The sequence below is a fragment of the Brachyhypopomus gauderio genome, chromosome 3, assembly GCF_052324685.1.
Source record: "Brachyhypopomus gauderio isolate BG-103 chromosome 3, BGAUD_0.2, whole genome shotgun sequence".
NCBI lineage: Eukaryota > Metazoa > Chordata > Actinopteri > Gymnotiformes > Hypopomidae > Brachyhypopomus > Brachyhypopomus gauderio.
In genome coordinates this window covers 5433337-5505186 of record NC_135213.1, presented here as the reverse complement: position 1 = coordinate 5505186, position 71850 = coordinate 5433337, and the positions used below count along the sequence as shown (strand labels likewise).

General features: G+C 39.5%; 4 protein-coding genes and 1 pseudogene across 13 annotated transcripts; 3 read left to right on the top strand and 2 right to left on the bottom strand.

The window, feature by feature from the left end:
- Positions 1–917: 917 nt before the first annotated feature.
- Positions 918–3915, top strand: LOC143510079 (uncharacterized). 3 transcript variants are annotated; one of them, XM_076999089.1, is made up of 6 exons: positions 924–1444; positions 1714–1847; positions 2485–2632; positions 2729–2977; positions 3207–3329; positions 3622–3915. In XM_076999089.1, exons 1-5 carry the CDS (start codon positions 1014–1016, stop codon positions 3223–3225), a joined length of 981 nt encoding a protein of 326 aa, XP_076855204.1. In that variant the 5' UTR covers positions 924–1013; the 3' UTR covers positions 3226–3329; positions 3622–3915. The 3 variants fall into 3 exon arrangements, 2 of the variants coding, with proteins under 2 accessions (XP_076855204.1, XP_076855203.1); XM_076999088.1 differs by having other exon boundaries at positions 3552–3915; XR_013129880.1 differs by lacking the exons at positions 3207–3329; positions 3622–3915 and adding an exon at positions 3059–3181 and having other exon boundaries at positions 918–1444; positions 1714–2632.
- A 690-nt stretch (positions 3916–4605) lies between these two features.
- Positions 4606–19187, bottom strand: LOC143510082 (uncharacterized). Of its 7 annotated transcripts, none has more exons than XM_076999092.1 (14): positions 13284–18071; positions 12651–12819; positions 11537–12568; positions 9555–9766; positions 9089–9327; positions 8839–8939; positions 8560–8738; positions 8257–8446; positions 8066–8152; positions 7720–7973; positions 6754–6879; positions 6467–6526; positions 6237–6348; positions 4606–6070 (listed from the first exon to the last, which is right to left on the bottom strand). In XM_076999092.1, exons 10-14 carry the CDS (start codon positions 7867–7869, stop codon positions 5853–5855), a joined length of 666 nt encoding a protein of 221 aa, XP_076855207.1. In that variant the 5' UTR covers positions 7870–7973; positions 8066–8152; positions 8257–8446; positions 8560–8738; positions 8839–8939; positions 9089–9327; positions 9555–9766; positions 11537–12568; positions 12651–12819; positions 13284–18071; the 3' UTR covers positions 4606–5852. The 7 variants fall into 7 exon arrangements, 3 of the variants coding, with proteins under 3 accessions (XP_076855207.1, XP_076855209.1, XP_076855210.1); XM_076999094.1 differs by having other exon boundaries at positions 7720–7881; XM_076999095.1 differs by lacking the exon at positions 6467–6526.
- Positions 19188–27346: 8159 nt separating this feature from the next.
- Positions 27347–32092, top strand: LOC143510083 (uncharacterized). Its single transcript, XM_076999096.1, has 4 exons — positions 27347–27509; positions 27586–27747; positions 27826–27915; positions 31693–32092. The coding sequence occupies exons 1-4, from the start codon at positions 27351–27353 to the stop codon at positions 31936–31938; spliced, it is 657 nt and encodes a 218-aa protein (XP_076855211.1). The 5' UTR covers positions 27347–27350; the 3' UTR covers positions 31939–32092.
- Positions 32093–41163: 9071 nt separating this feature from the next.
- Positions 41164–70853, bottom strand: LOC143510071 (uncharacterized; annotated as a pseudogene). Its single transcript, XR_013129878.1, has 3 exons — positions 70623–70853; positions 45316–45379; positions 41164–44079 (listed from the first exon to the last, which is right to left on the bottom strand). The product of XR_013129878.1 is annotated as an uncharacterized LOC143510071 (transcript).
- Positions 59816–61877, top strand: LOC143509604 (uncharacterized). Its single transcript, XM_076998460.1, has 4 exons — positions 59816–60878; positions 60960–61048; positions 61217–61283; positions 61536–61877. Exons 1-4 carry the CDS (start codon positions 60783–60785, stop codon positions 61875–61877), a joined length of 594 nt encoding a protein of 197 aa, XP_076854575.1. The 5' UTR covers positions 59816–60782.
- Positions 70854–71850: the final 997 nt, after the last annotated feature.

The window sequence follows — 71850 nt, the reverse complement described above, 5'->3', positions numbered from 1 at the left end:
CTGTGCCATACACCCATGAGGCCTCGTCTGCCCATCACTACTCACGACTAGAACATTCAACTTACAGCTTACTACTGACAACGTACAATAACCCACAACACTAAAGACCAAACACAGGACTTAAATACACCAACTAAACAAGGGACACAACAAGACACACCTGAAAGCAATAATGAGGGGCAGAGAACAAGGAAGGTGTGTGAAAACGGAGACAACTAGGAATTTCAAAATAAAAGACACTCAAACTGACTGAAGTGCCCTTTAGGAAGGCACCTAACCCCAAATGCTCCCGGGGTGCCAAGTTAGGGCTGCCCACCGCTCTAGGCACGTGTGTACCACAACCCCCTAGTGATCACTAGTGTATGTGTGTTCTCACTGCACAGATGGGTAAATACGGAGGATAAATATCGATTGGGGTGAAAATCACAATTAACAAATATGGCACATTTACCTTCCCACACTGTAAAAAATGATTTAAGCAATAAGTTTTTTAATTTACTTTGACTTGCTGAGTCAAGTTTTGTAGTTTCAACTAAATTTTATAAAGTTAAGCCTTTCAACTTATGTTTTTACATTAGCTAAATTAAAGGAAAATTCTCAAGGAGTCAAATACACTTAACATTCTGAGTTATATGTATTTCTGCCTGTATATATGTAAGTCAGACTTGTGTATAGCTGTATTATATGGAGGGTTATTTGTGACAATATTATATAAATAAATGAACAAAGAAATAATTGTTTAAAACGTTAAATAAATATTTAAAATGAGATTTAATTAATTAAATTATTAATTAAATTATTTAAATATGGAAAGGAAGCATAAATAATTTTATGTAATTAAATTCATCGTTAGTTGATTGTGATATTTGTATTTCATTAATTGTTTAACTTAAATAATTTAATTAATTATTTCATTATTTATTTCATTATTTCAAGCGCGTCGTCGAACCATGAAATAATTAAATCTGTCAACATCAGCCATCAAACTCAGTGGGCGGGCCTAACTCCGATCGATGCAGGTTGATTGCTCTGGCCTGTGTGAGTGTTTTCTCAGCATGGTGGCTCTCGACATGGATCTGCAGGACATTTCTCAGGAGTTCGTTAGAACTATCTTACAGCTAGCGGAGGAAATTGAATCAGGGGCTGCAGCCCCAGACTCTGTCACTGATCAAATACACGACTTTATAGAAGTGTTAGGGCTGCTTTCTGCTCTCTCTCACCAAAATATAGACTACAGGGTAACTGCAAACTTTGAAGAAGTGCTCCAGCGCTTCTCCATCCAACCACAGCAAACTACAGCAGGCCCAGGTCGCCCAGCCTTTCACATCCCCAGCGGAATGCTGGAGCACCATGTTCTCTGTGGAGTAACAGCTCCTGAAATCGCAGATATGTATGGAGTGTCTGAGAGGACCATCAGGAGACACATGGAACAGAACGGAATACGGTGGGTAACCAATCATTTGTTCCATATAAATTTCCCTAATGTAGCATCATCTAGTTCAGGTATCACCAAATGGCGGACCGCGGTCCGGATCCGGACCCGAACGCCGTCCTGTCCGGACCCAATCACATTCCTGATTAACTGGATACGGACCCAAATGCCAAAAAAATTTTAACGGGAGACTATATTTTAAACCGGAGAATTTATTTTCAGACGAGTGTTACGTTCACCACCCATTTGAGTGTTACGTTCGCCGCTTTTGTTTGCTGCAGAAAGACAGACCTCTATTCACCACTCACTAATGAAGAGCTGGACTACATTGTAACTGATGTCCACAGAAGCCACCCAAACACGGGCTACAAGCTAATGCATGGTCTTCTGAAAGCCAGAGGTATACGTGTTCCAAGTAAGTGTGTAGAGAGACATTGTATTGGATGGGATTTAATGCTATCTAGCTGTGTAAAGAATGAAGAGAGCACTGCAATGGTTTTAATGTTCTGGCTGATATATACAGCTGTTTAGAGAATGAAGAGAGCGCTGTGTGTGAAAGACTGCCCTGCCAAAAATCCAGCTCACGCCCAGCTTGTCATCCACAAAAACATAGCCTATGCTGGTAAAGAGCTAGTTTTTTATTGGGTGTCCAGCTGGACGTGGGCTGGATTTTTTTTTTAGAAGGGTAGTGGCGAGCAAGCCAAGGTGCATGAAAGCTGTGATTAAATATCAGGGTTATTCCACCAAATATTGATTAGTGAACTCATCCAAAGTTAAAACATTACTATTGTTATTTCTAAATGAATATGAACTTGTTTTCTTTGCATTATTTGAGCTCTGAAAGTATTGCATCTTTTCCTTATTTTTATATTTCATATTTTCTGCAGAAAATGCTCTAAATGAAAATATTTTCATTTGGAATTTTAGAGAAATATTGTCAGCAGTATATAGAATGAACCAATAATGTTCATTTTACTCACATACATCACTTGCAATGGTCTCTTAATTTTTTTCCAGAGTGGTATGTGTTTTTCAGCTATATTTCTTTTCAGTCTCAAGGTTGAGAGAGTCTTTTCGCAGAGTTGATGCAGAGGGTGTGTGCATGAGACGTCTACGGTTGCATACACTAAGACGACGGCAGTACTCTGTGCCTGGCCCAAATTACTTATGGCACATCGACGGTAACCATAAGCTCATAAGGTATCAGTAATACTGGCAGAAAGAAAAATCTATGTACAGATATGTGTACAACATTGTGAGTTAGCTAACCTGTTCACAATTGTCTCTTTCATACAGATGGAGGTTTGTGGTCCATGGAGGGGTGGATGGATTCAGTCGCTTGGTGGTTTACCTTACTGTGGCTGGCAATAACAGAGCAAACACAGTCTTACAGAGCTTTCTCACAGCTGTTGATGAGTATGGATTGCCATCAAGGGTACGATCTGATAAAGGTGGGGAGAATGCAGACGTTGCAGAATTTATGATCAGGAGCAGAGGTACCAACAGAAATTCCCACATCACCGGCAGAAGTGTTCATAATCAACGGTAAATTCACTTGCCTTACATTATAGTGTTAATTGATTGTACAAGAGAAGATATACAATCCAGGTTATGTCTTTCTTACAGAATAGAAAGGTTGTGGAGGGATGTTTATGAGCATGCTCTAGACCTCTTCTACCAGATCTTTGTCTCTTTGGAAGATCAGTCAGCACTTCACCCTGACAATGAACTCTATCTATTTGCCTTGCATTTGATCTTCCTACCACAAATACAGAGGCATCTCAAGTCTTTGAGAGATGCTTGGAACTTCCATGGCCTTAGAACTGAAAGGGGTCAGTCACCAGAACAACTCTGGAGAAGATACAGAGAGCAAACTCCCACAGAGGACTTAACCGAGGTATGTATTCATTGAGAAGTCAATATTTTAATGTAATTAAACATTCTGCATGCGTGCATTTCAAACATTTGCTTATATTTTTTGCTGAAAAACTAGCTGGTTTGTTACTGCAACAGTAGGTATTATACACTGACTGGTCATTAAGTACGTTATCTTTGCTTCTACGATGAGCATTGGGTACTGTAAGAAGTCACTAGTCTATTATGATAATATATTTCATAGGTTAATGAAGACTATGGGATTGACTGGAATGGGCCTCACACCCTTCTTGACAACACTGTATCTGTTCCAGAGATCCAGCTGCGCCGTGAGCTCACCGATGATGAACTTGCTTCTTTGCCAGTTCCAGGGGGGCCTTTGGATCGCACAATTGGCATGTACTTGGAGACTGTTCAGATTTTGTCAAGAATCATAGGAGACTGAAATAAATTGCATATAATTTATTCTTGTAGCATATCTAGATAAACATGCATTGGATTTTCAACAACAGTTAATGAAAAGCAAAAAATAAACACTTTGTTTTAACAGCATGAATTTGACATAATTCTTTGTTTTCTGGAACTAAAATAAACTGTGTTGTTAAACAGCCCTATCCTGTTTGTCCATTTTATTACAGAATAAAATAGTGAAGCTAAACATGAGTTAAACTCTTCCCTTTGCAAGCCTCTTTCAAACATGAGGTGAAAAAAAAACTTAATCTTGTTGGTACAGACTTATCAATCAATTTGATCTGAGCAACATCACCAGGTGCACAAAATGTGCCATGAACTAAGGTCTGGAACAAATGACCAAAGTTTGGTCCAACCTAATGAGGTTGTCTTCGGCCAGAACAACTAAACCATGGTTAAGTTCATCTGCAGTGTGAAAACACTGAGATGTTTTAAGCTTTTGGACTAATCAGATGAAGTTGAGACATGATATTGTAATGCATTCAATAACAGCAGAAGAAAAAGAACTGTTGTGCCGTTATCACCCACATCCACATACCACCCCCCTTTTTTTAGGAACAGAAATAAAAGTAATTAGAGGGGATTGCACTACCCTGAATCTGCTGCAGGATAGGCCTACAGTTGGATTCAGTACAACACCTGGAAAGATAACACTGCTCAACTGCTAACATTCTACATGTCAATCGGTGTTGAGTACAGAGCGTCTCTGTGTAACGGACTCAAATGTAACGTATTCACAGCGCCAGTGTGGTAGATCCGTTAGCGGTTTTGGCTCTTGAATTTCACCTCTCACCAGTGGAACAGGAATTTACACGCGCACACATTCACCCATTTTTCCATCTTTTATTTGGTGTGGTATAATGCAGCACTGGAAGACAATAAGAAAATGAGTTTTCTTATATTGAAGTGACTACTGCAGTTAACGCCAAGCCGCAACATAGAAATCTCAGACTGTTGCTAAGGAACATACACGGCAACAGCATATTAAACTGGCTACAATAGAGTTACATATATACACATATACACTCATACATACATACACATACAATAGCTTTTACGAATATAAAATACTAAAATACTTATAATAAGTTGTCTCTGCATTACAAATAGGATATTGTACCACAAACAAAAATACACACTGAAACGGATGGACATGAGCACATTTCACAAGCAACAATAGAAAATAACCGAACTTTAACAGATTAATATTAAAGATATCAACGAAACACATACCTGGAAGACAATAAGAAAATGAGTTTTCTTATATTGAAGTGACTACTGCAGTTAACGCCAAGCTGGGTAAATAAATAAAAATATCTCATTAATGAAAAATAAAAGGATTAGTTCATGCACTGCTAGCACGGCGGCAGAAAAACAGTCTCATACTAGTTTCACCTGACTTTAATAGAAGAAATAAGTCCATAAACTTTTAACAATTACCTAAAACAATTGATTCTCCACAAAAAATAGTTTTAAATATATTTTATAATTAAATAAAGAGCAGTATTTTTAACTTAAAATGTGCTTTTAACTACTATTTATTGATGAAACACGGAGCTCAGAACCTACCCGCAACATAGAAATCTCAGACTGTTGCTAAGGAACGGTAGCTCAGAAAAATCAAACGTAGCGTAACTGCAGTTCACCACTTAACACTAGGGGCGCTAAAACTCCATTTAATTTAATGAAATTCATCAAAACAAAAATAGTATTTTCTTATTCTGTTACATCTGCTCACCTAGGTGATGATGGCAGGATGTAGTAAAATTGTTTAGTGCGCTCAGTCACTAAACTGCAGTGTGAAATGAAAAGTAACTGGACTAAATACAGTATACAATGTCACAAACAAATAACTGTGGTTTGAACTTCAGACTTGTGTCCAATCTTATTCAAAAAGACTGGTGTGGCTGCAGGTTTGAAACAACGTGCAGCACACTGGGTTTCATGTATAATCAATAAGTCACTCTTCAAACAACTGATTACCTGAGCTTGTGACTGGCTGGAATGAAAATCTGCAGTCACACTGGCCTTTTGCAGACAAGATTGGACAACCCTGATCTAAGGGAAAGTTGTGTTAAACTAGTCCAAATCCAGTGTGTGTGCTATTTATGGAAGCCATAAAGGCAGCCTCAAAGTCTGTGTAGGACTTAAAATGAACTGGCAGCTTCAAAGTTTCAAAGCATGTGGTGGATGTAGGAAAGGATCCTCTGGACAGCTCCACTTTGAGTTCACATGGCAGCACCTCCCACCCCACCCAGAACTTTAGCAGCTCGGCCAGTTTCCTTGGTGAAGCTAAAAGTCAACGAACACAGAATATTAGAATAAGGATTTTTTCATCAGAAACAACTGTACTGCAAACATTCCATTCCATTGTTTGCATACATATGTATGCATTTTCTGTAAAACTGCATACTGTACCTGTGATAAGGACAACAGAGTAGTATTAACACAACCGTACCTGTTTCGATGAACAGGCGCAGAAAACCAGTAATGCGACATGTGGTCTCAACATCAAATTCATCATCATCATCATTGTCCTCAACAGGCCAAATTATTTTGTCAAGGAGCATCTGAGGGGTGAAAACATTCAACAATGTTAATTAGTTGTATTTGCATTAGTTGCATTTCACCTGTTCTGGGGAAAACCATCGAGACAACGTCGGGTCTAGATATCAGGAAGGGCCATACCATCACATCTTTCAGACCCTTCCTTAGCTGCTTTATTTGACGCTTGGTCCTTCCAATGACCTAAATGATATAGCCAACACAAATGAGAACTTTCTACCAGGAGAGGCACGGATAGAAATTGTCAAATTTAACTGTGTTAAATCATGTTTAAAATGCTCAGTTTTTTAAAGTGATTTGGTGACAATTTGGTGTTTATATGTAATAGCTTGCCAATTTCCACCTCTCAACACTGAACATAAAAACAGTAATTTCACTGAAAAAATATGTCTCTAGTAGCGTGAACTTACAGCATGGACCAATAGTTTGTTCTGTAGCCATCTCCTATTTGTTTTTGTGACTGCTGGAAGATCCCACGACATGGATAGATCTGAGACAGTGTCCTGTTGCTCCTGAGTAAGTTCTTCAGTTTCAAGCTAAAATTTAGATTATTATATAAAAGTTATTACACTAAGACACAATTTTAAAAAGTACATGACAATTTTCAGAAATATTGGATATGCTTATGTGCTGTCTTCACTTATGGGCCTGATTCTCCCAAAGAACATAAGACAGTTAAAAATAACTACACTTATTTAACTGAATCACCTCTACATGACCAAACCACGTATTGTGTATTTCCAAGGACTGTCTAACAGTACTGTATTTTACTAAAGATTAAAATGTAACATCACACACACACACCCTTTGAACACAGTTCTTAAATAACATTACACTTATATTATATATAGGCATATATCTTGTGAACAAGCCCAGTAATCTATCCTACAAAATGTTTAAGAACAAATTAATAACGGCATTGATGATTATTATAGATATTAATAAAGTAAAACAAAGTGATTACTAATCAGCACAGAGCTCTTTCATTAACCCTTCTTCATTCTGAAGTTGTGCACCATAGGCATGCCACTGACCCAAGGAAATACTAAGTGTAAATAGCACCCAATATGTGTCATATTTTGAATCCATAAAAATGCACTATGAAATGCAGAAACCAAAACCAAAAACCTTTACGCTTAACCCTTGTATGGTGTTCATTTTGTATCAAATGAAAAAAATACACTTAATTATTTTTAAATCTCAGACTCATTGGCCTTGGCTAATTTTCTATGAAGAACATGTTGTATATCAAAACGCATTTTCAATGAACAAAATGTGAATGTGAACTCAGTGTTTGCGGGTCCACCAAACCCACAAACACTGAGTAACAAAAATATCAGCACCACACAAGGGTTAAAACAGGCAATTTCATGTACCATTTCTATTATGCTCCTGATGTGCAAATCGGGACAGTCTTCTGTGACAATTGTTGCCATTTCTGGGTCTCCATTGAACAACACATGGATTATAGCTGAACTTAATCCTGTCACACATGGGCCATCATGCAAGAAGGAATGACCCAACATCCTTCCAGCAACCTGGAAGAGATTGCTCTCAATAAGGGACTCTGATGTGGCTGGAACGAGGTGGTCAGGCTGACCCTCAAATAACAGCGTTTGACCTGTGCCACCTGTCAGTAATACAAAACAGGCCATTACAGTGGTATAAGTAACTTACTGACTCTCATTTACACATGCTATAATATATGCTTTATACACACACCGAGATTTAGACTGAACCCAAACTGAAGTTTGGATATTATTGTTGTCAGAAAGTACCGCACCACTCCTTGTCCAACAGCAGCATCCCCTGTCATAAAACAAAATATTTATTCAATAACTGAAATAAAAGTAGTGTCTAACAGATTTTTGTCTGTAGCTGTCATTTAAATTTTAACTCACTATATTACTAACCATCAAGGTTGAAGAGGACATGCCCATTCACGTTGCTCTTTATAGAATGACAGAAGTGCACGCTCTCTGTCTTCCTCAGTGTCCCTTATATCCATCTTCAGTTTAAGTGGCCTTCCAGATGCATGTTCCCCAAGTAAGCTCTCCTTGAAAACTTTGGAGGCTTGAACTGGATTTTCAATAAGTCCCCATTCTACACACACAAAAAATATGTGCACAACACAAGATCCATAAATGTTATACCATTTTGAAAATCATTACAAACAAATCAAAACTATATGGCTACTATGCTGTGTGAATACAAACCACGGTCTGCTGCTCTGTGCTCAAACTCTTCACTGTCAGCCACAACTACTGCACTTGCAACCGATGTCCCTGCTGACTCCGGCCTTACTTGGATACGGTCACTGACCGCGTCTGGTTCCCTAACATTAGCCTCACCCTGATTTTCCTCTCCATCCCTATCTGATTCCTGAATGGATGTCCTTAAAGTAACAAAATAAGATTTACTTATCATACTCACTAGAATGTACAACAAGCCAAAATACAAATCCAAGCACAGAAATTGGTTGTGTAGCTACATACCCTTTACAGTTCTCCCTGTGCAGTTTCATTTCAGAGAAAAGAACACCCCTCTGACAAGTGAGGCAGGAGATGACTGGACCAGAGGCACGACGAGCACCTTCCTAATAATGTAGTGGAAAGATTCATAAAATAGCATTTTAATTAATTACCGCTATAACTGATGATTTTATAGAATATAACAATAAAGAACAACATTAATGTGTAAGAAGTATAAACATTTTTTTTCACAATGTGTAAAAGTATAGCTTACAGATTCAAAAGGCAGGTCTTGTTGAAGTGGGCGTATGTAGATTGTAGCCTGTCCAATCATTGTAGCTGGATCTTTCAGATAGACAAGTGTGTATCCAGAGTTGGGACAAGGGAGTAATGCCAGACTTCGACTGCGAGTAGATCCAGCAACTTTGAGAAGCTCAAAACCACCCCCTTCACGAAGTTTTGGATATACTTCCATCAGTCTGTTCGTTACTACCATAGGATCTGCATAATTTCCTGATTACATAAAAAAATATATACACATACATATATATATACACACACACACACACACACACACACACACATTAATTTCAGAGTTAGAGTTATGCAAACACATTAATATTGTGAGCCAAACTGCATTGTGACTGGCACAGAAACAGAACTTTACAGTTCTTTCAAGCACAATTACTGAAACACAAATGAACAAAAGCAAATTACAACTCATAAATGATCAAACTAACCTGAAAATGATACTTTTTTTCTCCAAGTCCTGAGGCTGCAAGGTCTGCCTTCTCCTGTACACTTGGAACTGTATCAGCCTTGTGACCATGTAAGCAACAGAAGGCGTGTGTGTAGTAATTGCATTGAATTGCAGGGCTCTGCAATTGACGTCTAGCATACCTTCTAGGTGTAATGTTATTGCTGTATGGAGCAAAGAGCCTTGCCACCTCGGCTGCATATAGAGAGAAACAAAAATGTCACAACAAAAATGAGAACCACCGACTGAAAACAAAGGATTAACTATATGCTGTCTAGTAGAATGGCGACAAAGCTTAAGTTCCTTATTCTCATGCTACTCTAAATGATTCTAAAATGTATCAGAAAATAAAGTGTAAAAAAAATTAAGTAAATAGTGCTCCCCTTAACATGCCTGTCACGCAAATTACACTTAATGACTGAAGGACTAATATTGAAACTTGGAATTAATTTGGCCCAAGCTGATTTAATGATTCATAATTTATTGGTAACATGACATGCTAATTCACACAGGGTAATGAATAAGGAACTGAGGTTCTAAATGGATTTATGGAAGTTATTTATCTCACATCTCCTTTTTTAACCCATGAGAACCCAGACCCAGTTCTGAATGTTTATTCAAAATAACAATCATTTAACTTATCTAAGCAGCTCATTAATGTTTTTTTTCTTGTTGTGATTACACAGTCACATGATTTCTGTAAATACTTTAAGGTTCAACTCACACTACAACACGTCATGACAAGTAACTATATTACTTGTATTTTATTGTTGGGTTCTAGAACTTTTTTAGAATATTTTAATTGATTGAATTTGTTGGAACAGACCTTTTAAAAGCAAAAAAACATATAAAATGAGCTTTATTTTCCTTAAGAAATAACACTTATAGTCCAGCAGCACTACTGTGTTCGATCCACTCACTGTACCAGTACACACACCTCATACACCACCACCACCACAATATGACACACACTAACACTAGGGTGACCAAACGTCCGTATTTCCCGGGACATGTCCGTATTTCACGTCCTGTCCCGGGCGTCCTGGGATATTTTTTAAAACTGTGGAAATGTCCTGGTTTTTAAATTACGTTAATCGGGCCATTAATTCTATAGGCACTAGGACCCTGAGCACGGCGCTGTATGACACGGAATCCCTGAGCCTCATCAGTTGAGCCTCACCATACTCAACTGGCGGAGAACCAACAACTTACGTTCGGGCCTGCTGAACTAGTCCAGTTGCTGAAGCAAATATCAGTGTCTGTGAAAGATGCAGCTAACTTGATTGTTAACGTTGTACAGTTTGCCCATATTTAACACCCCAGTACTAGACACGCAAGTCCAGTATCTAAAATACCTCTAACTAGACTATCTAACTGGTATACTAATAACTGAAGCGGCATGTTGGTGTTAAGCTGGTTAATGTTACACTGTAAAAAAAAATCCGTTAAATTTACGGTAAAAGACCGGCAGCTGTGGTTGCCAGAATTTTACCGTAAAAAAAATGCTGACAATGTAAAAAACAATACGGTATCTTTTTTGACAACCGTAAATTTCATTATTTAGAACTGTTCTTTTTACGGAAAATGACTTTTTACAGTTTACAATAATACGCTGTAAAATTAACAACTTTTTAAAATAAACCTATTTACGGTGAATCATTTTAAAAACAACTGTTTTACTGTAAACAACTACATCCCATCTCTATGATAAACACATTACAACCATGATTATTTTACAGTATTTTATTGTAAAATACAGTAAATTACTGGCAACTGTGGTTGCCAGAATATGCTTGCAAAAAATACAACACTACAGTTGCTTGGCATATATTTTACATACAACTATGGTAAGTTACAATGGAAATAAATGTACCATGGTACAGACTATTATGGAGTCATTTGCATTAGTACATTCTCAGTGCAAGTCAGACTGAACAGATCGAATAACTTTCCCAGTTTACTCACAAAGCAGTGCTGAGATTATGTGTCCTAACAAACGAAAAGTAATCCATGGTGGAATGAAGAAACAATATGAAAGTGGCACCAAAAGTAACGCCACCGAGTCCAAACACAGACATTATGTTAACTGAAAATGAAAGCATGTACACTAGTTCTGCTTAAGCACTCAAAAGTCAAGTCAGGTGTTTGCTGCAGACTGTTGTGATCCTCTATACAGCACAATAAAAGAAACACAAGAAAAAAACAACATTAATATATTTATGTTATTTCTTGAGCCACTTAAAACAGTTAATGGACTGAGGAAACCAGATTCTGAAACACATTACCAGAACAATAGAACAAAAAAAAAAAGAGCTGAACAAGTCAGTCACTATGCCAAGACCACCTGGCCTGCAATAAGTGGCTATATCTTCTTAAAAAAATAAAAAATGCAAAATTTGAAGATTTTAGACATGCGTTACAAGATATTAAAGAAGAACATTGCTAGTTGCCATTTCCAGAATTGAACAAAGCTGGTCTTCCCCTCAAAGTGTAAGACCTAACTGGTGGAAAAAAAAACAGCCAAACAAGACTAAAAATAAAATAATTTGCATTGCCTTGAACTTACTGTTTAAGTACGGTAATCATTAGGCATTAGTAATTGCACCATGTACAATAATACAGTTCAGATCCATTTAACAGAACCAAAACACTGCTTGTTAAAATACTGAACTTAACTGAAAACATAAAAAAAACAGTCCTTTTTTTTAAATATATATATATATATAAAAAAAAAACCCACTGTCCTGAATGTCAAGGATTAACATACAGCAAAGATAAGATACAGCAAAGTGTCTACTATTCAGTAGATTTTGTGTTGTGTAACAGTTCACTCTTGACAGTTCATTTGGGCAAGTCCATCTTCAGCATGTCTCTCTCCACTCATGATCAGAGAGATCTGCGATGAGGGTGAGGTCTCTTGGATTCACTGCCAGCTGCTTCTTTTTTGTTGTTGTTTCAACCTTTGTTCCCTTCTCCGGATTAATGTTGAAAAAACACCTTTGTGAACAAAAGAATTCATAATCAACTACAACATACTTTGATTTGTTCAGAATAAGGAAGTAAAAAAATGTGTCTTTACCTCTGAAGGAACTCAAGTGTGGAAGCCAGTTCCACTGGATAGTGGATATTGAGACAGTAATAGCTTCCAAACATCAAACAGAGGGCAGAGATGAAGGTAGGGATTTGGCCATTCATAATTTTGCGGTCCACACATACCATGAACTGCCTTGAGGTATAGCAAGAGGTTCCTGCAAAAAATATAAAGATAGAAAATATGTGGAGGCACAGCCATCATTAACATCTGAAAGTGGCCTTAAAAAGTGCTAATTGTGGTTCTTCCTCATCCAAAGGAGTTTTCTCCTCCTTGCAAGTGTAATAGATTTAGAAAGTTTGACCTACCAGCTTCCCTGTGGTTAGAACTATTGGATTGTTCTTCAACAAAATGAATTACATGTATACTGACAAGCAAATACCTTTTTGTGCTGATAAAATAGTTTGAAGTATGAAAAACAATAAACTAATTAACAATAAATGTGTTGTGCTATCTTGAAAACATTCTTCAGCTAAAAATTGTATAGTTTGCTAGTACAAATTGGTCTAACCTAGATTGGTCTAACTGCAATATAAGGATATATTACAGAGGAGAAAACTATGGGAAAGAACTACACTTTAAAACATGACAATCCATTTCTTGAGCTTAAGTTCAGCTTACCACATACAATGATGCATGGGGTCACAGGCAAGCTTTCCACTTGTACTTCATGTGCCAGACATGTTTCTTCTACATAGTGCAAGAGGGTCTCCTCTTTTTCCCTAAAATAGGAGAGAAGAAGCAGCACCATATCCTTAACATCTTCTGAGCATCCCTCCAGTTGTCCTCTCAAAAATGTCAGCTTCATGACAGTCTGCAGAACTCGTTTGTTCTTGTCTGAACAAATGGTTCTCATGAAGTCCAGAAGCCGTTTTCCTTTTTTTGTACACTGTTGAGGAAAGTCTCTTTTAGTGATACCCCAGTGAGCTCTTGGAAGTGGACCGTCATGCCAATCTCCTGGAACAAAAAAGGCCAGTCCTCAATGAGGGTCTGCAGCTCTGTTCCCTTGTTTATTTCTTTACGTTGAGAATAGTAGGTGCACTTCATAAGAGTGTTTACCTCATCTGGGCTGAAGTTAGTTTGATCATATAACACCTTCATTTTGTCTTTCTTGTCCTTTTGGCTCTCTGGAGTCTCACTCACTGGCAAGAATTTCATTTCCCACTGGATGCATCCATATGTATCTTGAACTGCTGCCCTTTGTTCAGCTGGAACTTCATCTGTGTCGTACTCATCCGATCTTTGTTTGCGCTTCATTATCCTTGGTGCTGAAGAACGCTTCACATTTTCAATTCTGGCTTGTAACTGCTTGACCAGTGAGTGATAGCCAGGACCTACCACATCACCTTCTATGACATCTTGCAGTGACTGTGGATACTTAGCAACCATTTTTTTGGCAAACTGTGTTGAAGCTCGTTTACTGGGTGAAGCACAGATCTTCATCATTTCAGTAACAACAATAATACGGACCATTTTTCTCCATAACCTGCATCAAGGCTTCAGGAAACTTCCCCAGTGGAATCTGGAAGCTGTCAACCCAATCTGAAGCAGTAATCGGGCAACTGGGCAAGGGGGAGGAAGAATGTGACGAGGGTGTTGAGGAAGTTGGAGAAGACAGTGCTGACTGGCTATGGATTTCAGTACTCTGTTCTGTATAACAAAAATAATTACATTAATAAAACATACTAATTGAATGATGGTTTATCCTTGGTATTACTTAAAAGTAAACTCACTGTGGTTTTTCCAGGTAGCCACCAATTTTCTCGCTTGAATTGGTCTCAGTACTGAAAGCAAATCAGCTTCCTGGATGAAGGGAAAATCCTCAGTGCTCTGCACTCCTAATGACTGTAGTGTCTCCTCTAAAATATCTAAGATTGCACCTGGGAGATCTGGCAACACTTCAGTAATGGAACTGCGAATTTTGCTGTGCTCTGCTTCATCCATTTCTACTTTGATAGAATGAATAAAGACAAAATAATTTAACCACACAACCCCAAAATGCATTATTGTGACAACACACTGTGCTTCAGTGGAACCACTTGGTATCCATCCTTCATGTAAGGTGTCAATGGATAGAAATCAGTCAAGTCATTGACATTCAAGCACTGCATCTTTTCAACATCTTTCCTAACACAGTACAGATGGTAATGAGGAAGAAATTCTGCTATGTATGTTGATACCAGAAAATAAACAGAATCATGTTTTATCAAAATAAGCATTATTTCACCAAATTCCATACTGTCAATGTTCCCTGTGACAAGGAATTGTCCTTTCTTGTACAATGTTCCCTTATACACCATTTCAACTGTGACATTTGTTTCTTGTTCATGCAAGTCAAAATGTCTGACTGCATCCTGAATGGCTTTACTGTACAGTACAGAGTAAAATGGAGAACCACCTTTAACTTGCAAGTCAGCTTGACCCATTGATCCTGCTGAAAGATACGCTTGCAACATCTGATGTCTTTCAGACAGAGTAAAGCAGAGGTTTTTGAAATTCTTCACATTTCTTGCACATCTCTTGAAATAACTGTGCTTACTTTCAAAGCGCATTGTCCATAGCCTAATCAAGGGGCCAAACTTGAGAATCAGTGCTGGGTAATGCCGTAAATAATGATGCTTAGGTTTCAGGTTACTTCCTGGGAACAGAGCTTTCCTTGACTCTAAATATTCTTGAATAAGAACATCAAGATATGCCACCTGAGGCACAGAGATTTTTTGAGCACATATCATGTCCACAATGTCTTTAAGCTGTAGAGTCAACTTCCACACACTATCTTCTGTATCTTTCACTCTATCACCAATTATGAGAGGCAGCAGCCTCAGAAAATTCCAATTCTGTACAGCCTGTCCTGAGAGTTTAGCTGATTGAGGGCTGACATCACATGGCTTTGCAGAAGCATCAGTGGCACAGTATTTGAACTGTTTAATGCGCCGATTCAGAGTAGAGTATGTGAACCATGACTTTACCTTTATGAAATACTTAAGAAACAGTGCAATGTCATAAGACAAAATGCCCTCGAAGATGTCATGCCCTAGACAAGGTGGCAAACCTGGTTGACAGATATTAAAGTATTTCAAAGAATTAAATACTGAATTGAACTTTACACCTTCCACATGTGGTGTACCTTCAGTCTGGAGGCGATCAACCGCAGAATTATAGCTCTCAATGGTGCGTACTGGTCCACAGCAATTGGGATCAACACCCTGAAATTCAGATCGGGTTATTCGGCAGTACCTACAGAAATGTTCTGAGCGACTGAAATTTTCAGAGAATCCACCAATGCAATGTGAGCCCAAATTATCTCCAGCAATGCAATATAAGGTTCCTTTGACTACTGTTTCATCTGATATTACAATACCATTGTCCTCCAAATCCTTCAGGTCTGCTAGTAACATGGCAAACACCTTCGCATGCCCAAATACTTTGAAATCTTTCTCTCTACACAACAAAACAAGTGGCATGTAGTCTGTGTCAGACCGTACATGAAGTGGCAAATTAGCAACAGACACATAAACAGCTAAGATTTTATGTTTTGTCTTTGCAGAGCCTAAAGGGTTAACGACTTCAAAGGCATCCTGGTATAGTACTAGCTTTAAACATGATGGATTCTGAGCAAAAAAAACATTGGATTGGAATATCTGACCATCAGTGATGTCATTTAGAATATCTGAGGGGGACTCACTTGAGTGTTCTCTTGACACACACTTCTGCCACAGATCAGATTCTAAGACACACTTCAAAGTTTCTCTCAAAGGCACATAATAAGCAAACCTATCTGACCTGTTCTCATCACTTCCTAAAAAGATTTTCGTAGGCTCCACATAGTTGAATATTTGTTTGAAAGACTGAGCTCTTGAATATGCTGTCCTCATTGGCCCCTTATGACATGTAGAGAACACATCAAAACCCCTGATAGACTCACAAATTTTGGTGATGTCCTGATCAGATAAAGACGTCTCCTCTTTTAGCAATAAAGTAAGTTTACTCAAAGTATATGTCTGGCCCAGCTCATGTATGTTTTGCATCTCCTCAACAATGTTCTGTATGGTAGAAACAGGTAATAGAAAGTGCCCCTGTAGTTTCAAGTAAAATAAACAGACGTTTCGAAGAAAAAGATCACTGAAATTTTCAGACCCATCCAGATCACCTTCATCTGGGCCTGTGTTTGTGCATGTCTCATACACCTGAGGGTCAAATTCATCTGATTCAGCAGGAACAGATGTTGACTGAGTAACAGATTCTCTGTACAAGTCACTGACACTGTGACCTGCAAAATCTCTGTGTTTCCGTGACATGTGGGCAGTAAATGAAGATTTGACCTTGAAAGTATTAGTGCATCCTCTCACTGGACAAGTCTCGACACGTCCTTCCATAATATGCTCCTTCAGGTGCATTATTAGATCTTTGATGTCTTTGCACTGGCGTTCACACAATGCCACTGCACATTTAAAAGCAGTAATATCTGACATGACAGTAACATTAGCTGGAGACATATTATGCCTCCGGTAAAAATGAGCCTTAAACGCCTGGTATCTACAAAATGTCTGCTTGCAACCAGCTCCAAAGCACTTAAATAAACAACGTGGTTCATTTCGATGAAGTTTGCAGTGAAGAACATAACCCCTCAATGTCTTAATCGGCTTGCTACAGAAACTACAGCTAAACATTTCCTTTACCAACCTGAGGTGTAGCTAATCTTCAACAGAAAAAAAGGTAACGTTAAGTTAACTTACCCACGAATAACTACATTTAAAAAAAATATATTTTAGAAGGACAATACAAAATACAGACAGCTATACAACAACGTTAATTAAATTCAAGCTAATATTAATGTTAGCTAGATAACTAGCGTTAACTAACATGTACCTGACCTAGCTAGCTAGAAAACAAACGTAAGGTAATAGTAAAATAACGTAATTACAATCCCAAAAGAGCCATAAAGAATGCTTTTATTCTCATATATTGTGACAATTTATGTTGGAATGTTTACCTCAATCTCTTTTTCGTCACCAGGAGTCGGGAAACTCTCGCTAGCCTCGCAGGGAGCCTAATCTCCACAGATGCGTATTGCTTTAGGCGCGCAGAAATGGCGCTATTTGATTGAAACAGGGTCAAGCGTTCTGGTTCCGTTAGCATTTGAAAAGTCTCTCTTCTGTCGTCTCACTCGCCCTTTATATAATGATTTAGAACCTTATCTTGAAATCAGATGTAATAATTTAAAGTAAGCATAATATTTTAGGTTAATTTGTGAAGTACTCAATAGGTGCCTGCTAAAGTTTTAACAGTCTTACATTTTCACAGGTTGTAGGGTTAAATATTTATGAACTTATGCTTTTGGAAATTATTTTTTTTAAACTGTGTACATATTATTTATTAATGTAGAAAGAACGTGATTTATTTCCTTAAATGTCCAGTTATATTGTATGTAATCATGATAATAAAAAAATGAGATCATTGGAAAAATCGCAGTTTTTCTTAGACAAAGCCTACATGGTTACACAGCCACAAAAAAAGGTTAGCATTAGTTAAGTACCGTATTTTCCAGACCATAAGGCGCACCTAAAAGCCTTAAATTTTCTCAAAAATCAGCAGTGCGCCTAATGTGTGCACTGAATTCCAAAATCTATCCCTGACACAGATATGTAATGTGTACAGTACGTACGCTGGCAGTGATAAACCAATCAGAGAACATTATGTAAAACATAATTGAACAAAGAACAGTCGGGAGAAGCGTCTCCACAGTCACAATGTATAAATATTTGACCCATATTTACAAAGACAATTTCTAAAATGGCAGTACATTGTCCTATATTTAAACATGCTTTACCTTACAGAACTGGCCATATTTTTAGCATTTTCTTTCTGTAGAAATCAAGGTGCGATTTTGCTGATTGATTAATGGTTTTCACTGTAAATTGATGAGTAGGCTACTCATCAGCAAAATCTGTAATTTAGACTGAATATTTTTTTTATTTTTAGGGTAATTCCTTGTTTACTACATTACGGAATTTTCCAATATATTTTACCTAAAATATTGAAATTAACATTTAAAATGTGTGTTTTCTACATATTATGACTGTAAAAATTAATTTTATATACTGTTTATTTTTTTAAAGTAAACTATTGCATCTGTTACAGTAATATACTGTTTTCTACTTTATGATCTTTTACTGTTGCTATTTTATAGTTTATTACCGTAAATTCAACAGACATTTTTTACAGTGTAGGCACCAGCCTGTCCTACACCCAACTACAGACCTTGGACAGGTTGTCTGTGTGATGAAGTGGAGGTTGAAGGCTGCTCCTGGGTGTTAAGAGCTTCAGGAGTGTTCCTTAACGCTTCTTCAATCAAACCTGCAGCTTCTCTTAACAGCTCAGGGCAGCTTCTCGACATTTTTATCTCGAAACAGTGAACACCGAATCAGAAAAAGGTTAAGGCGCGTTAGAGCTGCTCTCGAACATCTGTCATCGCTCTATCATGACTTACTGTGCAATCTAACCAATCAGCCTGCATCGATCGGAGTTAGGCCCGCCCATTGAATTTGATGGCTGATGTTGACAGATTTAATTATTTCATGGTTCGACGACGCGCTTGAAATAATGAAATAAATAATGAAATAATTAATTAAATTATTTAAATTAAACAATTAATGAAATACAAATATCACAATCAACTAACGATGAATTTAATTACATAAAATTATTTATGCTTCCTTTCCATATTTAAATAATTTAATTAATAATTTAATTAATTAAATCTCATTTTAAACATTTATTTAACGTTTTAAACAATTATTTCTTTGTTCATTTATTTATATAATATTGTCACAAATAACCCTCCATACGCCACAACTATCTTGTTAGTCTGAGAGTTTAATGCTGTAATACAAGAATGAAATGAAAGCCAAGTAGATTTTAGCATATTCGTGAGTTTTGTAAAATGTACCTTGATATTAAAAACGGAGTGTCTATTTGCACCCGGGTACAAGTAGCATTTGCCACACAGCGAGGCTATTTTCACCCCTTAATTAAAAAAAGAAAGCGAACCCATCTGCGCATGTCTACTAATGAATGCGCGGGAGCGAAAAGGCGCAAATTCAAAGGAACCGAAACGGAGACAGAAGGAAACGGTAAGCAGAATTTGGTTAATAGTTATGTATAAAGGTCCATCACTCAATTTAACTCTACATTTTAAGATATATATTTAAGAAATAGTGTGAGAATTATTATCCAACGAACACTGATATATTTTTGAGCTAATAGGAGCATAATAGTGGCGAACGTAAAGTGTTACCGGGTGGGGGGTGTAAAATGGACACAGCGAGAAAAAAAAGACAGATTTCAAGTGTGCAGAAACAGTCTAAATAGTCGAACTAACCTAGTGAAAACCGGGACATTAAATGATTTTTATTTTTTGCCGGGACCGAATATTAAAAAGAAGGAAAACCGGGACAGCGACGTGAAAACTGGGACAGGTGGCAACACTAAACGTAGCTCGCGCTACAGAGCTTGGAGGCAGACACAAACGCTGAGGAGAGCGAGATTTATTAATGGGAATTCCAGTCGTTCAAACAGGCAGGGGTCATAACGGGCGAGCCATCCAGGTTTGACAAATAAACAGGCATGACGATACTAAGAATTAAACTAAGACACCGAACGAACACTTCAAATCAAACACGGGGTAAACGCATACAAACTAGAAAATCAGGATACGGAAAACACGACTGAGCAACGAAACGAGTAGAACTCAGAGACCAGGAAGCGTAGAACACTGAACAAAGAGCATGAATAACAAGAGCACAACACGACCAAAGAGCATGAATAACAAGAGCACAACACGACCAAAGAGCATGAATAACAAGAGCACAAACTAACCAAATAGAACAAAACAACCGATAACCGATAAGTGAAACATTGGGACTATACATACACAGAACTAAACTAGACACACAGGTGAAGACACTGATGACACGGGCGTGTCAGACGAGAGGAAACCATGGAGACAGACACGCAGGGAACAACACAGACACGAGGAGCAGCAACCCGAAGTGACAGCTAGAGAGGGGGGCGTAGCCCTACGTGACAGTCGCATTGCTATCTTACAAAAACAATTTTATCCAGTCTATTTTTTTGAGTTTTGTGTAAAATTATATAATTTTGTCTTTTTGTTCACTATTTTTGTGTTGTTTCAGTACACACAAAGGACATGAATGTGTATAACAAAAGATGTACAGTCCTTTTGAATTAAGGTTTTTGCATGACAGAGTCAATATGCCAGACTTATAATGTAATGACTATTTTATATAAGCTAATATTTGTGTTTTCTCCCAAGAAGGAAGAAAAGCTAAAGAACATTTGTGAAGGATATTCCTTCGACAGTTGTGAGGAATTCCAGAGAGCACTGAGATTATGGAGTGAAGAGGGCTACCATCCAATGCACAAAATTAAAATTTATTTAAACATGGTGTAAATAATAAAAAACCCAATTTATTTCTTTAAAAAATGTACAAACCATCCAGAAAAAATGAATTAAAAAGTCAAATCGGTCTTCTGCATTCTGTGAAATTAAATAAAATTAAAGAGGCTGATAATGTACTGGCAGGAAGAACATTTGTATACATCATACTGTAACGCTGGCGACTGGGTGAAGGACGAGACACAGAATCCTGTTCGCTACAGACGTTACTTTATTTGTCTTTACACATATAGCGCAGACAGTGCACGTTTAACACTCAGACATATAGAGACACGTAGACTCAAACAACGACGAGCACAAGACACTGCGCGAACGCACATTAAATAGACAAACTACATAAACCCCACGTGATGACGAGACGAGCCACAGGTGAGACGAATTATCACAGGACGCAACCGCACCCACGGAGATCCACTGACGCAGACACACGCCCAAAGGGAGGGGTCGGGGACCGTAACGTGACACATACAATGTGGTGTACATATCAGGGTGCTACAGACAGATATTAACTTGTTACATTTTGTTTTAACATTATCACTGGCAGTGTATATTACATGTAGTATTTACCATGTGATTACTGCCATTAGCGGTAAGCGACTTAGGATAATTAAATTGCTATTTAAATTCTAAGCATGGTAAAGAAAAAGACTCACAAGTGAAAAACAAAATTCAAACTGAGGTCTATTTCACGTTGTGGGGGGGCCCCCTACCGGTCGCCCCCGGTTACAGCGGCAGCGGTCCTGTTTTTGGTCACGTGATGTTCGTCCCTCAGGTGGGCGGGACCCGTGATCCGTCTCACCTGAGGGTCGTTTGTTCGTCTATATATGTCTTGTCTTTGTACCAGTTGACTGCTGGTTATTATTTCCTTCATCTGGAACCATGCACGGGTTTTTGGTTTGCACACTTTCTATTAAACCATCCTCTTTCCCTGAGACTTGGCGTGATCGCTTCCTTTTTAGTTGCTCACACCTGCCCGTCACAGTCTACCCCATAACCCCAAATAAAAGTATCTTCACTTCTTGTAAAATAATTTTGTAAGTAAAATGGAACACAAAAGAATAGTACTAATCTTTGATAAATAAAAATGTTGGGTGCAAATAGTACACACTGCTACGTATAGCCGGGTGCAAATAGCACACACTGCTGCATATACCCGGGTGCAAATAGCACACACTGCTATGTACACCCGGGTGCAAATAGCACACACTGCTGCATATACCCGGGTGCAAATAGCACACACTGCTATGTACACCCGGGTGCAAATAGCACACACTGCTGCATATACCCGGGTGCAAATAGCACACACTGCTGCATATACCCGGGTGCAAATAGCATCTGCCTATTAAAAAATGCGATGTGGTATGTCCCACATACGTATGTATGTATGATTTAAAATTACGTACAATCTAAGGCTAATGTCAGTTGTCTTGCATTATCAACATTTTAGACTACCTGAGGTAAATGCTGTTGAGCTAACGCACGTGAGGGAGCTTGAGTACTGTCTTGAGAACTAGCCAGGCCATGTTTCCCGCCAAGATAGCTGCTGTTGCCAACATATGTACCTACCTCATTTTTAGTTTTAAGCTAACTAGAAGACTCATAAAATTTGTTTTATTTACCTGGCTTGGTAGTTTGGTCAGTTTAATTTTGCGACAATGATTCCATTGTTATAGTTTTACTGTTGTGTGCAGTTTACGCTTTCATTTGGTTATACAATTCATTTGACACTCAATCAAGTTCTGATGCTGAATTTTCTGTTTTACAGGTAGTAATTGTTTGAATTCATATTTGCAACTGTGGATGAAGTGGAATTGTAAGTTTTGCAGTTTTTCTTCATATGTTGAAAAAACTATAGTAAATCATTACAAAGACAGTCATGTAGTTGGAAGACGGGGTTTCAGTTGTATTTATCCAAACTGTATAACACTTCTTAAATCCCATGTGGAATTTGCACAACATGTGAAGAATCACCGAAAAGGAACACATTTTTTTGCTAAAATTCGCTGTGATCTTTGTACTTTTTCTGCAACAAGCAACATTAAGCAGTATTTTCTTCATTTGAAACGACATTTGAGAAGCAGAGAAACTGTGAACTGTCCTTTTGTGGAGTGCTCTTTTAAATCTTGGGTAATTTCCACATTTACTGCACATAAAAGTCGATATCATCAGTTTTCTACATTTAAAGATTTCAAACCTGACCTTTATATTAAATGTCACAATCAGTCCCCTGGAAATGATGAACAGTATGACCTAGATTATTTAACATTATTGGATTCATCAGCGATGGAACCAGAATCTGAGTCTGTTCATAAGTCTGTTAAGCGATTTGCATGCCTTTTCATTCGGATGCAAGCAGTTCTTCATGTGTCCCAATCAGCAGTTCAAGAAATTGTGGATGATTTATTTGATATTGGTGAACGTGTAGGGCAAATAACTAGGAAGTCAGTAGAAGACAATTTTAACAGGCAATCCTTTTATAGGCAATACTTTACAGTTATAGAACTTGTAGAGTATGTTTTAAGTCCACAAGACAAGACTCAAAGTTTTGTATATGTTCCCATTATAAACCAACTTTCTGAAGTTTTGAAAAAAGAGGAGGTTCTGCAGGCTTTGGGAGTAAATAATCAAACTGAACAGCCTGGCCACTACAGCTCATCTCAAGATGGTGATTATTATAAAGACAATCCACTTCTGTCTGGTCAAAGTACAAGTGTAGCTATAACACTGTACATTGATGACTTTGAAATTTGTAACCCTTTAGGCACAGTGTTAGAGCTGGGAACTTTGTTTTAAGATCACCAGAGTTGTTTAATGATGCTGTAAATGTATTGAAGCAGCAAGAACTACAGTGTGTTGATGGTGTAAAAGGAGACTGTCCTCTGAATAGATTGACATTTTTTCACACATGTAGGGGCTTTCCACCTGATTTCCTCCATGATGTACTGGAAGGCATTGTACCAGTGGAACTGAGTCTTTGCCTTGCAGATTTAATTTCCAAAAAGTACTTCACATTGGAAGAACTTAACAGTCAAATACAAGGCTTTCCCTTTAAATTTTCTGACAAAACAAATCGTCCTCAAAAGGTTTCATCAACTTTTAGAATGAACAAAACTGTAGGTGGTAATGGACACGAAAACTGGAGTCTTGTGCGTTTCCTGCCATTCCTGATTGGGCACCGAGTTCCAGAAGGTGATCAAACCTGGGAATTAGTGCTTGAGCTAAAAGACTTGGTGGAGTTGATGTCAACACCTTTTTTCACACCAGCCTCTTTTTGCTACCTGCAGTCCAAAATATCAGACCACAGACAGTTGCTTCTGACCGTTTTCCCTGAAAACAAGTTGTGTCCCAAACATCACTTCATAGAACATTATCCTCAGCTCCAGTGGCATGCACACATAGACATCAGGTGGTGCTAAAGCACCACCAACTCTGCCCTTTATCAATGAAAGTGCCCTTTTGGAACTTCGGTTTTTTTTTTTGTTTTTTTTTTTTTTATTATCATTTTACTGAGGTCGGTTTGAAATGATCTTTTGAAAACCTGAGCGATTAAAAACAATGCCCTGAAATGAGCCACCACCTCGCACACACCCGACCTCTCTCTTCCTTTAACACCAGATGCGCTGCAGCAGCAGTTCAGTTCAGCGAGTGGAAGGAAGCATCTTCAGCACAGCACACATGCTCACAGATAGACTTCTTCTCCCGTCCCCACCAGCCAGGTCACATACACATCAAGTCAAATCGTACCATTTGCCCTCTAAGCCCAACATGAAATCATTTTCTTGTGTTGTAAAATGTCTCATACAGCACTAAACTACTAAGCATTTTTAGCCGACTGGTCACCTGATAAACTAGTCGCACTAGCCCAAATCAATGATAGATAACGTGAGGATGACCACATACAAATAATTAAGGTAGAGTTTGCAAATCTATGTGTTAAGCTGAATGTCTTCAGTTGTATAGGTTTTGTTAGGCAACATAAATTACATTCATTTGTGAAAGAAGAAACGGGAAGTTCCCCATTACCTGTGAAAAATGCCCATCTGCATTCATGTAATGACAACACTCAGTAGCCTATAACTCCTTCTCCTACTTTACGGTCTTTTACTGTCTTTGTTCTGGCCAGTCCAGTAAATCTGCTGGCAGTTTAGCTACCCTTACATACGGGTCCAGGAAGTGTCTCCCATCTTATAGCAGAGAAGAGGAGCATGTACAGCCGATGCATTCCGCTCTTACTGCTTGTTCATCAGGCATTCCCTGTGAGTGTTAGTATTTTATTGATTGTTGATGTATGATTTAAACCTTATGTTTATGTGACATATTTGTTTTGCTTGTGATTGTAGTTTTACACCTTTCATTCGATAAAGGATTTTCAACACTACGTCGTGGTTCCGAGGATCATTGAATGAAGGTGTTTAGCTAACTGGATAGCTGGAAGCTACGTTCGGCGAGGCCAGTACAGTCTTAATTGTAGGCCTATATTGATTTACTAATTGCAAAATATATGCAACAAGGCCTGCAGACAGTGGAGGGTAAACAGAAGTTACCTGAAGGACATGACTGTATATTGGATAATAATTATATCAGTTGGATGCGTGACTTTTTCTCCATTGAAAACTCACGTTTAGAGAATGTGACAAATAAAAGTCAAATTTCATTCATCCACTGCTCAGCTCATACAGAAATTTGGACCCCTTACTGAGTTTTGGACCATCAGGTTTGAAGCCAAACATTCCTTTTTCAAAAAGGTAGTCCGTGATGCATGCAATTTTAAAAACATTCTGTTTACTCTGGCCTCAAGACATCAGCTTATGTTGGCATACTATTTTGAAATGCCAAGCATTTTCAAACCAGAAGTAGAGACTGCAAAGGTATCTGTTGTATGCATGGATATCTTGGACAGCAGGATCAGACAAGCTATCCTAAATAGGTTCGGTAACATTCACTCTGTTGTACTGACTCCTAGCATCACCTTAAAAGGAACAAAGTATACAAAGGGAATGATCCTGTCTGTTGGAAGCACAAGTGGACTACCAGACTTCGGCAGAATTTTGGAAATATGTATTGTGATGGACAGTCAAATTTGCTTTATTATAAGACCTTTTATGGCATACTTTGTGGAGCATTAGAGAAGTTATCATCTTGTGAAGAAAAGCACTGCCGATTGTCTTTTAGTAGTACCAGAGGATCTTAATGACTACATACCACTTGTGTCATACCTTGTTCAGGGACTCATGCTTGTCACGCCCAGGACATTTTTGCTGAATTAAAGCTACTGTAAGTATTTTATTTAATCTTACAATTATTGTACACATTCACATCATTAAAGAAATGCCTGTCCTGTGACGTGATAAAGGAGCATTTGGAGCACGTGTATAATTGGATTTCATGGTGTATGTGTGAAATTTTGTGTGCATTGTTTCCTTCTTTTCAGTTTAAAGTGTTTAACAATGCTGCTTCGAGTCATCATATCGGAAAGTGAAATCCGACGTCTCACAATTGAAAATGTCCCTGCAAGTGTTGAGGAGCTATATGCAGTTTTAAGAACAAACCTTGGACTGAGAGGACAGTTTATTTTACAGTTTGAAGATCCAGAATTCAACAATCAGTTGTGCAACATGACTGACATCAAAAATCTTCCAGTGGAGCGAGCAACATTAAAAGTACTGTTCACTGCTGATGCCACCCTGTCCTGTTCTACATTGGACACATGCAGCCGGTCATCTCCAGGTAGTGGGAGTTCATTGGAATGGCTTGAACCTTTCCTGATTCCACAGTTCTCACATGATGTCGAACTTTTGCTGAAAGAAGCAAATTGTAGGTATGCAAAGGATGGTTCTGTGATGATTATTCCAAAAGCTGTGAAGACTGATATTCTTGATTCTCTGGCAGACAGTATGTCAAAGATTAGTGCGTATCCTGAAAGACATCACTATGAGAGTGTAGCCAAAGGACTAATTGAGAAGCATCCTTGTCTTAAGGAGCCAGGGTTTGGAAAGGGTTGGTACTCGTGGTTTCACAGCCTTAAATTTAAAATGGGAAACTATCGGCAAAAACTAAGTGCAGCAGGATGCCTAGAGGTGGTAGTTAACAAAAGGAAAATTGGTGATGCAAAAGGGAAACGTCTAAAGAAATCAAAAAAGGGTGAAGTAAATTATTTACCAGATTCACTGGAAGGACAAAATTCAGAAAATGCAGAGGAGAAACGCAAGATGATGGTGCTTGAAATGCAGAAGAAAAATCCTTATCTTCAGCTATTGGATGAACTGATGACTCTTACATTTTCACAACGGAGACAAGAGATCATAGGTGATGAGCCGCTTATTGCAGAGGTCTTCAACAGATGGCCAGGCTTCTTCACCGAGAGACAGGTAGTCACGTGCTATGTCGGATAATGTGTTCAGAAGTGCTGTACGTAGCTATTATTTAATGTCTGTGTCTTCTCAGATTCAGGTGGAGTTCAAGAGAGTTGTCGCCATAGATCTTTACCAGTGTTTTCTTGATGGACTTGATGCTCTGGTGCGAAGACTGCTGGAGGTGTACAAAGTAGCAGCCAAGTCTGGAAAGAAGCAAGCACTCAAAGACATTTTGGACTGCCTTGAAAATGATGTAAGTGTTTGATCTGAAGAAAGTAAAATACAACAATTTTGTCAACACTTTGAATATTACAGTATACTTTTTCTGTAGAACACAAATGAGAGAAGAAGAACTGCAGCTTTGCTTGGTCTGCCTTACTACCTGTCTGAAGAGCCAGCAAATGTGGTCAGGATGTGTGATGTAAGACTAACTTTCACTGTAAAGCAGAACTGTGGTTGCATGCACACATTTAATATCAGTGTATGAGTAATGAATGAGTAATGAAGTATTTAAAGTCACTGTAACAACAAAATCAGTATTACTATAGCCTATCACAGATACTGTATTGGTTCTATATTGGCAATACATTGCTTAGGTGGGTGTTTCTCATTTTTAGTTCTTGGGTTACCATTAGAATTTAACCCTCTATGGGACTTTGTCATGTATAAATTACAAAGGAGAAAAAAACATTTTAAAATGTTTTTTAAACCTTAAACCAATCAAATTTTGTTTTAAGTCTATCACATGACTTCCACTTTAGCCAATAAAATTGAAGAATTTCATCATTTGCCCAAACTTTTTGGTATCTAGGGGAAACAAGTGACACAGTTCCATGCTTTCGGCCACACAGTAGATAGGTGCCATGGTAAGATCATTTTGCAGTAGAAAATGTATTTAGATTCCTTCTCAAAAAATCATGCTTGTAGGTTAATATGATTACTAACATCTTTATTCATTTTAACAGTAGTTTATTAAAATTAAAGGCTTTTTTTGACTAAAAGAACATATGTCATGCAGAAATGACAAAGTACCATTAGGGTATACAATTTTACAATAAAGTGTTAGCATTGCAGCAACTACATTTTCAGATATAACGAACAGTTTTGTCTTTAGGATACCAGTATATTTTATGGAAGGAAGAGAAAACAAGCTCTACCTATTCCTGAGGGTAGTGAAGACAGTGAGGGTAGCAGCTCAGATGATGAGGTCATTGTAAATATGCCAATGAGACAGGACGAGCTGTATAGTGATGCGTCCGAAGAGAGTGAGACTGAAGATGAGGGTCAGGATGAAGGTCAGTCAGGTGCAGCAAGTCGTAGGCTGCTATGGAGGACACATGCTTGTGTTCACTATCCTGCCCCAATCTGGGGAGGTCAACTTCCATCTGTGTCCAATAGTATACGGCGCGAGACTGGGAGACTCTCTCACCATGGCTCTCTCATCCTGGCTGCACCGCGCTGGTGAAGTTCCGTTATAGTCTCACGTGATAGGAATTTCTAAATAAAAGTAATTATTTTTATTTTTTTTTTTTAGCAAATTTACCGTTTCTACATAAATAACTACATATACTACTTATACCTTCACTCTTTGTATTTACGAAACATCCTACATGGCATTATAAGGATGTTTGCAAAGGATTTGAAAACTTCAATGCACATTAAACTTAATGTTTTGCAGATAAAATTCAGGTAGAAATACATGAAAACACACAAACAAAATATTTCCATTTAGAACTTTATTTTTTGTAAAAGCCGCATGGCTTCCCCTCTTTAAACACTGTTCAATTTACAGTTGATTGGTATTCCCAATTTGTCAAGCATCATTGTTCCCATGCGAAGTTTACAATGCAGAGAACTTAACAGGCTATTCTTAAATGTTTTCCTCTCCATAAAGTAACTTTATGAACATATACACTGCCAATACAAGACTAGAATGTAAGATTCGTTTGTCTACAAAAACGAGGTATTTTAACTTACACTAAACGCTGGCGTCGGCCATCGTTTTGCACACGAACGAGCATGCGCGAGATCAGGAACGCGTTTGTGCCATGGCCAGGCAGCCACGCACACGCAGCCACGGGGAGGTGGTCTCTTTTCTCGAGCCGTACCCTCCTCTCTGTGTCAGAGGTCTTCTCTCCAACTCAATATTTCAGGCAGATGTTCACCCCCGAGTGTCTTCGGCACATTGTTGAGCAATCTAACCTTTACTCTGTGCAAAAAGACATCAACTCACCTCTGAATTGTTCTGAGAAGGAGTTAGAGCAGTTTATTGGGATTGCTTTTCACATGTCTGTCTATGGGATACCAGCAACACGAATGTGCTGGCAGGCTGGCACACGCATTGACAAGATAGCAGATGTAATGCCTATGCGAAGATGGGAGCAAATCAAAGCTAACCTACATTTCAATGATAACAGTCAGGACCTCAGCCCTGCAAACCTGTGCAGAGATCCACTGTTTAAGCTGAGACCATTGCTCAGTTTTGCGCTTGACAGCATGAACAATATTCCAATGGATGAACATCTCAGTGTAGATGAACAAATAATTCCTTACAAAGGAAAGAGTTGCCTGAAATTATACAACCCAAGCAAGCCCCATAAGTGGGGCTACAAAGTGTACGTGCTTTGTGACTCCAAGGGCATTGCATATAATTTTGAGTTTCACACAGGTAAGATCCAACCAGTGAATGGGATGCCTGATCTTGGTGCCAGCAGCAACATAGTCCTGAGAGTGGCATCCATTATACCACAAGAACAAAACTTCAAACTATATCATGACAACTGGTTCACAAGCACAGGCCTTGAAATAGAAATGGCAAAGAAGAAAATCTACTGTCTTGGCACTGTGCGAACCAACAGACTGAAGGGTTGTTTAATGAAAACTGACAAAGATCTGAAGTCAGTGGGTCGTGGAGCTTTTGATGAAAGAGTTGCCACTTATGAAGGTGGGCAGCTCATTGCCACCAAGTGGCATGACAACCGCACAGTCACTCTGTTGAGCACATTTGCAGGGGCCCATCCAACTTGTACCGTGAAGAGATGGGACAGGAAGCTGAGAGAGGTCAGAGATGTGCAATGTCCGTCTTCTGTAATGCTCTATAATAAGAACATGAGAGGGGTGGACCTGATGGATTCACTGATTGCCCTGTACCGTACAAAGATACGATCTCGAAAGTGGTACTTGCGTATTTTCTTTCACCTCATGGACATGCTCTGCGTAAACGCATGGCTTCTCTATCGCAGAGACTATGCATGTGTGCAAAGAGGCAAAGAAGAGCTTGGACTGAGAGAGTTCAAGATGTCAGTGGCTGAAGTGCTCTGTAAGCAAGGGGCAAGCAGTCATCTGAAACGTGGCCGACCCAGCTCTGTGGGGTCTGACGTGAAGCGGAAGAGAAAGAGAGAGTCAATGCCACAACAAGAGGTTAGGAAAGATGGCACTGCTCACTGGCCATACTATTCAGACAAACAAGGTCGCTGCAAGAAGGAGGGCTGCACAGCTCAGACCAGAGTAATGTGTGAAAAATGTGGAGTACATTTATGCTTCACACCCAAGAATAACTGCCTAAAGGAATTTCATACATGAACTCCAAGTCCAAAGTTCTGTGATGACAAATAAGTTGAAAGAGATGGTTCCATTATTATATGAATTTGAAAGATTGTTATAAAGTTGATAGATGGTTTCATGATAGACATTATAGGAATAGTTCAAGATTACAATACTTTCTACAATAGTAACCTCCATCACATATAGGTGTTGATGCAATGAACTTACTTGTAACTTAAATATTTTTTAAAAAGTCATTCCAGACCAAAAAGTCTATAAATGTTGAAAGCATTGTTTAGTTTTATATTTTCAAGTTGTTATGTTATCTTACATGTAATCAAATGAAATATAAATGACAACACAAACTGGAAAAACTTTATCCCTAATGGGTCACAGTCTTTTATAAATGACGTCTGACCAAAATAAAGGTCAAAGGTCAAAGTTCAGAAAATAAAATTGCTTATTGTTTTTAGGCTTAGAGACAAATAAAATAACTATTTGTTGAAATTTAAAAACTGTTCTTTCATAATTACTCCCACAGTTAATATTTCAAAAATGAAAACTGGGTTATGATAGAAATTTGAATAGACTTTATAGTGTGTAAACGTTGCACTTGTGGATAAAATGGTTACGGTCATTTTTTCTTATTTTGAAGGCTCATGCTGAGACACTGGATGTGGCTATGAGGGGAATGCTGGTTGGCCTGCTGATAGGCTATGAAGGTGTTCTACAGGAGGCCTTGCCTCAGGAGATCTTTAACGTGGCAGTTGTGGCTGAGGACACTATTGTACTACACAACCTCAAAGATGTGCCATGCAGCTTTGCCATACTTATGGGCATGAATGTTACAAAACTGCTTCAAGAACCTTTACTGCATAACTTGAGTGCCTCTTTGTCATAAACAAGAAAAAAACATGTCTTGTGCAACAGACATTGTCTAATAGTCTAACAGGGTTACTGGGAACTTCACCCCATTTTCACATCATTATCTATTGTGATACGATCCCCAAGTTCACTTCCTTATGAAGACATTTGCAGTGCAATTATAAAACATCTCCACTTCTTCAATCTGTTTTTATAAATATATTCAAAGTTTTTTATTTTATTTTAACCTAGATGGTGTTATAATGTTATTATTTACACCAAAGTGACAAAAGGCAGAGTTTAATGAATAAGTGCGTTTACATCTTCTGGAATGCTACATTTGCTTTATTCATTTTAATTCATTTGAATTGTGGTAAGGGTTAGTTTCTTTAGTTTCCTTCTGATTATTTTTAAATGTTATGCTCAAGTTATTTTAGAAGCTTCATGACTGGTATTGTGTCCAGATTGTGTACAGTAAAAATTTCTTCTAAGACAGGCACAGTTAACATGCAGGTGTGATGTGATGGAGAGATGGAGGCACTTGTCTCATGTGGTGAAGTGAATGGAGGTTCTTAAAGGTTTCTCTTTTAATGTGAATGTAGCTTAGCATAAGGTACTGTTCTGTAATACTGTTCTGTAATATTGTTTCTGTTCTGTAAGATGGTTTTTTAACATTGTTTTGTGATATTGTTTTGTATTCTGTAGAATCTGGGATTAAAGTCTCCATGATTGTATTTTTACTTGTATGTTTGGAGATTTTTAATAGTAGCATTACCAATAAGATCTAGAGGAGTACTGCTCCCTCACCCAGTGCAACACACCTCATTCTGCTCATGAAGAACTGAATAAATAGCTGAGGTGCTGAATTTGATGTTGCAGCACATGGTCACCACTAGATGGCGGATCGAGGCAAAAAAATGTGTGTATTTCTGCATTAAAGCTTTGTTTGCTATGTACAAGATGCTCATACTAGATACAGGGGGTCAGGTTCAGAGTTGGAAAGAGTACTGAAAAATTGTAATTGAGTAAAAGTATCATTACTTTGCCTAAAATCTACTCAGAGTAAAAGTAAAATTACCCATCTCAAAATTTACGCGAGTAAAAGTACAAAATTACTTCATTTAAAATGTAATTTATGTACTTAAGTTACTTAGTTATTTTCAGTTATTTAATGCATGGATGAATCATGAACCAAAATCAGCACAAGTTGTTTTAATTGATTTCAAAGCGTATTTAAGTGCACATCCACACTTGCAAAAGATCAGCTGGGCTCAGGAACATACATCCTCACAGCACAAGGACAGTCACAACCTGTACCATAAAGTGCAAACTATTTTCAGTCCTATTGTCCAACGGACAACACTATTATAAGAATAAAGAAATTTAAATTACAAATTATTCAAAAAACAAAATGCATACAAAATTAAGTGCCCACAAGATGCCACAAATCAAACTAAAACATAACAGGATTCCACTACTCACAATAAAATGCCCACAGGATCCCACATCAAAAATTTAAAAATGCTCATAGGATCCCACAATTTAAAAGTAAGTGCTCACAGGATCCAACTATTCACAATAAAATGCCCACAGCTTGCCACAGCTCAAAATATGGGCAGTCATGGTCCTGTGGTTAGGGAACTGGTCTTCTGACCGGAGGGTCGTGGGTTCGATTCCCAGACCTGAGGCCATGACTGAGGTGCCCTTGAGCAAGGCACCTAACCCCAACTGCTCCCCGGGCGCCGGGTTAGGGCTGCCCACCGCTCTGGGCATGTATGCACCACAGCCCCCTAGTAATCACTGGTGGGTGTGTGCAACGTTTGTGGCAGCTGGAAGTGAGGAGGTGGACGCATGTGCTGAGCAGAGCAAGGTGTTTTGAAGGGCAATCCAAAATCAGGGTCATATAAACAGGCAAGGGTCAAATCCAGGAGAGAGTCATTCATATTTAATACAACTAACCAAAACCAACAATAACAAGACTTATATACAGGAATCACTGGACAGAACTATGAACCACAGAGATGTTACCAATCTAATGACCAGCACAGACTGCACAGAAACCAGGGATAAAATACAGGGGAAATCAAGGGAAACCAAGTACAAACACCTGTGAACACTAATGGGGGGCAGGGTTACAAACAATGAGTGAACAGAAACACACTGAAACCAGACTCAATGAATTTCAAAATAAGAGTACAAACAGGGAGGCAGGACTGACAGTGTGTGTGTTGACTGCACAGATGGGTTAAAAGCGGAGGACAAATTTCGGTGTAAAATAGCACAATTGACAAAATATGGCACATTTAAAATAAAATATAAAATGACCACAGGATCCCACATCTCAAAATAAAACAAAATATGTACAGGATTCCACTATTTAAAACGCTCACAGGATCCAACTATTCAAAATACAGTGCGCACAGGATTCCACTTTTCACAGTAAAATGTCCACAGGATCCCACAGAACATGATAGATAGAAGATTTAAAGATAGAACAATCTCATCCTTTTGGAAATAAGTGCACCAGATTATGACCTGATTATGAGACAATGGAAAGGGCGCGAGCAAGGCAAGGCCACGCAATTGGCCTTCAGTTCTGGGACTCAGAAGTTTAAATTTCTGCCCGCATTAAATTTTTCACCATCAATATTTTTTTTGCTCAGTAATGTGAGGGCGTTCAAAATTAGTGAAGTAAAACTACTTGGGTCAAAATTTACTCAAGTAAAAGTAAAAATTACACATTTCAAAAACTACTCAGAAAATTACAAATTACTCATAAAAAGTACTCAATTACAGTAATGTGAGTAAATGTACTTAGTTACTTTCCACCCCTGGTCAGGTTATAGTTATAGTAACAGCTCTAACCCCAGCTGTAGAGCGTCAGGTTGTAGTTATAGTAACAGCTCTAACCCCGGCTGTAGAGCGTCAGGTTGTAGTTATAGTAACATCTCTAACCCCAGCTGTAGAGCATCAGGTTGTAGTTATAGTAACAGATATAACTCCAGCTGTAGAGGGTCAGGTTATAGTTATAGTAACACCTCTAACCCCAGCTGTAGGGTGTCAGGATGTAAATGTCACAGAGACAAACCTGAAGGAAGAGAAAGTGCGTTGAACCCTGAAAGTGGAGTATGGTGGTGAATGGTGACCACATTAATGGTGTGAAGTTAAGATTAAATGTTTTATCTATGTACTGCTGTTAATTCTTAGTGTTCCTTTAAGTTTGTTTCTGCTGTTTCTTTCAGCCAATCATCGTTTAAGATGATCATCCTGATGTCTTTGTGAATAAAGACTCTCTCCTGCTCTTTGAATGTGTGACCACGTGTTAATAATTATGACACTCATGGATGATGGTCATACCTGCACTTTTCTGAACCCTTCAGGACATCACTCAGTAACAGCTGGATGACTGTAGCTGATTTTAGATGAAGGCCAATTTACTGTAAATACATCTGCAGTCTTAAATGAAACAATCATACAGATTATTGTGTACATACTTAAGCAAAAAGGTATTAAAAACAAATTTTACACTTTTTCCAAAACTTGTCCAGTTGTTTTTAACTAGCATCTATTCTGTATACAATATTTCAAGTCAATACACTTAATAATTTTAATACACAGACGCTCACCATGTTTAAATGTTACAATTACTGTATTCATTTCATTCCAAAGTTGTGGATATTTTGCTTCGGGTGTAATGCCTTGTCTGCTCTCAGCAGTTAGCTTACAACAATAACACCTCAATGCGAAGACCTTTTCGAGCAAAACATGAAAACATCCAGACAACAAGTCAGTCAAGTACCCAAGGTATTGCCTACTCTTTTTTATCGGTTTACATATTCTCTCATTGATGTAAAGCCACTCATTATTTCTTTTTTCTTGTGAATCCTGTGCATTATTTTTTAATGGTCACCTTCCTTTATAGATTAGTATAGATACAATAAGACCAATTTTACTGATTCACAGTACAATTGTACAAAATACACACATGTAACATATCTCTATATTTTTTTCAGGGCCAAGACAACAAATGATTGACAGAGCATTGGTGAATATGACTGTTAAGGATTCACAGCCTTTCACAATAGTGGATGATGTTGGATTGGAGTAGTGGATGGTTGGTGGCCACCAGGTCCCAACAAGGCTGTGATGTCAGCAAGGACGTGGTGAAGTCAAGTTTTGGGCCGAAATGATGGGGAGAGAGCTGGTAGGCTCCTTTAGGGTCCCTGAAGGTGTAAAAGTGACCTCGGCAAAGTATATAGTTTCTGACTGACCACTTTCTTCCATGGCACAAAAAGAAGAACCATGCCTTCTGAAGCAAAATCATCTTCATGCATGACAATGTACCATCTCATCCTGCAAAGAATACCTCTGTGTCCAGCCCCGTCGACAGGGGGGGACAACCGGGTCTGTTGTCCCGGGCCCTAGGGCCAGGGGGGCCCATCAAAGATCCCAGCAATTTATTTTTTATTTAAAGTCTATAATTTTAAATAATCTTAAAATCTTTCATTAATATAAAATTATGTACTCATAATAAGCTCAATGGCTCAAATATATATGTTTTTTACCTATCTGCATATTTTCCATTAAGTGCATACACCCCCACCTCCCACTGGAAAATGGTTTGATCCAGCACCGACTGTAGCCGGCCGGTATCCGCCCAACAGCGGGAAATACAGTGGTGGATAGTTAAAGTAAATACAGAAATCTGGAGCGCAGAAAAGAAAGGAAAAACATTTACCTGACGAATTTTAAAGTTGCATTGTGTTCCAGGTTTGAAAAGTGCTGGAATTTAGGGTAAAGTACTTGAAAATGCTTGAAATTGTAACTACTTCGTTTCACAACAAATAGCTGTCTGACTGAACAGTTCTCGTGAAGACGTTAAGATTGGGCGTTTTGAAAATAAACAACCATTAAATAATGTGATAAAAAGCGAATTATTTCGAATCATTTCGAGTATATGTATAAATATTTAACTTAATTCATTTTAACGTGCTGGACAATATTGAAATGGACCTTTAAAGTGACGTACACGTGCTTTAATTCCACCTTATAAAGGTTTATGAACCCTACAAACATGACTTTGTTCATTGCGCTGAAGCGCGGCGCGCACGAAGTTACAAAATTCGAGAGGTGCACGACCTCGCGAACCGACAGCGCGCGAGGCCCTCGCGCACGGGCGGAGCCACTGCGATTACGTCATTTTCGCGCGAACCCTCGCGCTGGGGGGGGGGGGGGGGGGGGGGGGGGTACATGAATCTTTCTTGTCCCGGGCCCCAGCAAGACTGTCAACGGGCCTGTCTGTGTCATTGGCTGTTATGGGCATAAAAGGAGAGAAACTCATGAGGTGTGACCACAATCTTCTCCTTTTGAGCTTTTTTATATTTTTGAAGAATATACTGTTATAATTGGGAGATTTGTTCAATAAAATTCAATTTATACTCTTATAGGTGATGACTTATTATACTGGCTCATTTGCCTCGACCAGTTAGAAAAATCAGGGAAAATATTATTTACATAATTATTTGGAATGCAGTGTAAAGTACATCGTCCTGGTGTGCTGATCTGTACTCCAACATTTGACCAGTTCCTTTGAATGCATCAAAGTCAATGTAGACTATTGGAGATATAGCCAGGGGAAGTATCATAATGCAATGACAATACAGTGTAATTCATAATGTATAAATGCAAACTGGTATTTATTTTCAGTGTATTAGTTGCTACCAAGTAATGTTTCGATTGTTATAAGACATTCAAGCGTGATGTGAGTGTAACAAACTAAAGACAAAAAACACTAAAAGGTCTGTTTGTGTTGTATTGCTTTTAATCTTTGTTTAGACCATTTATAGACTTTCAGAAGAGTCAAAAACACCACCATGGTTTCCATGGAGTCCCAGTTAAAACATTTATGCACATTTCACCTCAGCTTTAGTCACATATTAAAAACTAATAAAATTATTGAAACACATTGAAATTTCAGGCCTAATATTTTTCCAAAAGGAATCCAAAAAACACAGTAACTTGTATGTTCACTTTGCAAGCAAGTATAGACCATGCTTTCTGTAGGTCACGGAATAGAGGTGATGCTGATATTTTAAGGAGGCATCATGTTTAGCCCCGCCTCCCTGTCAATCATGTATCACTTTTTAGTCTGTTCAGTCACGCCCCATGTTACTTCCCCTTCAGCTGTGTCTCATTGGTAATTTATTTCTGGTATTTAATAGTTGGTGTTCAGTCTTTGTGGGTAATTGTAAAGTCCATCCATGCATCCATTATCTACCGCTTATCTGGAGCCGGGTCGCGGAGGTAGCAGTCTAAGCAGGGAAACCCAAACCTCCCTCTCCCCAGACACCTCAGCCAGCTCCTCGGGTGGAACACCGAGACGTTCCCAGGCCAGTCGAGAGACATAGTCTCGCCAACGTGTTCTGGGTCTTCCTCTGGGCCTCCTCCCCGGGGGACATGCCTGGAACACCTCCCTAGGAAGGCGTCCAGGGGGCATCCGAAACAGGTGCCCAAGCCACCTCAACTGACTCCTCTCGATGTGGAGGAGCAGCGGTTCTACTCCGAGCTCCTCCCGAGTGACCGCGCTTCTCACCCTATCTCTAAGGGTGCGCCCAGCCACTCTGCGGAGGAAACTCATTTCGGCCGCTTGTATCTGCGATCTCGTTCTTTCGGTCATTACCCAAAGCTCATGACCATAAGTGAGAGTAGGAACGTAAATCGACCGGTAAATCGAGAGCTTCGCCTTTTGGCTCAGCTCCTTCTTCACCACAATGGACCGGTAGAGTGACCGCATTACTGCGAAAGCTGCACCAATCCGTCTGTCGAGCTCACGCTCCATTCTTCCCTCACTCGTGAACAAGATCCTGAGATACTTAAACTCCTCCACTTGAGGCAGGACTTCTCCACCCACCTGAAGGGAGCAAGCTACCCTTTTCCGGTCGAGAACCATGGCCACGGACTTAGAGGTGCTGATTCTCATCCCAGCTGCTTCACACTCGGCTGCAAACTGCCCCAATGCATGCTGAAGGTCCTGGCCTGAAGCTGCCAACAGAACAACATCATCTACAAATAGCAGAGATGAAATCCCGTGGCCTCCAAACAGGACTCCCTCCGGCCCTTGGCTGCGCCTTAAGATCCTGTCCATAAAAATTATGAACAGGACCGGTGACAAGGGGCAGCCCTGACGGAGTCCAACATGCACCGGAAACAGGTCCGACTTACTGCCGGCCATGCGAACCAAACTCCTGCTCTGATCATACAGAGACCGGACAGCCCTTAATAGAGGACCCCCGATTCCATACTCCTGGAGCACCCCCCACAGAATACCATGAGGGACACGATCGAATGCCTTTTCCAGATCCACAAAACACATGTGGACTGGTTGGGCATACTCCCATGAACCCTCGAGCACCCTATGAAGGGTATAAAGCTGGTCCAGTGTTCCACGGCCAGGACGAAAACCGCATTGTTCCTCTTGGATCCGAGGTTCGACTATCAGCCGAACTCTCATTTCCAGTACCCTAGAGTAGACCTTACCAGGAAGGCTAAGAAGTGTGATACCCCAATAATTGGGGCACACTCTCCGGTCCCCTTTTTTAAAAAGCGGAACCACCACCCCAGTCTGCCACTCCATAGGAACTGTCCCAGATTGCCATGCGATGTTGCAGAGGCGTGTCAACCAAGACAACCCCACCACATCCAGACACTTAAGATACTCAGGACCAATCTCATTCACTCCCGCTGCCTTGCCACTGGGGAGTTTGCGAATCACCTCAGTGACTTCGGCTTGGGTAATGGATGGGTCCACCACTGAGTCGTCAGTCTCCGCTTCCTCCATGGAAGACATGACAGAGGGATTTTGACAGAGGGATGAATACCTCAAAGTATTCCTTCCACCGTGCGACAATATCCTCAGTCGAGGTCAACAGCTCCCCACCCGCACTGTAAACAGTGTTGACAGAGTACTGCTTATCCCTTCTGAGGTGCCGGACAGTTTGCCAGAATTTCTTTGAGACCGACCGATAGTCCTCCTCCATGGCCTCACCAAACTCTTCCCAGCTCCGAGTTTTTGCTTCTGCCACTGCCTGAGCCGCCGCACGCCTGGCCTGCCGATACCTATCAGCTGCCTCGGGAGTCCCAGTGGCCAACATGGCCCAATAGGACTCCTTCAGCTTGACGGCATCCCGTACTTCCGGTGTCCACCATCTGGTACGGGGATTGCCGCCGCGACAGGCACCAGTGATCTTGCGGCCACAACTCAGTACAGCAGCTTCAACGATAGAGTCGGAGAACATGGTCCACTCAGACTCCATGTCCCCCGACTCCCTCGAAAGCTGGGAGTAATTGTAAAGTGATGGTGCATATGGTGAAACTTATTGTGAAAGTAAAAATTATGGTGATTGTGGTCTTGTGCAGTCTGTTGTGTATTGGAAGTCAAATTTGGTTAATCTTTTAATATCTCTGTTTTGTTCATGGCTTCTCGTGTCTGTAGATGTCCATTTGTGTAGTTTGTTATCTAAGTTTTAGTGTTTGGTTATATGTCAGGTTACTGGTTGAGTCTGTGTCTTGTCTTTATGTCTAATGATTAGTTGGTCATATCTGTGTTAGCCTGTTAGTTCCGTTAGTGTTATCATGCCTCATTGTGCTTGTGCTGTTCGTGCGTCTACTGTCAATTTGTGTGCAACCCCGTAGGTTCAAAGTGAAACTGCTCCAAATCTATATGTATATGTGGTTTTTCATATATTCACCTCTGTGTTGTTATCCAGTAACGTTTGTCCTGCCCCAATTACTAACTATTATCTCTTATGTGCTGATCCATATTTACACTAGGGCTGAACGATTTTGGAAAATAATCTAATTGCAATTTTTTATCTATAAATTGCGATTGCGATTTAAAATGCCATTTTTTTCCACTGCTTCCAGCTCAGCTGAAACTCTGTTTCGGCATCTTTTCTACAGCTCAGGTACAGGGTTGCCAACTTTTCAAGATCACTTGGAGTGAGACTTGAACCTGGAGTGGGTGGCGAACGTAATTTGTTGTTGTGGGGGGGGGAGGGGGGCACGTAACGGAATTTGCGGGGGGGGGGGGGGGGGGTAGGCAAACGTTATCAGGGCGGTGTTAAATGGACAAAATTTAAGTATTATTATATCGCGATCAATCGATCGCCTGTGGTTGGCACCAGAGCGAACTAGTAACTTTTTAGTCTAAGACGCTCAATGCGTGAGAGTTGCAGGTATAGCAACTTGGCTAAAATATGTGCATGAGGGCATTTGGTAGTGCATATCCAGTGTGTTTAACAAAGCCATGAAGCTGGGATTGTTCACCATATTAACGGGCATCATGACCTTCGCTATGAACTCCGTTACTGCCCGAGTTATTTCAGCGTGCCGCTTCGAATTATATCCATAAGGAGTTATACTTTCAAACAGTTCAGTCAGTGATCCCTGTCGGCTGGTACTTGGCGTATTTGAAGATGCAGCACTGGTCGTTGGCATTTTAGCCCTGCAAATATCATACAAGGCTTTGTGGTGTTTTTTTTAATGCTGAAGAAGGTATGTAGTGTTACCTCGCGTCATAGCAACAGTAGCAAGGCACGTTTTGCAGGGTACCTGATGTTGAGCAGCATCTTTTTTAAAGCCAAAGTAATACCACACAACTGATGTGCTGCCCCTCTTTGGTATTAGACTTTCAGTTGTGTCAGCTTCTGTTGAGCCTGAAGCCATTGTGCAACAAGTTAAAGTGCGCTGTGTTAACTTCACTTCTCCACCTCCCTTTCTCCTGCTCGGGTTTGCTCCGTTCGTCCTCGGCTCGGCTTGCTCCCAAGTCACGTGACCAGTTTAAATCACAGCCTGTGCGATTAGAGAATCGCGTTTTGAAATATCGCGAGATTATCGCAAATGCAATTAATCGTTCAGCCCTAATTTACACTAATCATTCTTAACCAAGCAGGGACACTGATGCATGTGAATACTCCAGTTAGCCTGCTGGCCATGGAGAGTGAAAACATAAAGAAACTAAAATCATTCATGACTGATGAGGAAACGTTCAAACGTCTGTGCTCAGAGTTTCCCACTACTGTTTACTGCAGATCACATGTAGTCTGTCCAACATGTTTTATTCGGTACTAATACAGTGCAGTATTAGTGCAAAGCAGAAAATTTACAGTAAGCTAGAACTGCAGCTAAAAGTTTCTGACTTACCACACTGAGCAGTGTTATGGTTTCATTCCTGTGTGAATGTGCTGGTGTTGCTGGTGTTGCTGGAGATGTCTCTGTGTAGTAAAACTCTTCCCACACTCTGAGCAGTGATATTGCTTTTCTCCTGTATGAATGCGCTGGTGCAGTTGAAGACTTCTCTGTTCAGTAAAACTCTTCCCACACTCTGAGCAGTGATATGGCTTCTCTCTGTGTGAATACGCTGGTGTTGGTTCAGATGACTCTGTCTAGTAAAACTCTTCCCACACTTTGAGCAGTGATATGGCTTCTCTTCTGTGTGAATGCGCTGGTGTTTTTTGAGACTACTCTGTTCAATAAAATTCTTGCCACACTGAGCAGTGATATGGCTTCTCTCCTGTGTGAATGCTCGCATGTGTTTTGAGACTACTCTGTCTAGTAAAACTCTTCCCACACTCTGAGCAGTGATATGGCTTCTCTCCTGTGTGAATGCGCTTGTGCAGTTGAAGTTTACTCTGTTGAGTAAAACTCTTCCCACACTCTGAGCAGTGATATGGCTTCACACCTGTGTGAATGTGCTGGTGCAGTTGAAGATGACTCTGTTGAGTAAAACTCTTCCCACACTCTGAGCAGTGATATGGCTTCTCTCCTGTGTGAATGCGCTGGTGTTTTTTGAGATTACTCTGTTGAGTAAAACTCTTCCCACACTCTGAGCAGTGATATGGCTTCTCTCCTGTGTGAATGTGCTGGTGCAATTGAAGATGACTCTGTCTAGTAAAACTCTTCCCACACTCTGAGCAGTGATATGGCTTCTCTCCTGTGTGAATGCGCTGGTGTTTTTTGAGACTACTCTGCAGAGAAAAACTCTTCCCACACTCTGAGCAGTGATATGGCTTCTCCCCTGTGTGAATGCGCTTGTGCAGTTGAAGATTACTCTGTTGAGTAAAACTCTTCCCACACTCTGAGCAGTGATATGGCTTCACACCTGTGTGAATGTGCTGGTGCAGTTGAAGATGACTCTGTTGAGTAAAACTCTTCCCACACTCTGAGCAGTGATATGGCTTCTCTCCTGTGTGAATGCGCTGGTGTTCGATGAGATGACTCTGTCTAATAAAACTCTTCCCACACTCTGAGCAGTGATATGGCTTCTCTCCTGTGTGAATACGCTGGTGTTCATTGAGATGACTCTGTCTAGTAAAACTCTTCCCACACTCTGAGCAGTGATATGGCTTCTCTCCTGTGTGAATGCGCTGGTGTTTTTTTAGATTACTCTGTTCAGTAAAACTCTTCCCACACTCTGAGCAGTGATATGGCTTTTCACCTGTGTGAATGCGCTGGTGCAATTGAAGATAACTCTCTCTAGTAAAACTCTTCCCACACTCTGAGCAGTGATATGGCTTCTCTCCTGTGTGAATGCGCTGGTGTCCTTTGAGACTACTCATTTGAGTAAAACTCTTTCCACAGTCTGAGCAGTGATATGGCTTCTCTCCTGTGTGAATGCGCTGGTGATTTTTGAGAGTACTCTGTGCAGTAAAACTCTTCCCACACTCTGAGCAGTGATATGGCTTCTCTCCTGTGTGAATGCGCTGGTGCAGTTGAAGACTACTCTGTTGAGTAAAACTCTTGCCACACTCCGAGCAGTGATATGGCTTCTCCCCTGTGTGAATGCGCTTGTGCAGTTGAAGATTACTCTGTTGAGTAAAACTCTTGCCACACTCTGAGCAGTGATACGGCTTCTCTTCTGTGTGAATGTGCTGGTGTACGTTGAGATGAGTCTGTGTAGTAAAACTCTTCCCACACTCTGAGCAATGATATGGCTTCTCTCCTGTGTGAATGCGATGGTGTTTTTTGAGATGACTGTGTTTAGTGAAACTCTTTCCACAATCTAAGCAGTGGTACCTTTTCTCCTTTTTCATGTTTACTGCTTTCAGCTGTCTGACATACTCCTCATAGATCAATGTGTTTATGTAGTTTATGTGTTTAGGAAAGTGGACAGCATTAATTCCTAGAGGAACAAGACATTGCAAATTCATTGTGAGATGAAGATGAAACAATCATGACAAAGAACAGTTTGGGCTCTGCATAATGCTAAAGACATTCATTCTAAAGCATGGGTTAAATCAAGAAATGTTCATTTGACTGAAAATTTTTCCTGGCAAAAGACAATGCCAGCAATTACTGAGAATGTGGTGTAGTTGGGACACAGCCTTTTTTGCCTAATACTATACAACGAACACATTTATAAAGTATATTAATCTAAACAGCCTGTGTAAAGAAAGAAGAAAAGAAGCAACAAAATGCAACACCTGAGCAATACATAAGTATTTATATAATGGAGTTATCTGGGGGTCCTACTCCAGAAAATTATTTAAAGATCAAGTCAAATTTAGTGAATCCTGGTGAGTTTTAAAAGGTATGAAGCTCTCTTGGTTTTATCAGATTCAGTATCGCAAAAACATATGCAGTTAGATTACCTGCTTTAAGTAGGTATGTTACAAAAAAATTTAAAGTCCAAATATGGCAATTTAAATTACACCACTGAATAGAGTGTTTAAATACAAACAGAACAACACCATCCATGTTAAAATAGGTTAGAAATAAAAGTTACGACATTTTAACAGGAAGAAAAATGCGCCTTTGTGATTGGTGTAGCGATCTTCAATATAAATAACCTCTATATTTCACTACAAATTCAAATAAAATTCAATATGCAGTCAATTTATAGTATGGACATGACATTATAATATTCAAAATGAATGAATGAATATTTAATTATTAATCTTTATATTAATTAATAAATAAGTTTTAATAGTGAAAAAAAAAACAATTTCTATTAATATTAAGAGAAAATGTTGTAACCTAAAGATTCTGTTAAAACAATTACACACAATATGTTTAAAACAGGCATGTACACATGATTATTTATTTATTTATTAAATTATCAGATACAAGACAACTCAAAGAAATTATGCAAATAAAGTTTAAAGAATTACAAGTATTATGATTATAGTAAGTTTTAATATATTCATAAAATATTTTATATTATGTATTTGTTTATTAGGACATAAATTATGTGCTTTTGTTCATGAATTATGCCTTACGCAGTATGTTACAAGTGGCCATGATGAACCAGATCATCTGATCACCTGTACCGGCTCAAAAAAAACACTTTCTTATATTTCTGATAAAAATGTAACTTCATCAGAAGAAAGATATAATACTGAATTTATCTTACATCTACCTCTGATGCTCTTCTGATGTCTGAAATACACAGGCGTTCCTCGGGTTACGACGTCGATTCGTTCCTACGGATAAACAGATTTTTGGTGTAAGTCGGAACATACGTACAAACTGTATGCAAATAACGTACTGTATGCAGTTATCCTATCCTAACCTATCCTGACGCCTCCTCGGTCTCAAATAGTCTTGTTGTTAGATGGACATGTTTCAATCATGACCACATTACATGAAATAGTTGCAATGTATGGAAAAGCTCCTCCTACTTTTTAAATTGCCCCTTCCAATACTTTACCCGGGAAAAGCAGTTATACTGCAGAAGAAGGCACGATTTTGTCAGTGCTGCCTGGAACTATAAGGATGCAAGGTGAGTCTTGTTTTTTTGTTTTAATTGGTTTAATTGTTTTATAGTTTATAGTATGTGGACTATTAAAGTCGATGCTGTGTTTACAGAGAAAGGTGCACCCCACCACACGTTTAGTCATTAGTATTAGCATGTAAGCTAAGCTATTGCTAGACTCTATAGTAGCTTTACATGGCGCCTCACAATTAATTTCAAGAATGCCTAATTCCCTTTTATCATTCCGCCCTGCTTTGACCCACCTTGTGTTTGTGTGTTAATTGGTTGTATTTAAATTTAAGCAGTGCTTTAAGTTGGTTGGTAATCACCATTACCCAATAACAGCACTTTAAATATGCTATACTGGGACTTTTTTCCCACCGTGGTGGTTGCACCCACACATGCTCGCTCTGGCCCATCACAGTGTGCTCTTGTCGCATGAAGCTGAACGATTAACACATGGTAGATTGCACCCTCTTTTAATGTCCTATAGAATAAATACTGTAAGTGCTAATATTATTTTCTTCCAGGTGCTCTGCTAACTGCGGTCACGCCACCTGCACTTCACAACAGCTCGGTCGCGCTATCTACACTGAAAACTCACTTACGCGCATACATTATACCGGTATTACGGTAGCGCATTGGGAAAGGACGCAGAGATTGAAATGCTATAAATCAGTGGTTCTCAAACTGTGGTACGCGTACCACTGGTGGTACGCAGAGCACCCCGCGGTGGTACGCCAGATGAGCTCGGAAAATAAAAGATGCTTTGAGTTTTTTTTTTTTTTTTTTTTTTTTTACACAACACATTTTTTTAATTAAAACAGAATTATGACAAGTCCTGAAATTCAGAAACTAAAAGGGATGACTCATATTATTTGCGGAGAAAATGTCGCTAAACAGCTCGATCTGGTGCATCTTTCAAACGACACAGTCACTCGCAGAATTGATGAAATGGCGAACAACGTCAGACAAACATTGACAGAGAGAATTAAAATGAGTAAATGCTTCTCACTGCAGTTAGATGAATCCATAGATGTCGCAGATTTAGCCAACTTGCTCGTTTCTGTGCGATCTGAGTATGAGGGCATGTCGCACGAAGACTTTTTGTGCTGTAAACCAACCACTACCAACACGAACTACAGGAGAACTACATTATAACATATGTGTGTAATGAGCAGGGTTGCCAACTTTCACGCATTGAGCGTGAGACACACGCATTTGACCGTCTTCACACGCCACACATCCGATTTCTCACGCCGACAAAAAAAAATCTAGTTTATTTACCTCTGATCCACATCTATGATTCAATGAGTTACTAGTTCGCTCTGGCACCAACGACCGCGATATAATACTTATCTTGTGTCCATTTTACATCCTCCCGGTAACAATTTACGTTCGCTAGCCCCCCGTCAACAACTTAAACTCGCCAAACAGCTTTTTCTTTTTTTTTTTTTTTTTGGGGGGGGGGGGGGGGGGGGGGTACGTGGAGGTTTTTCGTTTGACAGTTGGTGGTACTTTGTGTAAAAAGTTTGAGAACCACTGCTATAAATTGATCTTCTGTACTTATCTGAATAACTAAAGGTGCTCATATTTTGTTTTTCAGTTATTTTTGTTATAAGTGTGGGAATTTTAAGTCATATGATACCAAACTCAAATAAGAAATTGGCAAAATCCTGATAAATGATTATTCGGTTGCTTATGTTCACTATTTGGGGTTCTGTAAAATACACAAATCAAATTGTTATTAAACCAGTCCATCATATTCTTGAAGAATACTTCCTAATGTATCATTGCTGTGATTTGCAAGTGATTTTACTGTAGCATTTTGGAATAAGAGGCTGGCAAAACTCTGATACATGACAATTTGGTTGCTTTTATTCACTATTTGGGACTATAAAATACACAATTCAAATTATCAAATTCCTCCACTACATTCTTGAAGTAAACTTACTAATGTATCATTCCTGTGATGTGTTTTACTGTAGCATTTTAAAACAACATGATGACAAAATCATGTTAAATGACGATTTGGTTTTATTTACTATTTGGGGCTGTACAAAATACACAATTCCTATTGTATAATTCCTGTGATTTACAAGTGTTTTTACATGACAATTTGGTTGCTTATGTTCAGTATTTAACATGATTTTGCCATGTTATTTCAAAATGCTACAGTAAAAACACTTGTAAATCACACTATTGATACACTATAGTGTTGTTCAAGAATATGGTGGAGGAATTTGATAATTTGATTTGTGTATTTTATTGAGCTCCAAATAGTTAAAATAAGCAACCGAATCATTACGTATCAGGAGTTTACCATCATGTTATTCCAAAATGATACAGTAAAAACACTTGTAAATCACAGGAATGATACATTTCAAGAATGTGTATTTCAAGAATATAGTGGAGTAGTTTAATAACAATTTGATATGTGTATTTAATAGAGCCCCAAATATTGAAAATAAGCAAATGAATTGTCATGTATCAGGATTTTGCCATCATGTTATTTCAAAATGCTACAGTAAAAACACATACAAATCACAGGAATTATACAATCGGAAGTGTATTTTAAGAATATGGTGGAGGAATTTGATGATTTGTTTTTTTTATTTTATTGAGCTCCAAATAGATAAAATAAGCAACCAAATTGTCATGTATCAGGAGTTTGCCATTATGTTATTCCAAAATGCTACAGTAAAATCACTTGTAAAATCACAGGAATTATACATTCATAAGTCTACTTCAAGAATATAGTGGAGTAATTTGATAACAATTTGATATGTGTATTTAATAGAGCAAATATTGAAAATAAGCAACCAAATCATTATGTATCAGCAATTTGCCATCTTCTTATTTGAGTTTGGTATCATGACTTAAAATGCCCAACAATTAAAATAACTGAAAAGCAAATTATGAGCATTTTTAGATATATTTAATCAAGGTTCAGAACATCAATTCATGGGTTTTCAATGTCTGCACTTTTCCTCTGCATCGTTTCCCAAAGTGCTACCGTAATACCGCGTGTATTCGTGCAAGTGAGTTTTCAATGTAGATAGCACGACCGAGCGTTTGCAAAGTGCAGATGGCATGACCGCAGTCTCTGCTAGAATAATGCAATGAATGGCAAGCTTGCCTGTTTCAAAGGCTCTGTAGTATATGGTACGTATGAGTAGTTGGTTTTAAAAAAGTCAAACAATCATTTTCTTTAATGAATAGGAAAACAAATGGATTTATATTGGTTTGTGACTCAATTAACCATCATTAACACACATTTTAACCAGTTTTGTTCTGTTTATTAAACAAGAAAGGGTAAATACCACCTTAGATTAAACTTTAGTTTAGCTGCTTTTTGAGAACAATGTTAATTTGTAACAACAAATGTGCTTTTAGCCACAAGGCAAAGGCCCTGCTTTTACCATTAAAAAGCCAAGGCGCTCTGAAGTGAACTATAGCCCCCCCCCCCCCCCCCCCCCCCCCCCCCCCCATCCCACAGGAGAGACTGAGGAAACTTTAGAAACACTTCGAGTGGAACTTAAAATGAATATACATAAGAGGAATGGCAAAGAAACAGTGCATCGACAAATGGACAAGACGTTCTCATACAGAAGATTAAAGGTAGTTTGTGAAACACCTATGGTACAAGATTTCCAGGAACGGTGGCCTGCGCTCTTTGATGTGTTTGTAAAATGGTGATGAAAAATGTACTGAATTGAATTGAGTTGGTTCAGCCAAAAAAATAATTGTTGTCCATTTTTTCAGATAAATGCTGAATTCAAGAGAATCACCACTCTACCAATGCAGTCCTGGTTCCTTTCGCAGCTAGACATTCTGTCTTCCAAACTTATTGCTCTCTATAAGAAAGAGGTGGACTAATAGGCAAACAAGTGAAGTAAGATGAAAAAAAAAAAGATTAATTCATTTTTGATTAGGAAATGTAGTAATTTCAAATCTGTCCACACATCCTCTAGGAAGATGTCGACCATGGCGTGAAAGTGTTCTGAAGAGCCTTTGTGTGTACCTCAATGAAGACCCCGGACATCTGAGAGAGCATGTAGTGAGTATTATGAAACTGCTAGAATTTTTAACATTTCTAATAGTTGCATGACCTTTTTAATTATTTATTATACATATGATAATCATATCTGGCAACACTGATTACTGCTTCCTATAGACTGCATATATTGCTGAAAGGAAGTTTATCTGATGTGAAAATGTAAATCTGTCAATATGTGTTTGATAACTCTGGCTTTCTCAAGAACCCAGATGTGTGGCACAAAAATCAGAATTTTATTGAACTGAAAGTGAAAGTAGTCCATTAAATTGTTAAATTCAGTTTCAAACCAATGCATTCAATTTCAAATTATGCTCATGCAGATTTAATCTGAGGAATTCAAATTCAGTTTCTGCTAACACAAGTTTGTGATTTATCATCTAGATCAATTTTAAGCAGTTTACGTACTTTTAGCTTTTCTTAAAATGTGACTAATTATTGGTTAAAATAATTTTTATCAATGCCAACTAAATCTGAAAAAGTTAAATACAGTATTGCCTTCTAAGCTACTAATGTTTATGTGAATTAGTGAATTTTGCATTTAGCTCATATGGTCTGGTTGCTTTAGATTTATTTAAATCTTTTTTTTTGTCAGGGAGTAAGTGATACAACCTTTGAAGAATCAGTTGAGGAAACTACAGTGGGGATCTTCACGGTGTGTTTAGCTGCACTCGATATAATTTTCACATTTTACCAACTGAAAACATTTGTAAGAAATTGTGCAGTAAGGGGTATGGTGTTCCATAGAACACCCCAGAAAGTTGGCCCTTTATAAAAGATAGACATAACTTTGACTTGCGGGTCAATCGGTTGTGGAAGTCCATTTGAATTTTTTTTTTGTCACTTTTGTATCGGTATCTGAACAGACAGGTTATGTGGCATGCACTTTGTTTTTCTAATTTATGTCACACTGAAAAACCGGGAAATATCGGGTCTTTGGATTTAACCATATAAAATAAATAGATCCAAAACAATTAAATAACCTTCCTTGAGTAAACGTGATTTAATCAAATAAGGATAATTTGATCATGAGGGCGTTTGAATGTGCACGTTTCCAACGCCTTGAAGGAACATGATTAATTTATGTTTGCGGTGGTCTCCAGTCCTGAAGTGGCGCTACTGCTCAACTCAGGTTAAAAAGAGAAGAAGAAGAAGCCGGACCGAGTCGCTTGCGTCAGATCCATTCCAGCCAACCAGAGCCATCCAGCCTTTCTCTCCTCTCAACTCTGATCGCCTGAAATACCCGTAATCTCGCATTGTGAGAAGACTAACACAAATTAGGTAAGTCATTCATGTACTTTATTTATTGTAGCATTATCGCACTGTTCGTCAGTCTTTTATGTGTGGAAGCTGTTCCAAAGATGGAAGTTAAGCACTTTACTGTTATATTTAATCGCGCACTGTATTTAGCCATGCATTGACGTTATGCTAGCAAATTTCAGGCGCGTGTTATCGCATGGCCCATAGGTAGGGCGAGGTTAGCCTTGTTCATTTCGATAAGACAGAAAACTATGTACATGTGAGGTAAATAAAGGATGACTACATTAAAAACAACAATATCTAGCCATCTAGCAACACCTGACATCTAGCTAGCCATGGAACAACACCTGACATTTTTAGCGGGAAGGAAGGAGGGTCTGGTCCTCGCTGTGGGGGAGGGGAACATACGCTGTGTGGGTTTGCATGCATTGCACATGTTTCCGTGTGTGCTGGTGAAGCCAAATTTTCGATTTTCACGTCTTTCACACTGACTTATCACAGCCGTTTAATGCACATCTGCATGTTAACTTGTGATGATTACCAGATAAATCAGAGCATTCTTGCAAACAAAGACAAACCGCAGCTGACCTGACATTCATTCGTTTCTAGCTGGCGTGATCACTCGCCCGTTCGCTTACGTTCCCGCCAGACAACAACATTAATATGGCAAATGGGAGGCCATTTGCGCACGCGCATTTATTGATTTGGCGCGCTTTTCTCTCAGTCCTGAGGTAACTCCTCTGAGGGAAGTAAGTGTTCTCTTGCGCTCTGGGCGAATTCCATGTTAACTGTTATACATTGTTCAATATAATATTATACATGTATATTAATATTAGGAAGCTACTTGTATACATGACGAATGTTTTGAGCAGTTAGTTCTATTTTTTTGCACTGGGAAAGTGGATTAGTGGATTGAGGTAGCAGGCTACTGTAGCCGCTAAGGCGTTAGCAAGATTTGTTGGTTTTCTTTGTTCTTAACATACTAAAAGTATTTTATAATTTTTTTCTTTGTGTCAGGGTTTTTAAAATAGTCTTCTTGTTCTGCTATCTTTAATTTGAAAAAGGAAGGTGGGTTTTATGATTATGTTGTAATTTTTTCTTGGTTCTGTTGCGTTTGATGACTGTTATATTGAGATGGGGAACGCTACGCTGATGAGTGGGGGAGGGGCGGCTGTAGGAGCCGTGTCCAATATTTCGGCGGGAATTGGAAAAAGGCTTATTATATAATAATTTATATGTGTGTGTGTGTACATACATATATATATATATATATATATATATATATATATATATATATATATATATATATATATATATATATATACAGTTGTGATCAAATTTATTCAACCCCCACTGAAATAAAGTGTTTTGGCCAGTTTGACATTGATTTTGATCATTTCTGTCATCTTATTTACAATTATATCAAAGAGGCACTTATAAATTAGACAAACATAACATAATATATATGATGGAATAACCACAAATGTCTTTACTGTGCTCACATCATTATCAGTTTTATTCAACCCCCTAGTGACATTATTTTTTAGTACTTAGTACAACATCCTTTTCCAGTTATGACAGCTTTCAAGCGTGAAGCATAGCTTGACACAAGTGTCTTGCAGCGACCTATGGGTATCTTAGCCCATTCTTCATGGGCAAAAGCCTCCAGTTCAGTCACATTCTTAGGCTTGCGCACTGCAACTGCCTTCTTTAGGTCCCACCAGAGGTTCTCAATTGGATTTAAGTCTGGTGATTGCGATGGCCACTCTAGAATGTCCCAGCCTTTCATGTTCAACCATGCTCTAGTGGACTTGGATGTGTGCTTCGGATCATTGTCCTGTTGGAAGGTCCAACATCTCCCAAGCCGCAGGTTTGTGACTGACTCCATCACATTTTCCTCCAAGATCTCCTGGTACTGAAGGGAATTCATGGTACCCTGCACACGTTGAAGCTTTCCTGTACCATTAGAAGCAAAACAGCCCCAAAGCATAATTGACCCCCCGCCATGCTTCACAGTAGGCAAGGTGTTCTTTTGTTCATAAGCCTGGTTCTTCCTTCTCCAAACATAGCGCTGGTCCATTGTCCCAAACAGTTCTAATTTAGTTTCATCTGACCACAGTACACTGTTCCAAAACCTTTGTGGCTTGTCCACATGACTTTTGGCATACTGCAGTCGACTTTTCTTGTTCTTTGGAGTCAGCAAGGGGGTGCGTCTGGGCGTTCTGGCATGGAGGTCTTCGTTATGCAGTGCGCGCCTTATTGTCTGAGCTGAAACTTCAGTGCCCACATCTGACAGGTCTTTTTTCAGTTCCTTAGCAGTCACGCGGGGATTTTTCTCCACATTACGCTTCAGGTAGCGCACAGCAGTCGCGGTCAGGATCTTCTTTCTGCCACGACCAGGTAACGTTTCCACTGTGCCCTTTAACTTGAACTTGCGAATGATACTTCCGATAGTGTCTCTTGGAATATTTAACAACTTCGCAATCTTTTTATATCCATTGCCATTCTTGTGAAGAGCAATAACCTCTTCTCTTGTCTTCTGGGACCATTCTCTTGCCTTCACCATGCTTGGAAACACACCAGTAGATGTCTAGAAGGAGCTGAGTATCACAGTCCTTTTAAATCTGCCTAATTGGTGCTTATCATGCTTGATTGCTGCTCGTTGACATCCACAGATGTTTTCAATACCTGATGGAAAACACTGGAATGAACCTCTGTTCTTAGGAGTGGTAGTCGTAAAGGGGTTGAATAATTGTGTCAATGAAGAAATCACAAAAAGGCCATTTAATACTTTATGACAAAAAAAATTGATGCTATCTTAGTTGCATTTAGTTCTTTAACAAGTCCTTGTAAGATTTCATTATGAACACAATTACAAATGTGCACTGAATTCCATAAAACCCTTCGCAGCATTGGGGGTTGAATAAATTTGATCACAACTGTATATATATATATCAGGCGATATAAAAATTATCGCCGTTAATCTATTCTTAAAGTTGGGTTGGGAACTGGGTCAAAATGGGTAAGCAAACTAGGATGACTTTCAACTTGATAGTTTAGCTCGGCTGTATTCCTAACCAAATTGCACAGTAGGGGCGAGAACGAGTTTTTAAACCTGTGAATTACAAATCGTTCGTGTGTTTACATGGATGCAGCCACGAAGTCGCCAGGTTTGCTTCATGGAAAATTCATTTTTAGGAACGTAAAGTATTACCGGAGCGGAGCTCGGAGCGGTCGTTTTCTGCATGGTCCTAGTGCTAGATTCGTCGCTATTTAAATATTTCTTTTTAACCGTTAAAACTTAAAACTACAGAGGACCAAAACTGACTTTTGAAAATTACGTCCGTGAGGTTAAATGTACTAAATGTTGGCTTACATTTCAAATATGTTTAGCTGAATAAACATGTTATTTAATCAGACCCTCCAGAAAGTCGCGATGTTGCGATTTGCAACTTCAATGCAACTTCAAGCAAACACCGCGAATTCAGGGCGGTGTTGCAACTTCAGCCAATCACCGCAACTTTCCCGCAAATTTGACCAATCACTGATGTCGTCTTGATGTGACGTCGACAAACTCCCGCCTTACTTCCGTATATACGTTCAAGAGGAGCAGACTGAAAGCAGCATGAGCGACGAAAATAACGGCAAAAAGATCGGGAAAAGCAGTATCCCGGTACACTACATGAAAGCGGGGATAAACTGTTTTTTTTTGTTTTCAGTGTTTTATTGTTTCACAACGATGGGTTCATACATGTATTTTCCAACAAGTTTTCAAGTTCATTTCTAGCACCAGCCCATCCACTCATAGTCTTTTAATTAGGAGACAGAAAGTCCAGATCCGGCCTGCGAATTGATTATCTATGGCGCCCTGGATGATATTTAATTACTATTAGAACCGGCCCGCAGGCCACAGCCGCCCGATGGTGTTTTGCATGCACAAACACTACATTCCCCACAATGCAACGGTAGCCCGCGAAGTCACTGCAACGCACGCAAGCGCCGAGGGTCAGAGTTTAAACTTTAAACTGAGATCAAGTTTAAAGTCAGAGATAAAGTTTATTTATCTCTGATCCATATCTATGAGTTACTAGTTCACTCTGGCGCCAACCACTGGCGATCGATCTTGATATAATACTTAATTTGTGTCCATTTTACAGGCCGCCCGGTACCAACTTACGTTCGCTAACCACCCCCCCCCCCACACGCCCCATCAACAATTAACGTTCGCCACCCCCTCCAGGTTCAAATCTCACTCCAAGCGATCTTGAAAAGTTGGCAACCCTGAATAAATAGGTAAATAGATAATTAAAATGGACTACTAAATAGAGGAAACCATAAAACATTTACTCCCTATTACAATGTACTCACAAAAAAGCAAAAACACACCGCAACTTCCATCGCAATTTTTTTGGAAAACACCCGCAACATCAAACATTTTAGCCCGCAACAATCACAAAAAAGGCCCGCGAAATCCTGGTGGGACTGTTTAATGTACAGTATGTAGGCTTACAAATTCAAGTTTAACTGAATAAACCGTTTAACACGAGTAGCCTACATTTTATTGAGCATGTTTTTTTTTTTCTTCAAGTATCAAAGTAGAACAGCTTCCTCAAGCAGTCATTAGCCGGGTTTCCATCCAAACCTTTCGAAAAAATAATGCGCAGTTTCGGCAGAAAAAAAATGCGAATTAAGCCTTGTTTCCATTCATTACAGTTATGCGAATAAACTTTAGATCACGTGAGAGGACGCCAAACAATAGTGGTTTTTACATCCATCGTGCATTTTGCACGTTGAGGTTTTGAAACATTTTTTTCTTTTCTATACATGGAGAAGTTATTAAATTTTTGCTCTCTCCAGAACTGTTTTTGTATGCATTTGCCATCTTTACATCGCGATCATGTACAGAACCACATGACTTGAGGCATGATACGTCATCGTTTATGCGAAAAACCCTTTTCCATCCAGTTTTTCCGAATTTTGGCGATGCCATAGTCTAACTTTTCCACCTCCTCCTAGCGTAAAAATCTTTTTGCGATATTTGGGGCTTTTTTCGAATTTTGGACTTTTTCCATCCAGCTTTTTCATGTGCATTTTCAAAATGCGCAAAAACTCGGTGAATGGAAAACCCTTTACTGATGCATTTTGGAAACAGGAGAGAGCCCCTGTATTACCCTCTGTACTAAGAAACGCTCTGCACCCTCTGTATTAAGAAACCCTATCTCAAAAACTGACTTTTAGTCATTACTTGGGTAGCATGCATATGAGCCATTTTAATATAGATTAATCTAGATTAATCTAGATTAATTTCAAGATTTCAGTGAGATTAATCTAGATTTAAAAAATTAATCTATGGCCACCCCTAATATATATATAGTATGTATAATATTATAGTAATTACATGCCTGAATTGTATTACCTATGTGCTAATTAAAAACCCCGCAGTTGGGTGGCAGCTCCTCTGAGGGAAGGATTTTAAAGACTTCTTGTTCTGCTATCTTTAATTTCCAAAGCAAGTAAGCAAGCGAGCCAGCCAGCCAGCCAGCTTCTGTGTCTAAAGGGTAGCGTAGCAGAGTCCACACATGCACGCACGCACTACAAGACCGGTTACATGTACATATGTACACATGATAATTTGGTAACGAAAAAAAATTTAATGAATAAGAATTAAACAATCCTCATCCTGAAATATTGTGTGTTTTAATGATTAATTTCAGCATATTCAGGCACAACCCAATTATATTTGTCTGAATATATGTGTTCAGTGTTTTCAGAAGCTGGGAATGTCTGTCTGCATATTGATTTTAACAATCCCCTAAGATGTTCATTGTCTAATTGTAAACTTTTCTTCTTATGTAGAACTGTTCTACTTGTAGAGCATTTACAGACTTTACAGTGGTAAGTGTGGTTTAATTTGCCTTGTTAATGCTTAATCTGCACAAGTTTAATAGATGGGAAATATAAATTGTTCCTTAATTTTATTTATAATTTAGACCTACTCGTTTAGATGAACTATGCAGAATAGTTCAATATTTTTTTTCAATATCTTCTCTCAAGTCTTGATTACAGCTTGGAGTTTTCATAATGTAATTAATGAAACTTTTTGTTGCAGGGTATGTGGACCTGTAAAGGGTGCCAGCAATTGATAGCAAGTAGATCTGAGCTTTTAAATCACTATAAATTAAAACATCCTCATTTTGGACGTACCTCACAAATTTCCATGCACATATGTGCGCTGCCCATGCACATTTAAGACATGGAACGCGCTTATCGTTCATCAGAGTAAAGTTCACAAAACGGGGATCACTCAAAAACGGAATGGAATTTTCAGTTGCCACCTTTGTGATTGCAATGATTTAGCTTCAGAAAGGGATTACTTTTCCCATATAAATTCCCATCTCAAAAGAAACGAGACTGTCACTTGTATGTTTTTAGGCTGTAACTTTAAGACCAACATTTATTGTACATTTAAATCGCATAAAAATAGAAAACATTGCAGTCACACATTGGATGATTTTAAACCTGGAGTTGTTTTAACTTCTGAGGCATCTTTTCAGAGTGAATTTGAGGCTAGTTCAGAATTTGATGAGCAATTACACACTGCTATTTATGTTCATTGTAACTCGCATACTGAGGACTTACAGAAAGCCATAGAACAGAGATTTGCAGCTGCCTTGCTCAAATTGGAGCATTTGGTTCATGTGCCAAGCACAGCTGTAGATGTGTTCTTAAGTGAGCTCCATCATTTGATTTCTGACACACCTGTCCCTTTGTCCTGTGGCGTTGTTAGTGACATCTTTAAAAAGAGAAACCTCCCTGTTGATGAGTCTGTAATAAGGGAAACCGTTGCTGCAGTTTGCTCTAGTAATCCTGTGCAAAGAGCCATACAGAAAGGGGGCCCTCTTAGCACAGTGCATCTTCGTAAGCAGTATTATAAAGAGAATTTCAGTGTTGTAGAGCCAGTTGAATACATTCTTAATGCAAAAAACCACCACAGTTTCCAATATATCCCGATACTGAAGTCCTTGCAACAATTGTTGAATAGAAAGGATATCATTGATGAAGTGTTTGAGAGCCAACAAGCGTATGAGGGCACATACAGATCCTCTAGAGATGGTTCTGTTTTCAAGGAAAATTCTTTCCTTGTTGGAGAAAAGCCCAGGATTATTTTAAACTTTTATGTGGATGATTTTGAAACATGTAACCCCCTCAGGACCTCACGGAAGATACATAAACTTTGTGCAGTTTATTGGGTGTTGGCTAATTTGGCACCAGGGTGTCATTCCTCGTTGTCATCCATCTATCTATCGGTTTTATGCAAAACTAATGATGTTAAAGCCTATGGGTTGGATGAAATCTTCAAACCTCTTGTACAAGATTTGAAAACTTTGGAAGAGCAGGGTGTATGTCCCATTGTTGGGTGAGTCAGTGAAGGGTACAGTATTCAGTGTAGTTGCTGATAACCTGGGAGCTCATAGTGTTGCAGGATTTTTAGAGAGTTTTTCAGGGGAGAGCTATTGCAGGTTTTGCACAGGAAACAAACATGATATACAGCTATATTCTGTTGCATCTGGTGCTTTCAGTCTGAGAAACAAGGAGCTTCACCAGGCCCATGTCAAATACAAGTTCAGCTTGTTGTGGAGTGAAAAAGGAATGCATCTTCACAAAAAATCTGTCACATTTTCATGTCATTTTTGGCTATCCACCCGATCTTGCCCATGATGTTTTAGAGGGTATAATCCCAGTAGAGCTAGCTCTTTGCTTGACAATTCTCATTTCAAGACAGTTTTTCACATTGGTGGATCTGAACAATTACATTCTGAAGTTCCCCTACAAATGGGCTGATAAACAAACCACATGTAGTGGTGCAAAATTTTGCTTCCAGGAAAACAGTGGGGGGGAATGCTCACGAGAACTGAAGCTTGCTCCGTTTCTTGCCTTTTTTGGTTGGATGTCTTGTACCTGAAGATGAGCCTGCATGGCTCATTCTCATGGACCTTAAGGACATCACAGAGCTTGTAGTTGCCCCTGTGCACAGTGAGGAGTCGCTGGCTTTTTTAGAAAGTAAAATTGTTGAACAGACAGATTCAAAGAGTTGTTCCCTGATATTCAGCTGCGACCAAAACATCATTATTTGGAGCATTATCCCCAGATGATTAGGCGGTTTGGTCCACTAGTTGAGCAGTGGACCATGCGTTTTGAGGCAAAACATAGCTTTTTTAAGAAAGTTATCAGACATACCAGCTGCTACAAGAATGTGCCTCTTTCACTAGCCTCGAAGCATCAGATGATGATTGCTTACCATCTGAGCTCTCCACATCTGAGTAAGTCTGATCTTGAGGTTTCAGCTGTATCTACTGTACCAGTAGATTTACTTAAAGAGGAGATTGCACAAGTTGTTAGGGAAAAGTTCTCAGACGTTTCGGAGGTTCACTTTGCAGAGTCTGTCACAACCAAGGGTATAACCTATAGGAAGGGCATGATACTGGCCCATAGGACAACTGGTGGATTACCTGATTTTAGTGAAATTTACCAAATCTGCATTGTACGTGACAGTATATTCTATATTGTCAAAGAGTTCTGTGGTTGGTACAGAGAACATTATAGGGCATTTGAACTGAGCCCAGCACCCACAAGAACACACACACTTGTAGCACCTGGTGAGCTTCTTGATACTTACCCACTTGCCGCCTACGACATTGGATCAGCCTGCATGGTTACTTTGAAAAGATATATTGAAATAAAAGGTATGCTCACAACATTCTTGCAAATGAATAAATCTGTAATATATCTGTAATAATAATTTGAAATTCTTGTTGGAAGTGATGGCAAGCTATTTTACATGCTAAATCCAGTTTTTAGTTTGCAATGAAATAAGAGTGGTGTATTTGCAGAGTAAACCATTCAAAAGATGGGGACTCCAGTCATTCTCAAAATCATCATTCCTGATGGCACCTCTCAGAGGTTGACGTTTTCCGATGGACTCCCTGCATCCATTGATGACATGATGGTTGAAGTGAAGAAGCAGTGTGGACTTCAGGGGCATTTAAAACTTCAATTCATGGATTCCCTATTCGGCTACGAATTCCTGAACCTTACCTCAATGTCAGAGGTGGAAGACAAAGGAACGTTACGGATCATTGACATGTTAAGGCCCACTACTTCAGAGCATGAAGAGAGGTTTGCTGTCAAACTGGACCCCCAATTAGTCCCTCCTCATTCCACAGCAACTCATCGTCCCTGACAGGTGCAACTGTGAATACAGATGGACAATCATCCAGCGAGTCTACAAGCTCAAGGTCCTCATGGCCTGCTGTGTTTCATGTACCAAAGTTCTCCTATGATGCAGAAATAAAACTTCAGCTGGGCAACTTGGCTTACCAAACCGATGGCACTGTGCTACTTCCAGATCCCAAGTTGAAATCCACCATCCTTGATGATTTACTACAGGAAATTGTGCAGTACAAGGTGTATGTCAGTGATACAGAAATGGAACAGGTTGCCAAGTCTCTCATCCACAAGCATCCATGCCTAGCAGACAAGGCAACCCCCAATGGATGTGGGGGGTGGAAAATTAGTTTGAAATACAAATTATCCAACTACCGCACACACCTCAGGAAACTGGGATGCCCTGAAGTTACGGTCAATTCCCTACAAAACAAACCCGCAGACAGATGCAACGCAGCCTTTGGCATCAAAAAAGCCAAGAGAGCCGAAGTGAACTTTTGCCCAGTTTATCCATCCACTGAAATGGAGAACAATATGGAGAGTATGCAAACAGCCCTCCTCCTAGATGTAAAGAGGAGGAACAGCCAGGATGATGTTAGAGTTAAGATGGACAGAACTTTTGCACATAGGCGCCACGAAGTGGTACGAGATGCACCATCTGTGGAGACTCTTTGAAGTCTGTGAGGTAAGGCATTCAATGGTGTTTTTTTTTTTCTGGTTGACTGATTGCTTTTCCCCTGAATCCTTTGTGCTTTTATGTTTTCAGATCAATGCTGAATTTAAAAGGATCACGACCATGCCACTACAATCAAAGTTCCTGTCACAGCTAGATTCATACTCTGACAACCTGTCGAGGTGTGTGTGTGTGTGCTGCCTTTGAGTAAATATATGTAAGGGTATGTTATATGGCTTATATATGCAATTATGTGTGTAAAGTCTTGTGTATTCTGTATATATGTATCCTACTGGATGCCTTAATTTCCCTCAGGATTAATTAAATGCACTCTACACTCTACTCTGCAGGTTGTTCCAGAAAAGAGGAGGACAGCTCGGAGAAAGGCTGAAGGGAATTGTAGCTGAATTAGCTCATGTAAGTTTCTGTCTTTTTGCCTTTCTACTGTACTTCCTCCCGATCAGAGTCTGACACCCGGGTTAAATAATCTAAGTCCTACATCAGAACTAGAACTGAGGAAATCTTGACAGTAGAACAGACAATTTCTTCAAGCTCTGGATATGAACTATTGGACCTTGCAGTAACCTACTGCCCAGTTGAATTTAGACTCATCTGTTTATTGGTATGGCTTGGTTAATGTGTTTATTTACTTATCCTTGTTTGGAATAGGGCATGGATGAAGTTGCATTTGAGGAGGCACTCGAAGGCATCACCATTGGGATTGCAGTTATAAAAGAGGGGACATCCCAACCGTCCCAGAAATCGGGCATTCCAACCCAACCAATCCTGGACATTGTAATAGTTATAGAAGGTAGCAAGGTGGTGGAAGGGCTCAACAATGTTGCCTTAGCTGTTGCGATGCTATTTGGCCTCATGTATGCAGTGAATCTTAGTTACCCATCAGAGCTGCGCTACACATTTCAAATCATCCAGAAGGTTTTTATGGAACTGGATGCTGGAAGACTCTCCAAGAGGGCACTCACACTGAAGCAAAGGCTCCTGCAGTCTTAACCACCATGTTGCCACTCACGCTCTCGCTCTCGCTCAGGATTGTGAAATGTGACCTTTTTTTTCTTTCCTTGCAAGTGTAAGGTTGAAATATTTACCTTTTTTGTATAGTTATGTGAAATTCAATATACATTGTTAAGGAATTTTAACGCTCACGCTCTCACTCAGGATTGTGAAATGTGACCTTTTTTCTTTCCTTGCAAGTGCAAGGTTGAAATATTTACCTTTTTTGTATAGTTATGTGAAATTCAATACACATTGTTAAGGAATTTTGACTCTCACGCACGCACTTACGCTCTCACTCATTCACGCTCTCACTCACTCACGCTCTCTGTCACTCACTCACGCTCTCACTCAGGATTGTGAAATGTGACCTTTTTTCTTTCCTTGCAAGTGCAAGGTTGAAATATTTACCTTTTTGTATAGTTATGTGAAATTCAATACACATTGTTAAGAAATTTTGACTCTCACTCACGCTCTCACCCACTCACGCTCTCACCCACTCACGCTCTCACTCATGATTGTGAAATGTGACCTTTTTTTTCTTTCCTTGCAAGTGCAAGGTTGAAATATTTACCTTTTTTGTATAGTTATGTGAAATTCAATATACATTGTTAAGGAATTTTGACACTCACGCTCTCACTCACTCACTCACGCTCTCTGTCACTCACTCACGCTCTCACTCAGGATTGTGAAATGTGACCTTTTTTCTTTCCTTGCAAGTGCAAGGTTGAAATATTTACCTTTTTTGTATAGTTATGTGAAATTCAATACACATTGTTAAGGAATTTTGACTCACGCTCTCGCTCACTCACTCACGCTCTCGCTCACTCACTCACGCTCTCAAATGAAATGTGACCTTTTTTTTTTCTTTCCTTGCAAGTGCAAATGTTATGACTCAATATTTCTGGGTGGAAATATTTACCTTTTTTGTATAGTTATGTGAAATTCAATACATATTGTTAAGGAATTAAATGTCTTGTTTGCACATGCTTGAACATCAAATTTAGATGTACACCACATTTGTATAGACCTTTTTGAAGGCAAATTTCAGTTAAGAATCATGTTACTGAAATGTAAGTATGATTCAAGTGATTTCAGATTCAGAAAATGTCAGAGATTCATATTCCAGCACATTTTTCATTAATGGTTAGGGGTGGGCATAGATTAATTTTTTTATCTAGATTAATCTCACTGCAATCTTGAAATTAATCTAGACTAATCTATATTAAAATAGCTCATATGCGTGCTACCCAAGTAATGACTAAAAGTCAGTTTTTGAGATAGGGTTTCTTAATACAGAGGGTGCATTAGACCAGGGGCTCATCTCCTGTTTCCAAAATGCATCAATGACTGCTTGAGAAAGCTGTTCTACTTTGATACTTGAAGAAGAAAAAAACATGCTCAATAAAATGTAGGCTACTCGTGTTCAACGGTTTATTCAGTTAAACATAAATTTGTAAACCTACATACTGTACATAAAAAAAATTGTTGATTTTAAAATTACATTCAACTAAACATGATATTTGAAATGTAAGCCAACATTTAGTACATTTAACCTCACGTACGTAATTTGGGGGGGGGACTTTTTCAAAAGCCGGTTTTGGTCCTCTGCAGTTTTAACGGTTAAAAATAAATATTTAAATAGCGACAAATCTAGCGCTAGGACCATGCAGAAAACGACCGCTCCGAGGTCCGCTCCGGTAACACTTTACGCTCCGGTAACACTTTACGTTCAAAGAGCTTTGAGAGACAGATTGTCAAAATGGCCTAAGATAAACTCAAGGGATGCAGAAGGTTTAAGGACATTTTCAGACTTTTTTAATTCATGTCTTCAAGCCATGCCACATGTGAAAAGCCTAGAGATACTAAGTGACTGTGAGGAAAATCAAAAGTTATTGCTTAAGGTTCCAGATTGGCTGGCAGCCTGATGGAATCGTCAGGTCACAGTTACCCTTATGGATGGCAAGGATTTTCCCTCTTTCAAGGACTTTGCTGAATTTGTGATGGTCGAAGCAAAGATTGCATGTAACCCTGTCACTTCTTCATATGCTCTTCATTCGTGCAGCTCTTCCTTTGAGAAAAGAGCTACAAAGAACTCTAAACCAAGCAGATCCACTCAAGTCTTCTCAACACAAACCAGGGTACACAACAACGAGGCAAGGACAAGCAACATAAGGTTAAAGGTACCCTGTATGTTCTGTAAAGTTGAGAAACACCAGTTGTCACAATGCATGCACTTCTCAGAAAGTCCCTTAGAGGAGAAGCGCACATATGTTAAGGACAATAAACTTTGCTATGGATGGGCCATAACGCTAGAGATTGTCGGCATTGCCACACATGTGACATCTGCAAACGAAGGCATCCCACTTGTCTGCACAATGACAATCACAATGCAAATGAATCGTCCCCAACTGCTGTCAGAACAGTGTCGAACACTCCAAATGAAACTACACCTGTGATGGCTCTCAACATTACTAAGGTGGGTCAGTCAAACAGCACATCCATGATCGTTCCTGTATGGTTGTCCATAGCTCAGAACCCGTCTAAAGAACAATTAGTGTATGCTCTGTTAGATACACAAAGCGACAGCACATTTGTCAGTGAAGAGGCAAGCAACCAGTTACAAGCAGACATTCAGCCTGTAAAGCTAAGGTTAACTACTATGCTGGGTGTCAACTCTATTGTTAAGAGTCACAGTATCTGGACTTTGTGTGAGAGGTTATGACTCAGACATTGTAATTGGTCTTCCCCCTTCATCCACCAAGGACCTTATTCCTGTTAACTATGACAACATACCCACTAGTGACACAGCTAAACAATGGCCCCACCTGACTAAAATTGCTGATAAGTTACCACCTCCCCTGAGTTGTGATGTTGGACTCCTTATTGGATTTAATTGTCCGAAAGCTTTAGCACCAAGACAAGTTCTGCTAGGAGAAGGCAATGAACCCTATGCAATCCACACGGACCTAGGGTGGAGTATTGTTGGAGGCTTCACATCGGCTCTCAGTGAAACTGAACCAAGTTTGTGTCACAGAGTCACAGTAAAGGAATTATCCCCTGTAACTCCCTTAGACAAGATTAATGTTCTAGAGTTAGACTTTAAGGACACAAATGCAAGTGACAAAACAGTCTCACAAGAGGATCTCTTCTTTTTAGACAAGGTCAAGGAAGGAATAAGGAACAATGAACAAGGGCACTGTGAGATGCCTCTACCATTCAAACAAAGACCACACTTACCTGACAACAGAAGGCTTGCAGAAATCAGACTCGAAAACCTAAAGCGAAAGTTCAGCAAAGATGAAAAATACAAAAGAGACTACATCGCTTATATGAAAAGATATCATAGAAAGGTGTGATGTTGAAGAAGTACACAGTGAAGGAAAACAAGGTGAACAGTGGTACATACCCCATCACGGGATTTATCATCCCAAGAAGCCAACTAAACTGCGTGTTGTATTTGATTGTTCTGCCAAACACAATGGTACAAGTCTGAATGATAATCTTTTACAAGGGCCCGACCTGATGAATAACTTAACAGGCATCCTCCTACGCTTCAGGAAACACCCTATTGCTCTGATGTGTGACATCGAGAAGATGTTTCACCAGTTTCACGTCCAGCAGTGTGACCGAGGCTATCTGCGTTTTCTGTGGTGGAAGGATGGCAACACAGAGACACAACCTCAGGTATACAGGATGAAAGTACATCTTTTCGGTGCAGCATCATCCCCAGGGTGTGCTAATTATTGACTAAAATACTTAGCCAAAGAATGCAGTCACACACATCCTGTCGGCTCTGAGTTCATAGAGAAAGACTTATGTGGACGACGGCGTCACAAGCACAGACACAGTTGAAATAGCGATACCGCTCGCACAAGAGGCCACAGAGATCTGTAAACAAGGAGGACTTCGCCTACATAAATTTATGTCAAATAGTCCTGCTGTTCTTCAAAATATTCCACCATCTGAATGTGCAGTAGACACAAAAACGAGGGACTTGACATTCAAAGACATGCCACATGAACGGGCCTTAGGCATTCGATGGAGTGTTGAAATGGATTGTTTCAAATTTGATAATACTTTAAAGAACCAACCATCAACACGACGAGGCATCTTATCTACTGTTGCATCCATCTTCGACTCCCTTGGCTTCCTGGCGCCATACGTGCTCAACGATAAACAAATTCTTTTTGTGCCGCCAAGATATTAACTGGGATGACCCCCTGCCTGAAGCACTGAGACCAAGGTGGGAGAGCTGGCAAAGTGACTTTGTCAACCTAGAAAAGGTAAATATAAATCGCTGTTACCTTCCTGCAACTTTTAGAGAACTCAAGGAAATTGAGTTGCACCACTTTTCAGATGCAAGTACAAGTGGTTATGGACAGTGCACATATTTAAGAGCTATAAATGCTAATGAGGAGATTCACTGTTCACTAGTAATAGCCAAAGCCCGTGTTTCTCCCACCAAGCTGACTACAATCCCCAGACTCAAGCTAAGTGCAGCTGGAGTTTCAGTCTCAGTCAGTAACATGTTGAGAGAGGAACTCGGTTATGCTCAAGTCAAAGAGTATTTTTGGTCTGATTCAAAGGCAGTTTTGGGCTACATTAACAACGACGCACGTCGTTTCCATACTTTTGTAGCAAACAGGGTCCAAAGGAATCGCCAAAGTACAAGCCCTCAGCAATGGTTTTACGTGCCATTGGAAGAGAACCCAGCTGATAGTTTTACCCCTAGATGCATCTCTGAGCTTATCTCATCTAACTGGTTCAGTGGTCCGTCTTTTCTCTGGGAAAGAGACCTACCCACAACGCAGGGTGAAGAGCTGAATCTGTCCATTGGAGACCCAGAAGTTAGGAAAATATAGACATTGATAACTAAAGTCACAGAGACATTCAGCCTTGCAGAGCGTTTGTTGAAGTTTTCATCATGGCCCAAGGTAGTGAAAGCTGTTGCACGTCTCATAAGATGGGCAAAGAGAGTCAGATCAAATGCACCTGCTAATGTGAGTGAACAAGAAAGAGCAGTGCGTGTCATCATTCAAGACGTGCCGAGACAAGTATATGAAAAGGAAATAAAAACGTTAAATAAAGGCAGTCAGCTCCCACACCACAACAAATTGTTCCACCTGGACACTTTCATGGATACAGACGGTCTTCTCAAGGTGGGAGGGAGACGCTCATCCAGTAAAGACTCTTTCAAACATCCCGTTGTCATGCCTAAAGAACATCATGTGACCAAGCTCATAATAGCTCACTGTCATGACAACGTGAAACACCAAGGAAAGGGCTTCACCATAAATGAAATCAGATCTAGCGGCTACTGGATCCCTGGAATGAGCAGAACCGTTGCTTCTTTCATCCGGCAATGTGTCGTCTGTCGCAGACTGCGGAGAGCTCCTGAGGGTCAGAGAATGAGTGACTTACCAGCTGAACGCTTAGAGCCTTCTCCACCCTTCACGTACAGCGGTATGAACTGTTTTGGCCCCTTTGTAACTAGAGAAGGCAGAAAACAGCATAAACGGTATGGACTTCTATTCACTTGTCTTTGTTCCCATGCCATTCACATTGAGTTGTTAGAAGACTTATCCACTGACACATTTATTAATGCGTTAAGGTGTTTCATTACCATCAGAGGTGCAGTCCGCCAAATCCAGTGCGATCAAGGAACAAACTTTGTTGGCGCACGAAATGAGTTTAAGGCTGCCCTAAAGGAATTAGACACTCAAAGATTGAACACTTATCTGTCCCAAAAACTGTGATTTTGTAATGAATGCACCTCATTCCAGCCATGCAGGTGGAGTATGGGAATGCCAGATAAGGACTGTCAGAAGTGTACTGAATACAACTCTAGCACTTACTCATGGTAGACTTAATGACGCTTCATTAAGGACCTTGTTCTATGAAGCTATGGTCATAGTCAATAGTCGCCCACTGACTGTGGATAACCTTAACAATCCTGACAGCTTAGAACCACTTACCCCTAACCATCTGCTCCACATGAAATCTAGCACAGTACTGCCCCCACCTGGTGCCTTTTCAAAGGAGGACCTCTATGGAGCAAAGAGATGGCGTCGCGTGCAGTTTCTGACTGAGCAGTTCTGGTGCAGGTGGAGGCGTGAGTATCTGCACAATATCATCGCCAGGCAACACTGGAATTCACCAAAGAGAAATCTCGGAATTGGTGACATTGTGTTGGACATTGATGAACTGTCACCAAGAGGTGAATGGAAACTTGCCAGAGTCCTAGAGACTATGAGTTTGTTGTTCCCTTATTAAAAGGAGGGGACCCTTGTTGGAAAAAAGAAAATTAAAGGCTAATAACTTGATGTGTCAATTTAGTGTTTTTCAGGAAGACTGTGGGAAAGCAGGAGTAAGGAGGCCTCAGTGGCCTTGAGGAGAACAGAAGGGGCCTATTCAGTGCAGGATGTGTAGCAAGCAGTTTTTAGATAACCAGACACACAGGCTGGGAGAAGAGGAGCAGGTGAATTTCCATGGAGAGCAGCCAGGATTGGGGAGTTATCGAAACTTAACAAATCGAAACTTATGGACAGAGAGTATGAAAGAAAGGACATCGCCCAGCACGAGAGGCTTTTCGCTTGGACACTGCTGAGATCCACTTGGGTTAGGTAGATTCCTAGGCAAACTAGCACCAGTGCACTGAAGAGTTTGTACCACGTATACTTCTATTATATTGCATTCATTAATATTCTACATAAATCATTTTAAAAGAACTTTTGTTGTCGAGACTTTGCTTGGACCACTCAGTCAAAAACCAGTCGGTTCATCGGGGCGGTGTTGGGGCCCGTCTGGGTCGGAGAAGAAAATTCCCAACACCCTGCAGTTTTAACTAATTACAGGCCAATCTCAAATTTGTGTGTTTTATCAAAAATTCTTGAATCCCTTGTACGTGATCAATTTAAAGAGTTTTTATATTCAAACTAGACAATGCATTTCCTGAAGGAAATACTATAGGGCTTGAAAAGGTGTGACCTAGCCCCTCTGCTCCATCTGCCCCTGTGGAGTGGGTATGGGAGAGATGCATGTGTGTGTGTGTCTGTGTGGTGTATGTGTGTGTATGTGTAGTGTGTATGAGACAGATGTATGCATGTGTGTGTCTGTGTGGTGTGTGAGAAGTGGGAATGAGAGAGGTGTGTGTGTGTGTGTGTGGTGTATATGTGTATATGTGGAGTGGGTATGAGAGAGATGTATGTATGTGTGTCTGTGTGGTGTATATGTGTGTATGTGTAGTGTGTATGAGATAGATGTATGTATGTATGTATGTATGTATGTATGTGTCTGTGTGAAGTGGTAATGAGAGAAATGTATGTGTGTGTTTGTGTGGAGTGTGTGAGAGAGAGATGTGTGTGTGGATGTCTGTGTGTGTATGTTTGGTTTGTGTGGAGTAGGTATGACAGAGATGTATGTGTGTGCGCATGCGTGTGTGGGGGGAGGGGGAGAGACATTCCTCGAGAAGGCTTGTTTAATGTGATTTGCACCCTCCAAACAAACGGTCGTAGTTCGGGACATATTTAACTTGTATGAGAGAGGACCCCTTGCTGATGATGAACTGTACATCCCTGACTCATCAATGTGAGCTCTACTCCCGAGTGGGATGGCCTTCTTTGTCCACCAGGAGGTTGGTCCATTGGTACACTTTTATTTATAAGGCCATGCTTGGAATACTGCCCTCGTATATCTGTACCACACAGAGAAGTGTTGATGCCTATGGTCTGCATTCCAATGAACATTTGCTACTTTCTATTCCTTATGTCTGCACCGAAATTGGAAAAAGGTCCTTCACCTTCTCTGCCCCTTCTTCATGGAACACTTTGCAAAAGGATTGGAAAATCACAGAACTGATCACATTGAAAGACTTTAAAGCCAGACTGAGAGCAGTTGAGACAGCCTCCCTCACATGCACCTGTTTTAGTTAATTTATTTGTAATTTTATTTGTTTATTTGTGACAACATTAACATGCAAGCTTCAAATAATACATGTTATTCCCGTCATTTATTTTGTTTGCTCTGAAACATATATAGGCCTACTGATTTGAAAAAAGATTGCAGGGTATCTATTTACAAGACTAGACTCTTTTAGAGATCTTTTTCTATTGTGCGATGGATATTTACAAAAAGAGAAACCGATTAACAATGGGAAAATAATCAGAAATCAAGGGCGTAAATTACATTTCAATGCGGGGGTGGGGCGACAATACACAGTAAACATTTTCTAAAGGAGTTCCTGAGGGGGCGTCAAAGCTTCTCACAAATGTTGTTATTGTGCTTTGGAAATGTACACCCGTATATATCTATCTATATGATTTCACATAAACGTAAAAATACTCCAATGAATAACCAAACTAATTCAAATGTATGTAACATTACAATACATCCACTATTACAGCATAAAATCAATTAAATCGCACATTAAAACAACTGTAATGAAACCGTACAATATAACTAGCATATAGTAAGCTTTTATCTTTGTAACTGTAACCACTGAGCTACTAAACAAAATAACCAAATATAATTATATTCGTATAGTAGCAAATAAGTAGCTACGTTATCTGGCTGGGTTAGTTAGCGCTACAACATCCATTATAAAAACACTTTAACACATTGAATTTTCCACCAACTTAGTCAAGACACGAGATTCAACCGTGAGGTAACGGAATGAACAAAATAGTCTGGTTAAGATTTGGTTAAAAGGTGTTAGTGGTACGTATTACTAAGTTAAGTACTTACAGGTCAACCAGCAGTCCCAACACTTCCAAACAGGAAACAATAGGCGCAACTCCACTAAACGCCCGATGCTGATATTGAGAATAAGGAAACCTGTGGTCTGTAATGTCCGATGGTGATGGTAGGTAGAGGTGGGCGGATCGATCCAAATATCGATACCAACGCTGCTATTGATTTGGAGCAATACTCGTGTAAAATGACTTTTTAACTCTCCCGCACGCACCGACTGCTTCGTACGTGGATTCATCAGTCTCTTCTTTGCAGGGTTGCCAGGTCCTACAGAAATATCCAGCACAAAGTAAGTGTAAAACCCGCCCTTCAGAAGCTTAAACTAGCCCAAAGCATCTGTCACAGATTTTAAATCAAATGGCAAAACTATGAGTCTAGGACTTAGTATTTTGTTTATGAGGGATTTATTTTCAGTATTGCTATTTATATTAGTCATTAATAATACTGACACAGTTTTATTTGTTATTTTATATCAGTTTTACATCCCAGTCAAGAACATTAGTAACATAATTAGCAAAAATAAAATAACTTTTAATCATTTCTTGCTTGCTGTTTTCTTTTCACATTGTGTGTTTGTTGCTGGCTTGCTTTCTCTCTCTCTCTCCATTTCACACTGTCCTTCCTTATGTCGTTATGTTCTCCTGGTTCTTAGTGTAACTCCCGCGGTAGACCAACTAAATAGTAGCCCAAAAAAAACGCACCCGCCACCCCAGAATTTTTACCCGCGGCTGGATTTTCAAACAAGCCCAATTTGGCGTGAAAACCGCGAACCTGGCAACTCTGCTTTCTCAACTTTGCTTTGCTCTCTGTCTGTAAGAGCAGCGTTGCCAACTCCTCAGTAAGGAAAGTCGCTATTGGCTGTCCTAAAAGTCACAAAATGGCGTCATCGCCTAATTTGCATCACGCGTGTTTTTGAAGCAGTAAAAAATAACGTGGGAGAGAAAAAATGAGTAAAAAAACCCTAAATATGTTTGAGTGACTGACTGAGACTGTGTGAGTTAAATTAAGTGATTTATTTTGTATTACACTGAAGACGCAGTAGGGGTGGGCGATACTCGGAATTTTGGTACCGATACGATACCGATACGATACTGGTCAGTATCACCGATACTTCCAAACCGTTGGGGGGGGGGGGGGGGGGGGGGGGGCGCAATAATTTTTACTTGAAATTATAATCCATTGATATAATAATTTATATTAAATTATATACACTGTAAAAAAA

Coding starts and splice junctions, on each gene's coding strand:
- LOC143510079 (XM_076999089.1), top strand. CDS start 1,014: ATGCAGGTTGATTGCTCTGGCCTGTGTGAGTGTTTTCTCAGCATGGTG. Junction 1,445..1,713: donor ATGGAACAGAACGGAATACG/GTGGGTAACCAA, acceptor TGTTTGCTGCAG/AAAGACAGACCTCTATTCAC. Junction 2,633..2,728: donor GGTAACCATAAGCTCATAAG/GTATCAGTAATA, acceptor TCTTTCATACAG/ATGGAGGTTTGTGGTCCATG.
- LOC143510082 (XM_076999092.1), bottom strand. CDS start 7,869: ATGTTGGGTCATTCCTTCTTGCATGATGGCCCATGTGTGACAGGATTA. Junction 6,880..7,719: donor TCAGGAGCATAATAGAAATG/GTACATGAAATT, acceptor TCTAAATTTTAG/CTTGAAACTGAAGAACTTAC. Junction 6,527..6,753: donor ACAAACTATTGGTCCATGCT/GTAAGTTCACGC, acceptor TATATCATTTAG/GTCATTGGAAGGACCAAGCG.
- LOC143510083 (XM_076999096.1), top strand. CDS start 27,351: ATGATGGTGCTTGAAATGCAGAAGAAAAATCCTTATCTTCAGCTATTG. Junction 27,510..27,585: donor GCTTCTTCACCGAGAGACAG/GTAGTCACGTGC, acceptor GTGTCTTCTCAG/ATTCAGGTGGAGTTCAAGAG. Junction 27,916..31,692: donor ATGTGGTCAGGATGTGTGAT/GTAAGACTAACT, acceptor CTTATTTTGAAG/GCTCATGCTGAGACACTGGA.
- LOC143509604 (XM_076998460.1), top strand. CDS start 60,783: ATGATGTTAGAGTTAAGATGGACAGAACTTTTGCACATAGGCGCCACG. Junction 60,879..60,959: donor GACTCTTTGAAGTCTGTGAG/GTAAGGCATTCA, acceptor TTATGTTTTCAG/ATCAATGCTGAATTTAAAAG. Junction 61,284..61,535: donor TTGTAGCTGAATTAGCTCAT/GTAAGTTTCTGT, acceptor TGTTTGGAATAG/GGCATGGATGAAGTTGCATT.